Source organism: Triticum dicoccoides, chromosome 4B (assembly GCF_002162155.2).
Source record: "Triticum dicoccoides isolate Atlit2015 ecotype Zavitan chromosome 4B, WEW_v2.0, whole genome shotgun sequence".
NCBI classification, from domain to species: Eukaryota; Viridiplantae; Streptophyta; class Magnoliopsida; order Poales; family Poaceae; genus Triticum; species Triticum dicoccoides.
In genome coordinates this window covers 177,848,753-177,920,841 of record NC_041387.1, presented here as the reverse complement: position 1 = coordinate 177,920,841, position 72,089 = coordinate 177,848,753, and positions in this window count along the sequence as shown.

Genomic DNA, 72,089 nt, shown 5'->3' with positions numbered 1-72,089 from the left:
GGAAACATTGGCAAAGTTATCCATGATGCCTGCCCAGCTCGAGGAGGTGAAGAGATCAGCTGCAAGAGCTGGTGCTCTGTCTGCATTGACTTGGGCCAAGGCCTGGATATCTGATCTTGATCCGGAAGACATTGGAAACGGCTATCCCAGCCAAAAAGAAGATGGGTCAGACTTTGACAATGACGCCCTCAGGGCTTTGACGAAGGAAATGCGTCCGCTTGCAAGTAAACTGGCTGAAGAGACTGATTTGTATTTCCACCAGTCGATTTATGACGCAGACAACAAACGGATTGATGCATCGGTTTATGAAGTGCAAAATTTTTATTACGCCAATCCATAAGCATACTTACGCCCCTGATGTTGAACTGTCCACCCTTATAAGCGATGAAGCTGTCTTCCGAGCCTTAACTGGGATTGGCTGGGCAACTATTAACTTCCAGCCACTGGGTGGAGAGGCGGAGGGTGAACTGGCGCAGGATGATCCACAACCTTCAAGTCATCCCAAGGAAGAATCATAATCCGGAGGCCGGTTTAGTTTCTGCATACCGAGATATCGGTGATAAACAATTATTCGTTTGGGCATCTGCTGCCTTGTAATAGGCTAGTTTAAACACTTGGTCTGCTATGCCATCGTGCATATTCACTTTGCCTGATACTGTTGATTCGTCAAGATTATGCTATGTCTGTTTATGATCCTTAACAGCTTTATGCAATCCTGTTTCTGCATATAAGAAACTAAAATTGTCCTAGCGGTTTACCACCGGACGGGTCATAACACCCAATTATGAAGCCAGGGTCTGTAACCAAGGCTGTATTATCAAGAGTAATTAAATATGAAATACTTCATACCTGTGACATTGAATCACATTGTTGACTTATCAACTTTACTGTAGGAAGGGTGATAACCCAAATCTTTGAGTGCTGATAACTCCCACCATGCTTTGCTGGTTTATGATGAAGCCATGCCGGGTTATAATAAACATCGGATGATCATTCTAGCGACTTATAATCAAAGCCTGGCCGGTTTAATAAATACCGGGTTATAATTGACAGTGTACTGACAACTTATAGTTGAAAGCCAAGCCGGGTCAATTGGCACCGGTCATCTTATAAGTTTGCACTTGGCAACTCAAAAAGTAGTCCGGGTTAGCAATCACCAGATTGAATATAAACCTCATCGAAAAGAAAGATTGGCGAATAAAATATGTAAAAAGGCGAGGCTTTTCATGGGCTGCCAGGCCACTGAGTTAAACCATTTCACAAAGCCTTTTAAGATGGACCTCACATTAACTAACCGTCATTTTAACTTTGACAAGTTCAGGGTCTATATAAGATTGACTTGCCAAACGTTTGGCGGGTCATACCAGGATTACCTGGGCAGAGTGACTTACTTGATGAAGGCAGGTTAACCTGGGGTTTTAGGTGAATACATCTGGCTTCCAAGCCTGGCTTTTATAGCCTATTGCAAGGTGTAGATTCTTTGTTCTTGTAGAAGCAAAGATCCCCCAAGCAATATTTTGAGCTATGCTCAGTGGACGCCTATGTTTGAGGTATGCTTTGCAATAAACTCTCTTTGGCTCCTTATGATGTTGGGTATTAAGCCCCCAAGCTTATACTTGAGCTATGCTCTTTTTTTGTAGCTTTATAAGCCGGATCAATGGACAATCAGAACTCTGCTTTATAAGCAGAAGCCCCCATGTAACCAAGATTGTTTTTTTAAAGACGAACGGTAGAGGCCCCGCTTTAGCAAGGATGCCGGTTTATTATATTGATCATAATATATACATTGTCAAAAATATATACATAATAGGAGCCTATGGCTCAGGTGTAGTAAGGCCGAAGATGAGCAATATTCCACGGCCGGCGGGTCTCCTCCTCCGACTTGTGTGAGTCTTTGTGCTCTCGAACATTGATAAGGTAGTATAACCCATTGTTCAGATTCTTGCTGACCACAAAGGGCCCTTCCCAAGGCGGGGATAACTTGTGCATGTCGGTCTGATCTTGGATAAGTCGGAGCACTAAGTTTCGCCTTCTTGAAAAGCTCTAGTTTTAACCCGGCGACTGTGATAATGCCGCAGGTCTTGCTGATAAATTGCCGAACGAGTTGCCGCTATGTCCCGTTTCTCATCTAACAGGTCCAATGCATCTTGGTGTGCTCTTTCATTGTCCGCATCAACATAAGCTGCCACTCGGGGCGAGTCATGGCGAATATCACTTGGGAGAACTGCTTCTGCTCCATTAACCATGAAGAAGGGTGTATAACCCGTAGATCTATTGGGGGTGGTATTAATGCTCCATAACATGAAAGGCAACTCTTCCACCCAACAACCCGACGTCCTCTGCAAAGGGACCATAAGCGAGGGCTTGATACCCTTTAGGATATCTTGATTAGCTCTTTCACCTTGACCATTAGACTGGGGGTGAGCCACCGATGACATATCAAGCCGGATGTGCTCACACTGACAGAACTCTTCCATGGCACCCTTGGAGAGATTCGTGCCATTATTTGTTATAATGCTGTGTGGAAAACCAAAGCGGAAAATCACCTCTTTTACGAATTGAACCACCGTGGCTGCATCACACTTACTGACTGGCTCTGCCTCCACCCACTTGGTGAATTTATCAACCGCCACCAGAAGGTGGGTCTTCTTATCCTTGGACCTCTTAAAAGGCCCAACCATATCCAGCCCCCAAGTTGCAGACGGTCAGGTTATTGGAATCATCCTCAATTCCTAGGCCGGAATGTGGGCTCGGCGTGAAAACTTCTGACAGCCATCACACTTCCTGACCAGATCCTCAGCATCAGCATGAGCTGTTAACCAGTAAAAACCGTGTCGGAAAGCCTTAGCCACCAGGGATTTTGAACCGGCATGATGACTGCAATCTCCTTCATGGATTTCACGCTAAATCTCACAGCCTTCTTCAGGAGAAACGCAACGCTGAAACGCCCCCGAGACACTGCAGTGATGTAACTCGCCATTGACAATAGTCATGGACTTGGACCGCCGGATTATCTGTCTGGCCAAAACTTCTTCCTCAGGTAACTCGCCCTGGGTCATATATGCCAAGTAGGGCACTGTCCAATCAGGGATAGCATGAAGAACCGCCACCAATTGAGCCTCCGGGTCGGGAACAGCCAGATCCTCCTCCGTTGGTATTTTGACCGACGGGTTATGCAGAACATCAAGAAAGACATTGGGCGGCACCGGTTTACGCCGAGACCCGAGCCGGCTTAAAGCGTCCGCCGCTTCATTCTTGCGCCGATCAATGTGATCGACCTGGTAACCCTTGAAGTGACCAGAAATGACATCAACCTCACGCCGATAAGCCGCCATGAGTGGATCCTTGGAATCCCAAGTATCAGACACTTGCTGAGCCACTAAATCGGAGTCACCAAAGCAACGTACCCAGATTAAGTTCATATCCTTAGCCATCCAAAGACCATGGAGCAAGGCCTCATACTCAGCTGCATTGTTAGTACAGGGAAACATCAAGCGGAGAACATAACAAAATTTGTCACCACGAGGGGAAGTAAGAACCACTCCAGCCCCCGAGCCCTCCAATTGTCTGGATCCATCGAAGTGAATAGTCCAGTACGTATTATCCGGTTTATTCTCCGGTGCCTGCAACTCTATCCAGTCATTGATGAAATCCACGAGCGCTTGAGACTTGATGGCCGTACGAGGCATATATTTTAACCCATGAGGTCCAAGCTCGATAACCCACTTAGCAACCCGACCAGTTGCTTCCCTGTTCTGGATGATATCTCCCAAAGGAGCAGAACTGACCACGGTGATGGGATGGCCCTGAAAGTATTGCTTGAGCTTCCGGCTCGCCATAAAAACTCCATACACCAGCTTCTGCCAATGTGGGTATCTCTGCTTTGACTCAATAAGTACCTCACTGATATAATAAACCATCCGTTGAACCGTATACTCCTTACCGGCCTCCTTGCGCTCCACCACAATAGCCACACTGACATCCTGGGCGTTAGCAGCCACATATAACATCAATGGTTCCTTATCAATGGGGGCAGCAAGAACAGGCGGCTCGGCTAACTCCTTCTTCAGATCCTCAAACGCCGCATTAGCAACATCACTCCAGACAAAGTTGTCTGTCTTTTTCATCATCTGATATAGAGGGATGGCCTTCTCTCCCAACCGCTGATAAACCGGCTTAGCGCTGCAATATGTCCCGCCAGACGTTGAACATCATTGATACACGCCGGTTTAGCCAGGGACGTAATAGCCTTGATCTTCTCCGAATTAGCTTCAATGCCCCTGTTAGACACCAGAAAACCCAAGAGCTTGCCTGCCGGTACACCAAAGACACACTTGGCCGGATTAAGCATCATATTATAAACCTTGAGATTATCAAAAGTTTCCTTCAGATCAGCTATTAACGTCTCTGCTTTCCTGGATTTCACCATGATATCATCCACATAAGCATGAACATTGCGCCCGATCTGATTATGAAGGCAATTCTGCACACACCGCTGATAAGCCGCCTGGGCACTCTTGAGCCCAAAAGGCATAGACACATAGCAGAAGGCTCCAAAGGGAGTTATAAAAGCTGTCTTCTCCTGGTCCTTAACTGTCATTTTGATCTGATCATAACCGGAATAAGCGTCCAGAAAACTCAAACACTCACAACCTGCCGTAGCATCAATAATTTGATCAATACGAGGGAGATCAAAAGGATTAGCCGGACAAGCCTTGTTCAAGTCTGTGTAGTCCACACACATACGCCAAGTGTCGTTCTTCTTGAGCACCAGCACCGGGTTAGCCAACCACTCAGGATGAAAAACCTCCACAATAAACCCTGCTGCCAAGAGCCGGGCTACCTCCTCACCAATAGCCTTGCGCCTCTCTTCATTGAAGCGGCGGAGAAACTGCTTGACCAGTTTAAACTTAGGATCAATATTAAGAGTGTGCTCAGCGAGTTCCCTCGGTACACCTGGCATGTCAGAAGGTTTCCATGCAAAGATGTCCCGGTTCTCACGGATAAACTCGATGAGCGCGCCTTCCTATTTCGGATCCAGGTTAGCGCTGATGCTAAACTGCTTGGATGAATCGCCAGGAACAAAATCAACCAGCTTAGTCTCATCAGCCGATTTAAACATCAATGCCGGGTCATGCTTTGTAGTTGGCTTTTTCAAAGACATCATATCCGCTGGATCAACATTGTCCTTATGACCCGACATCTTGAGCTGCAGATAAACATAACACGGCCTCACCATGAACTTAGCATAAGTCGGCCGTCCAAACAGGGCATGTGACGGACTCCTGATTTTCACCACTTCAAAAGTCAATGTCTCTAACCTTCAATCATGATCATCTCCAAAAGCAACCTCCAGAGCTATCTTATTGACCGGGTAAGCCGATTTACCTGGCACCACACCGTGAAAAATGGTGTTCGACGGTTTAAGATTCTTATTTGTCAACCCCATGCGACGGAAGGTTTCATAATACAAGATGTTGATACTGCTCCCTCCATCCATGAGCACCTTGGTGAACTTATAACCTCCAACCCGAGGCGCCACCACCAACGCCAGGTGACCCGGATTATCAACCCGGGGCGGATGATCCTCTTGGCTCCATACAATGGGTTGTTCAGACCAGCGCAAGTAATGGGGCACCGCCGGTTCAACGGAGTTCACTGCCCTTTTATGAAGTTTCTGATCGCTCTTGCATAGGCTAGTGGTGAAGACATGATACTGCCCACTATTCAACTGCTTCGGGTGGCTCTGGTAACCCGACTGTTGCTGCTGTTGATTCCCCTGTTGATTATAACCTCCCTGGTTTCCCTGATTGCCTTGATTACCATGTCCACCCTGATCACCTTGAAATTCTGAACTAGAGTTACCTCCACCATAACCCGGCCCTTGCGACCCGGGTCCTAAACCGTCGGGCGAACCATGATCATACCGGAAGAGATCTGAGTTTTTGAACTCCCTCAAAATGAAGCAATCCTTCCAGAGATCAGGGGCGGATCCACCTTGGGTCAAGGGTGTGCAGATGTACACCCAAAATTTTATGCAGAATTTTTTCTACATATAGGCATACATGGCAGAGTATAGAAATACTATCCTACGGAGGCCGAATACGTGCACTTTGGCAGCTGCTGTATTATCTGCACACAATAGACACGACACGAAACCATTCAGCCGCTTCCGACTGCTAAACAAAAAACCAACTGCTTCCTTCCCCAATTCCCACGTACGAACAGAGACACACGAGCGGCGGCGCGAGGGCATGTGGAGACACAACCAGCCGCCGACGCATGAGCTCACCAGGGCCACCGCCGCTGGCAGCGGGGATCAGGAGTAAGAGCATCTCCAGCCATTGGCCCCCCAGGGGACGCCTAAAATTGCCGCCTGGGGGCGAGCCGGCGTAAAAAAACGGCCTGGGGTGAGTTACCCCCAGTCGCCGTCCCAAGGGCCGCCCCCAGGCGCGTCTAATTTTTCCACAAAAAAAAGTTCAGCGAAGTTTGGTTAAACACGGCTAAATTTTGGCAAACTTTGGCATATATTACATGTTCAACGCGTTTACATAACAAATATAACTAAAAAAATAAATCACTAAATGCGGAGTAGTCGCCATCGTCGCCGCCGTCCTCGCCACGTCGTCGTCAGCCTTCTCCTCCTTGACGCGGGCATCCCGGCTGCACCCCTGCCCGGCGTCGTCATGGCGGACAGGTGCCGGCGGTGCGTCATAGTCGCTGTCGTTGAGGTAGACGACTCCTCCTTCTTCGCGGACCCGACGGTGCTGCTCGAAGCGCCGCAGTGCGGCGACCTGGCGCTCCATCTCCATCCCGAGGAAGTCCTTGCGCGACCATTTCAGGGTGCGCTGCTCATCGGTGAGGGAGGCGCGCGCGAGTTCGACCTCATCGGCGAAGTAGGCGGTCCGCACCGCGGCGTCGGGCAATGGCGGAACGGGCACTCCCCCGTTGCTGAGCCGCCACCTCGACGGCCCGGCGCGCATGTCTGGCGGCGCCGGGATGTTGGCCTAAAACAGGAGCCACGACTACTGTTCACGGAGTGTCGGGGATATACCCCGCGGTATGACCCGACCGGAGTCGTAAATCGGCCGGGACTTGGTAAACCGGCGGATGGTAAACCGGCAGACCGTTAAGACAGATGGCTGAGTCAGACGGTAAACCGGCGGGTGTTAAACCGGCAGATGGCTAAGACAGACGATAAACCGGCAAGTGTTAAACCGGCGAGTGTTAAACCGGCAGACAATGTTAAACCGGTAGACAATGTTAAACCGGCCGACAATGTTAAACCGACAGAGAATGTTAAACCGACAGACAATGTTAAACCGGCCGACAATGTTAAACCGCCAGAGAATGTTAAACCGGCAGACAATGTTAAACCGGCAGACGTTAAGAAGCCCAGGAAGGGAAGTCAAAATAGTTTAAGTTAAAGTCCAAGTTGGACTCCACATGTAACCCGCTCCTTCAACATATATAAGGAGGGGCAGGGCTCCCCAAAGAGGAGAGGCAAGAAACAATCTCTAGGGCTAGACACAAAGAGAGGAGAGCCGGTTTACGGCGACTCCCTCATGATGATAATGAGATCTAGCCTCAAACAACATGTAGGGTTATTACCAAATGATGTTTCCCGGGGCCCGAAGCTGTCTAAATCTTTGTCTTGTGTTGCGTTCTCTCGATTCCGCTCAACCCCTCTCAAGCTACCACATAGATGCGCTGGCCCCGCGACTAAGTCCTGACATTAAGGACATCTGACGTGTTTATTTCACGACAGTTGGCGCCCACCGTGGGGCTGGTGCACGATGGTGTTGAGTTCTTGGAGGGATCTCTCTGAAGGATCGAGAAGTTCGCAATTTCCGGATGAAGAAGAACCGATTTGGAAAGGTCTAAATTTGCAATCTTCAAGTTCTGCGTTGAAAGAAAAAATTAGGATTGCTTTTGAAGATGACACGGCAATCCGGTCTCGCGTTAAATCGCCTCCGAGTTACTTGCCAAAACCGCCGCCGCAGCTTGTCCGTAAACCGTACCATCAGAGTATAAGGAAAAATTATAACTGGATCGGTGCGCCGCCGCATGCAACTTGACGTTCCGCCGCTTCGGAGGCAGATTAATTTCGAGAGAGAAGACGAGAAGAGTATGGTTTTCCAAACAGGGACACCCTCGAATCCACTAAGCAGCAGGGATTTGATCAACTACATCAATGCGTTAATGTTGGCGATGACTGAAGCTCTTTTTTCTCACAGCAACTACGGCTGGGAGGACACAGATGAGAATCGGTCAAACCGGCCACGCCACGGAAAGCAGATACGGCCTCGGACTCCGCCGCCATGTCGCAGTCGCGCCTCTAAACCGCCGCTCCGGTGCCGCGCTGTCTCCGCGGTGGTCGGGCTCAAGGCATTGCCTCTAGGCCAGCCCTGCTACTCCCGCCGCCAGTCATCCACAGCGGGCTCAGTCCTCGCCCCGCGGCCTCAAGTCACCAGTCCATCGTCGCTGTGGCTTGCCGTGAGCTGCGAGCACCCTCCGCCTGCCGGGTTACACTTCCGCGTCCTTTACCCCGGGTCACCGTTTTTGTCAACCCGCCTCCGAGCCGCCGGCCACAGTCGTGCCTAAGGGCATCAGCAGTGTATAGAGGCTGGGCTGCCTCTATGCTAGGTCCCACCTTCAGCCTCTAAGGAGAGCTAACAATCACGCAATGTGTAGCATCGGTTGTTGACTCTAAGGGTTGGACCCACAGCAGAATAAACAAGGAATTTGTTGGAAGTCTGGATTGATTAGTTTTTGGTGGGGTAGATGCTCCATACACGGACAAGTAGGGTCATATGTGTTGTTTAATCCTTGGAGGCAGCCTCCAAGGCAAGCGTCGATGCCAAGCTCAAAAAATATAGAGGCGAGGTCTGCAGTGTTTGAAGGCGGTCTCCAAGCCTTTAGAGGCAGCTATAGAGGCTGGAAAACACAACACTGTGGATGCTCTAAACCGTTTCCGCAACAAATCGATGTGGCTGATTTTCGATTCGCCGGCGCCCCCTTTTTTTGCTACCTGGTTTTGCTCCGACCCGCCGCTCGAAGCGCCTCGCTTCCGAGCAGGCCGCACCTCAGTTCCGAGCCGCCGGGTCGCCTTCACACATGGCCGGTGCCGGCACCGCCCAGCGGACGCGACCACTACCTCGCGCTTGCTCTAAGCCACCGACGGCGCCTCGGGTTTTCTCGCCCTCGCGCACTCTGCCTTGCCAGATTGCACCCGCGCCCAACTTCATCAACCGGCCCGCCGGGTCTGCCCCGCCGGTTCACTGATTATCCAACATGGCCTCACCTCGGACGGACCCCAAGCAGCCTGCTCGCGCCACTACACGCCCCGTCGGCGCGCAAGACATCCGAGGCTACAGCCTAATCCGCTGAGCCGGCTACGGCTCCCCGCCGCCTCCTCACGCCGGCTCGGCCGTGCGCGTCAGCGCCGCTCCGCCTTGACTGGCCGTCCCGCGACGCCGACCTCCCGCCCCTGGCCGGCTCCACCTCGCCAGGCCGCTTCGCCGCTGCACCTCGGTCACCCGGCTCCACCTCGCGAGGCCGCCCTCTATGAATTGCCCTGTCGCCGAGTTACTTCCACGTGACTCGCCACTACGAGTCGCCGTTGCCCCGTGAGCAAGTTGCCCGCAGCAAGTAAACCGCCGACGAGCTTGGCTTTGCTTCAAACCACCGCCGGGTCTCAATATTGCGACCTGTGACTCCGCCGCCGTTACGATTGAGCCGCCGTTGAGTCTCCTCTGCCTCACTGCCGGAGCAAGCAGGTCGCGCTGGGTCTTCTACTGCCGGCCACACTTCTTCGCCGTCGGGTCGTCCCCACGCAACCTCGCCTCGCCTTGCGGGTACCTCTCCGCCGCGGCCGCGGCCTTGCTCCCCCAGTGCCCCGTCGGTGTCGCGGCCGTCCCTGCCTCTGAACCGTAGCATCTCGGGCCGAACTACCGCTCGCCTGAGTCGCCGACGCCACCGGGGTTGGCCTCCCTTACGCCTTAGCCGCAAGCCGCCCCTACTGTACCAAGACTCGCCGGCTTACGAGTTTGCCTCTGCTGGAGTAAAAGGTGTAAAATACAAGAAAGAAGTGGTGGATGGCTTCCATGACGTTTTGGATTTTGAAACATTGAACATCGAGTTGAGGATTTAATCTCTGTTGTGGATATTGAGAAAGATAGCACTTGTTTGACTGCAGCTGTTCTTTACAAAGAACAACAGATCTTAAGCCTGATTTTTTCAGAGACACGGAACTGAATGAGGTGAAGGACAAGTCTGAATGAGCTTCATAATCGATTGACCTGTGAGGAAAAGGAAACTGAAATTCTGGAGAAGCAGTACTGTTCACTGGAACATGAGGTTGTAATAAACGGAGCTGAGGTCGAGGTTTAATTCACCAGTTCCATGAGATGACACGCATTATGAAGATCACCGGCAGTTGACAGCATCGCACTGAAGAAGAACGAACGGCCAGCTCGCTGGCGTGCATAAGGCAGAAAAAACCTTCATCCGCATGCTGATATTAACTGTCCGGTTCTGCTCTGCTATGGTCCATGGTCAAGCCGCCGCCTTGCTTCGTCGGTTTGTCACCTCCACTTCTGCCACGGCCTCCCCTGGCTGTGATAGTGTGAAGTATTCCAACCAAGTTTTTGATGTGGAGATCAGTAAAGGAAAGCATGTACTCACACCACCAAGGACTATACTGGCTCTCACATCAATAACCAGAGCGAGTACAAGGTTAATTATTTATTTGGCTTCAGTGAAGACAAAAGCCAGCCGCTCTGGGTGCTAGTGTTTGGAGATAATACATCAAATGTCCTTGACAACAACATCTATCGGTTGGGAGACTGAGGGCTCCACGTTGCCAGGGAACAATGCGTGCACGGGCAGCCTAGGTGCCGCATCAGTCACAAGGGCGTTGCACATACTGTTTCAATTATCTATGGGATTTAGGCAAAGACAAAGTCAACATGACCCGGAGGATCTATTTTAAGCTGGCCGGTGCTTTAAGGCCTCCACATTCGTTACGGTCTCGTCAATGCCGTCTTGTCTCTAACAAAGAGAGTGGCTAGAACACCGTTGAAGTTACCAGAGGTTATTCACAGACGCGGATCTCTCATCGTCTGAATAAATCAGGTGATATCTATTCAAGTTTATTTTGTTTGACACATATTGTTTTTGTCAAAAAACATTTACGTTGTTTGGTATATTTTTATAAGCAGGACCAATCTATAACAGCACATCAGTGTTACACCCGCTCATACAAGCTGCCCGATGGACGTTTGTAAACCGCCGCCCTGCGGTTCGGTTTATTCCAAACAAAATCTGGAGCAAATAATGATATCAACTTCCGTCTATACTGAATGACTCAATGGGCAGGCGCACAAATCGCCATCACTACAATTTGATTAAATTTCAGCAGCTAGCTGGGATGAACCACTGGCCGGATTACTGACGCAAATCATACGGGGCCATTCACAACCCGCCACAGTCGACCTCAAGTTTTCGTGGATTCACATCGCGTTATCAAACGCTAAGGATATACAATGAGTATTGCGAAGATCAGTAACTCGCCACCTTGCTTCCAACTTCAACATATGACAGCATTTCGCTGTTCAGCTATATGCCGGTTTATATCGCGGCCAAGTATGAAGAATCTCAAGACAACTCCTCGAGTCGTCTTAAGACTTGGGGGCTACGATGACATGACTCAGCAAATCTTGCCAGTTTCAGAAAATTCAAAAACCCCAGGACAATGGAGGGAAAGATAACCTGGTCCCGGAGGCTACTGCTATATTGATGAAAATTTAAAGGCCGTCAGAGAATTTTTGGCTCGGAAAGTATATGATAAAATCTCGGCTCAATGAAGAAGTTCCGGGTAATCAGAAAGGATTTCGGTTTAAAATCCGGTTCAAGACACATCTCTCTCATAAATATCCGGTTTAAAAATCTGACTCAAGGGAAGTTAGTCTCACTGAAGCTCTCCAAATATCCGGTTTACAATCCGGCTCCAAGGAAATTCATCTATCATGAAGCTTTTAAGCTCTCAAATCCGGTTCAAGGGGAAATCTATCTCCCACCAATCTCTGAAGCTGTCAATATCCGGTTCAAAATACCAGTTCAAGAAGAATTTATTTCTTGCAAAAAGTTAAGGTTGCCGAAGAGGACCTGTTGCCATGATGCACGGTTCAAACATGGGTATCCCGCCTTATTGGCTTATCATATTATTGGTTACATGGGGGCTTCAGCTTACAAAGCGGAGTTCTATCCATTAATCCGGCTATCACGCCACAACAAAGCTTGGGAGCTTCACACCCAAGGGGCCAAAGAGAGTCTGGATGCTATGCACAACTCAAACATAGGCACCCAATGAGCACAACTCATCACGTTACTTGGGGGCTCCTTGTGTCAAATACCAAGGAGTTTGAATGGACCTTGTAGCCGGCGTACGACATAAGGGCACAAATACCAAAATAGCGGAAACAGTACAGTAATTAAACAGCAATAGTCCCAGCACACCCTCGCGGGGCCCTACACTACTGTCTTTTTGCGTAGGGAAAGGGAAAACAAAACAGGCGCGACTCAGTCGGCATCAACTCGCGAGGGGGACTCGAACTGCCTCCGGAGCTCAGGAGGACTCCGTCTCGCGCTTCACCGAGGCACGACGACGGGCAGGCCCGCTACCTCCCTCCAGGCGAGCGCGGCGGCGCGAAGGCTGATCGCGGCCACCGCTGGAGGAGCCGCTGCTCAAAGAAGAACCGTCGAAGCTCGATGGACCTCGACCGCCACTGACCGCACGCGCGCTGTCATCTTTCGTCGACGCCGGGACAGGACCCACGACCGCGGTCGTCGCTCTCGGGGCAACATCCAGCGCGGCGACCATCTTCCCCAAACACCCTCGCGTAGAGGGTGGCATCACCGTCGAACTTGAAGTGGAGGGTGCAACGCCAGATCAGACCACGCGTGCGGGCAAACATTTGCCAGCCGCGGGTCAGGGCCAAGCTCCCGGCCGAGGAGACCTCCAGCGAAGCCCAGGAGGCTCGGCCGCAGCAACCATCCGCCTGGAGCCAAAGGCCGCCCGGGGCCCTACCCGGAAGCTCACCTAGGAAGAAGCGGGGGAGTTGGAGCCGGGTGCTGGCCGGCTCCGCCGCCCACACAACAAACTCCGGCAGTGCCTCTGCAGAGTGGGAGCGAGGCCTAGGGGGTCGCGCGGCCGTGGCGCGTCCCCCAGCAGCGGCCGACCGCCCTTCGCCACGCGGAAGATCGCCTCCGTGACCGCGGGGAGCCACCATGGGAGTCGCAGGGAGTTTGCGGGGACGGCCTCGGCCGCGCTTGGGTGGAGGAGAGTCAAGTTCCGCCTGGCGGGCCTTACCTTTCTCCGTGGCCGAGAACCTTTTTGGCGGAGCCATGAAAGAAAAGAAGAATCAAGAAGGGATGGATCGGAAGGGCAGACGCCGCCCCATACTTATAGCCGGAGGAGGCCAACCGTCGGCCTCCACGATCGCAGGTAATCATGACCGGTTTTTGCATGCAGGGACTTGTCAGCTCGTGCAGTTGCCGAGGCGTCGTGGGGGAGCGGAGCCGCCCACGTCTAATCAACCGCCACGCGGCGCCCGAGGCCGCAGGCTGTTAGGGCCCGCGGCGCTTCGTGCTTGCCCCTTCGCCTCTCTGCTCAGCCAAGTCCGGGCGCGCCTTTGGCCCGGGGGCTACTGTTGGCGTTCTGGGAACAGGGGTCCCCAGACTTGCCTGCCTGCGGCGTGAAGCGTGGCTCGAGGGACGGCCCAGCATGGCCCATCTTCATCAACACAAGCTCAAGACCCTCGCGAGGGGCCAAGCCTCGCGGGGCAGACGACAGGAGGCTTCCTCAGGCACGGCCTCGTCAGGCTGACTCGCGAGGAGGCGGAGAGATCAAGGCGAGGTACCTCGCGAGGTGCCCATGACGCAAGCCATGACGACCAAGGGCGCCAGGCGGGCGCCAGCCCGCACAGTGTCCTTCTTTCCCCTTTGGTGCAAAGGGGGCAAGCGCAGGCGAGAGCATCAAGCAAAGGCGCCCATTTCGATGCAACAATACCAAGACCGTCGCAACGGCAGGATGGAGGTCATCTGGAGCCCAGGAAGGCGTCACCACCAGAGCCTTTGACAGGCGAGGACCAACTTTAGTCAGGATAAGTCTACTAGATGTTCCCCTTCAAAGTGGCCAATTGTTGGCGCCCTTCCCGCTCAATATTTGGGAAGAGACCCAGAGCCTTTGCCTATAAATAGGACTAGCCACCCCCAGGGTAGAGGCATCCAGAGAGAGAGCGACTGAACTCCCCCTAGAAGTTCATCACACCAGCCAAGAACAGACCCTTGCGAGGCTGTTCTTCCTTGTACTGTTCATCATCAGCCCAAGAGGCAATCCACCACACCACAAACTAGAGTAGGGTATTACACCACAATGGTGGCCCAAACTAGTATAAACTCTGTATCTCTTGTGTTGTTCCCTTTCGTAGCTTAGATCCTAGCAAGGCGGCGAAGTGCAGGTAGGCAGAAGGCCAAATCTCCGCGTGCACCCCAGTGTTCGAATCTATAGGGTCTGCCGGAACCCGAAATCCGACGTGTCCTTGAAGTTTGTTATAAACCGGGCCTTCAACTTGGCCCATGACTCAATGGAGTTAGCTGGCAAACTTTTTAACCAAGTGCGAGCCGTTCCATCCAACATCATGGTGAAGTACTTCGCAGATGCTGCTTCATCCACATCCAGTATCTCCATTGCAATCTCAGAACTTTCGACCCATGACTCGGGGGGTAAATCAGTGGTGTAATTGGGCACCTTACGCGGACCCTTGAAATCCTTGGGCAGCCACACACTGTGTAGAGCCGAGGTGAGACACGACACCCCCAAGAGCTAAAAGCAAGACCTCATTCTACTGACGTCATCGGACGAACCGGAGTAAGCTGTGCTGCTAACTCGGCTTCATGACACGCTCTACCATTATCCACCACGTCCTGAGCGTTTGCACCACCGTGCGTTGGATTAGGCCCTCGAGGGGCGTCACGGTTCCGCGCACTGCTTGACACAGCCGGTTCATCAATGTGCCTGCTGTAACTCCTTCTTGGGTGAGGGGTTGAATGAATTCTATCTCGACTATATGAATAAGCCTGCTTCTGAACCATAGTTGTTTGAAGGAGATCTCTGGCCCGCTGCGTCTCAACCGCCGCTGGAGACTCACCCTCCATTGGAATAGCTGCCAGCCGTGATGCCGCAGCGATCATGTAATCCAAAGGGGTGGAGAAGTGACCCGATGGTGTCGGCATGTACTGCGACGGGTCATGGGTCCGTCGAAGCGGGTCCATCACCCGTGGCTGATCCGGCCCTCCTGTCCCAGGTGCTTCACTCCGGTTTACCGCTGCCGGATTACTGGATCCTGCTCCTAGCGTGTTGAAGAGATTCATTGCTTCATAAACCGGCAGAAGACGAGACGATGCCTCCTCCTCAACACGTCGTTCGAAGCATTCTGATCCAGCATGAGCCAGTAATTCTCTGCCTGAATCCCTTGTGATTGGGCATCTAAAGCGGCCCGCTCATCAGCCATCCTGGTTTCCTTAGCCGCCAAGTCCTCCTTGGCCTGAGTTATCTGATCTTGCAGCTTCGTGACCTCCGCGTTGTGCTGATATTGATTCTCCGGGGTAACTTCTATGGTCAGTAATGTCGTCCAGACGTCCAATAAACCGGACAGAACTTGAGCCGGCCGACGCGCGGGGCCTGCTGCTCCGTCTGCCGATCCGGAAACCATCGCTGCTGCAGTTGAGGACTGCAACGTGGGCTGCATACCGGCCACGAAGATCGCAACCCGGTTCGGCGGTTCGAGGGGGTCCGGAATACTGTCGCCATCGGAACAGCCCCCAAACCGGCCGTCTTGCAGTTGCTACAGTGACTCGGTCTAACCGGTGAATGACTCGCCATCTAAATAAATGATCGTCGCACCATCGAACACCGGTTCAGACTCCGCACCATTGATGAATCCTACGAACGCATGCTTCATGGCAGGCTGAACCCGGGCAGGGCTTGCACGCTGAGCCATCTCGAGGAGGTCGGCGCAGATATCCGGCTTAGGGCCCGGTTCGCTGATCTTGCCGATGAAGACGTGAATTCCTCCAAAGGGTACCCGGTACCCGTACTCGATTGAGCCAGCCTCGGGGCCCCAGCCTGCGCTGTCGATGTAGAGCTTGCCGCGATGACTCTTGGTCATCCGGCCCATGACGTATCCCTTGTGTCCTTCGAAGTTGCCCTTCAAGAACTCGAAACCATCGTGCGATAGCCCCACGGTGGGCGCCAACTGCCATGGAATTATCACGCCAGATGTCCTAGTGTGAGGACTTAGTCGTGGAGCTATCGCAACGAGATTAGTTTAAAGGGGTTAAACCGGACAAAGGACACATGGAGTTTATATTGGTTCGGCCCCTTGTGGTGAAGGTAAAATCCTATGATCCAGTTGTGGTGGAATTGATGGGGTCTCGATGAGGAGGGAGTGAATCCGCTTTACCAATCCCTCCAGTTGTTGTTTCTTGTCCCTGAACCGCCGCCGGGTCGTCCTTTTAGATACACAGGTTGATGCCCGGCGGTTTACAGAATCCCAAGGCCGGCTCATACATGTGTTTGGCTGAGTTTCTACCTTTCCCTATCTTACAATACAAGTTACATATCTCATGGCAGTTTATGTCTATGGGCCCTAATCCGCCCTTGGGCTCTGGGCCTTTAAGTCTCTGTAGTAAAGCGCCATACTCCCTGTCTTCGTGGGCTTCAATACGGATGACTCCTTGTGAGTATAACCCGGCCCCTCCTGGGCGGTTTATACTCAGTAGTTATATCCCCAACACCCAAGGTTTGGAGTTCCTAGATATTTAATGACTGATTTTGGTTCACACTTTAATCATGGTGCTTTCCATAAAAAGCTTGCTAAATATCACTACAAAAAATACACTTCCGTGATGATATGTGTTTGTCACAGTAGGTCACGTTTACTGTCATGCATGTACATCCATGACGATTTTATGACAGAATCAAGATAGTCATACTTGTGCTGTCATAGAAGTGTTCCATGACAATACTGAAATTATCATCACGGAAGTGTCCACTTCCATGCCGACAAATATTGCATCATGGAAGTGTTTTTGTCAAGGGCAACTGACGCGTGGCTTCCACCGTAACGGGTCGCTGTTAAGCTATCGAGTTCCGGTTAGCATCCGATAACCCGCTAACATCCCAGACCACTTGGGATTTTCCATGTTTAAAATTCTCATTGGCCACAGGTGTTAGGGAATGTAGTAATTTCAAAAAAAATCCTACGCACACGCAAGATCATGGTGATGCATAGATACGAGCGGGGAGAGTGAGTCCATGTACCCTCGTAGACCATAGCGGGAGCGTTAGCATAACGCGGTTGATGTAGTCGTACGTCTTCATGATCCGACCGATCCAAGTACCAAACGTACGGCACCTCCGAGTTCAGCACACGTTCATCTAGATGACGTCCCATGAACTCCGATCCAGCAGAGCTTTGCGGGAGAGTTCCATCAACACGACGGCGTGATGACGGTGTTGATAATGCTACCGATGCAGGGCTTCGCCTAAGCACCACTACGATATTACCGAGGTGGAATATGGTGGAGGGGGGCACCGCACATGACTAAGAGATCAATGATCAATTGTTGTATCTATAGGTGCCCCCTGCCCCCCGTATATAAAGGAGGGAGGGAGAGGCCGACCCTAGAGTGGGCGCGCCAAGTGTGGGGAGTCCTACTAGTTCGAGAACTATGTAGACATGACCGAGACACGTCTCCGGCCAATAACCAATAGCGGAACCTGGATGCTCATATTGGCTCCTACATATTCTACGAAGATCTTTATCGGTCAAACCGCATAACAACATACATTGTTCCCTTTTTCATCGGTATGTTACTTGATCGAGATTTGATCGTCGGCATCTCAATACCTAGTTCAATCTCGTTACTGGCAAGTCTCTTTACTCGTGATGTAATGCATCATCCCGCAACTAATTCATTAGTCACATTGCTTGCAAGGCTTATAGTGATGTGCATTACCGAGAGGGCCCAGAGATACCTCTCCGACAATCGGAGAGACAAATCCTAATCTCGAAATACGCCAACTCAACAAGTACCTTTGGAGACACCTGTAGAGCACCTTTATAATCACCCAGTTATGTTGTGACGTTTGGTAGCACACAAAGTGTTCCTCCGGTAAACGGGAGTTGCATAATCTCATAGTCATAGGAACATGTATAAGTTGTGAAGAAAGCAATAGCAACATACTAAATGATCAAGTGCTAAGCTAACGGAATGGGTCAAGTCAATCACATCATTCTCTAATGATGTGATCGCATTTATCAAATGACAACTCATGTCTATGGCTAGGAAACTTAACCATCTTTGATTCAACGAGCTAGTCAAGTAGAGGCATACTAGCGACACTTTGTTTGTATATGTATTCACACATGTACTAAGTTTCCGGTTAATACAATTCTAGCATGAATAATAAACATTTATCATGAAATAAGGAAATAAATAATAACTTTATTATTGCCTCTAGGGCATATTTCCTTCAGTCTCCCAATTGCACTAGAATCAATAATCTAGTTCACATTATCATGTGATTCAACACCAATATTCACATCTGTATGTGATTAACACCCATAGTTCACATCGTCATGTGACCAACAACCAAAGGGTTTGCTAGAGTCTATAATCTAGTTCACATCACTATGTGATTAACACCCAAAGAGTACTAAGGTATGATCATGTTTTGCTCGTGAGAGAAGTTTAGTCAATGGGTCGGTCACATTTAGAGTCGTATGTATTTTGCAAATATTCTATGTCTACAATGCTCTGCACGAAGCTACTCTAGCTAATTGCTCCCACTTTCAATATGTATCCAGATTGAGACTTAGAGTCATCTGGATTAGTGTAAAAGCTTGCATCGATGTAACTCTTTACAACGAACTCTTTTATCACCTCCATAATCGAGAAACATCTCCTTAGTCCTTACTAAGGATATTCTTGACCGCTGTCCAGTGATCTACTCCTAGATCAAAAAAATTGTACTCCCTTGCCAAACTCAGAGCAAGGTATACAATAGGTCTGGTACACAACATAGCATACTTTATAGAACCTATGACTGAGGCATAGGGAATGACTTTTCATTCTCTTTCTATTTTCTTCCATGGTCGGGTTTTTAGTCATACTCAACTTCACACCTTGCAACACAGGCAAGAACTCCTTCTTTGACTGTTCCATTTTGAACTACTTCAAAATCTTATCAAGGTATGTACTCATTGAAAAATCTTATCAAGCGTCTTGATCTATCTCTATAGATCTTGATGCTCAATGTGTAAGCAGCTTCGCCGAGGTCTTTCTTTGAAAAACTCTTATTCAAGTATCCTTTTTATGCTATCCAGAATTTCTATATCATTTCCAATCAACAATATGTCATCTACATATAGTTTTAGAAATGCTACAGAGCTCCCACTCACTTTCTTGTAAATACAAGCTTCTCCAAAAGTTTGTATAAAACCATATGCTTTGATCAACTCATCAAAGCGTATATTCCAACTCCGAGATGCTTGCACTAGTCCATAGATGGATCGCTGGAGCTTGCACATTTTGTTAGCACCTTTAGGATTGACAAAACCTTCTGGTTGCATCATATACAACTCTTCTTTAATAACTCCATTAAGGAATGCAGTTTTGACATCCATTTGTCTGATTTCATAAAATGTGGCAATTGCTAACATGATTCAGATAGACTTAAGCATCGATATGAGTGAGAAAATCTCATCGTATTCAACACCTTGAACTTGTCAAAAAACCTTTTGCGACAAGTCAAGCTTTGTAGATAGTAACACTACTATCAGCGTCTGTCTTCCTCTTGAAGATCCATTTATTTTCTATGGCTTGCCGATCATCGGGCAAGTCCACCAAAGTCCACACTTTGTTCTCATACATGGATCCCATCTCAGATTTCATGGCCTTCAAGCCATTTCGCAGAATCTGGGCTCATCATCGCTTCTTCATAGTTTGTAGGTTCATCATGGTCTAGTAACATGACTTCCAGAACAAGATTACTGTACCATTCTGGTGCAGACTGTACTCTGGAAGACCTACGAGGTTCTGTAGTAACTTGATCCGAAGTTTCATGATCATCATCATTAGCTTCCTTACTAATTGGTGTAGGAATCACTAGAACTGATTTCTGTGATAAACTAGTTTCCAATTCGGGAGAAGGTACAATTACCTTATCAAGCTCTACTTTCCTCCCACTCACTTCTTTCGAGAGAAACTCCTTCTCTAGGAAGGATCCATCTTAGCAACGAATATCTTGCCTTCGGATCTGTGATAGAAGGTGTACCCAACAGTTTTCTTTGGGTATTCTATGAAGACGCACTTCTTCCATTTAGGTTCGAGCTTATCAGGTTGAAACTTTTTCACATAAGCATCACAGCCCCAAACTTTAAGAAACGACAACTTTGGTTTCTTGCCAAACCACAGTTCATAAGGCGTCGTCTCAACGGATTTTGATGGTGCCCTATTTAAAGTTAATGCAGCTGTCTTTAATGCATAACCCCAAAATGATAGTGGTAAACTGGTAAGATACATCATAGATCGCGCCATATCTAATAAAGTGCGGTTACGATGTTCGGACATACCATTACACTGTGGTGTTCCATGTGACGTGAGCTATGAAACTATTCCACATTATTTTAAATAAAGGCCAAACTCGTAACTCAAATATTCTCCTCTATGATCAGATTGTAGAAACTTTATTTTCTTGTCACGATGATTCTCCACTTCACTCTGAAATTCTTTGAACTTTGCAAATGTTTCAGACTTGTGCTTCATTAAGTAGATATACTCATATCTGCTCAAATCATCTGTGAAGGTCAGAAAATAACGATACCCGCCACGAGCATCAACACTCATTGGACCACATATATCGGTATGTATTATTTCCAACAAGTCAGTAGCTCGTTCCATTGTTCCGGAGAACGGAGTTTTAGTCATCTTGCCCAAAAGGCACAGTTCGCAAGCATCAAATGATTCATAACCAAATGATTCCAAAAAATCCATCTTTATGTAGTTTCTTAATGCGCTTTACACCGATATGACCCAAATGGCAGTGCCACAAATAAGTTGCACTATCATTATCAACTTTGCATCTTTTGGCATTAATATTATGAACATGTGTATCACTACGATCGAGATCCAACAAACTATTTTCATTGGGTGTATGACCATCGAAGGCTTTATTCTTGTAAACAGAACACCAATTATTCTCTGACTTTAAATGAATAACCATATTGCAATAAACACGATCAAATCATATTCATGCTCAACGCAAATGCCAAATAACATTTATTTAGGTTTAACACTAATCCCGAAAGTAGAGGGAGTGTGTCATGATGATCATATCAATCTTGGAGCCACTTCCAACACACATCATCACTTCACCCTCAACTAGTATCTATTTATTCTATAACTCCTGTTTCGAGTTACAAAATTTTAGCAACCGAACAAGTATCAAATACTCAGGGGCTACTATAAACACTAGTAAGGTACACATCAATAACCTGTATATCAAATATACCCTTGTTCACTTTGCCATCCTTCTTATCCACCAAATATTCAGGACATTTCCGCTTCCAGTGACCATTTCCTTTGCAGTGTAAGCACTCAGTTTCAGGTTTTGGTCCAGCTTTGGGCTTCTTCGCGGGAGTGACAACTTGCTTGTCATTCTACTTGAAGTTCCCTTTCTTTCCCTTTGCCCTTTTCTTGAAACTAGTGGTCTTGTCAATCATCAACACTTGATGCTTTTTCTTGATTTCTACCATCATTGATTTCAACATCACGAAGAGCTCGGGAATCGTTTTTGTCATCCCTTGCATACTATAGTTCATCACAAAGTTCCAGTAACTTGGTGATGGTGACTAGAGAATTCTGTCAATCACTATCTTATCTGGAAGATTAACTCCCACTTGATTCAAGCGATTATAGTACCCAGACAATCTGAGCACATGCTCAATAGTTGAGCAATTCTCCTCCATCTTTTAGCTATAGAACTTTGTTGGAGACTTCATATTTCTCAACTCGGGTATTTGCTTGAAATATTAACTTCAACTCCTGGAACATCTCATATGGTCCATGACATTCAAAACGTCTTTGAAGTCCCGATTCTAAGCCGTTAAGCATGGTGCACTAAACTATCAAGTAGTCATCATATTGAGCTAGCCAAACGTTCATAACGTCTGCATCTTCTCCTGCAATAGGTCTGTCACCTAGCGGTGCATCAAGGACATAATTCTTCTGTGCAGCATTGAGGACAAACCTCAGATCACGGACCCAGTCCGCATCATTGCTACTATTATCTTTCAACTTAGTTTTCTCTAGGAACACATATAGAACATAGGGAAGCAACCACACGAGCTATTGATCTACAACATAATTTGCAAAATACTATCAGAACTAAGTTCATGATAAATGAAAGTTCAATTAATCATATTAGTTAAGAACTCCCACTTAGATAGACATCCCTCTAATCATCTAAGTGATCACGTGATCCAAATCAACTAAACCATGTCCGATCATCACATGAGATGGAGTAGTTTTTAATGGTGAACATCACTATGTTGATCATATCTACTATATGATTCATGCTCGACCTTTCGATCTCCAGTGTTCCGAGGCCATATCTGCATATGCTAGGCTCGTCAAGTTTAACCTGAGTATTCTGCATGTACAACTGTTTTGCACCCGTTGTATTTGAACGTAGAGCCTATCACACCCGATCATCACGTGGTGTCTCAGCACGAAGAACTTTTGCAATGGTGCATACTCAGAGAGAACACTTATACCTTGAAATTTAGTGAGAGGTCATCTTATAGTGCTACCGTCGATCTAAGCAAAATAAGATGCATAAAAGATAAACATCACATGCAATCAATATATGTGATATGATATGGCCATCATCATCTTGTGCTTGTGATCTCCATCTCCGAAGCACCGTCATGATCACCATCGTCACCGGCGCGACACCTTGATCTCCATCGTAGCATCGTTGTCGTCTCGCAAACTATTGCTTCTACGACTATCGCTACCGCTTAGTGATAAAGTAAAGCAATTATAGGGCGATTGCATTGCATACAATAAAGCAACAACTATATGGCTCATGCCAGTTGCCGATAACTCGGTTACAAAACATGATCATCTCATACAATAAAATATAGCATCATGTCTTGACCATATCACATCACAACATGCCGTGCAAAAACAAGTTAGACGTCCTCTACTTTGTTGTTGCAAGTTTTACGTGGCTGCTACGGGCTGAGCAAGAACCGTTCTTACCTACGCATCAAAACCACAATGATAGTTCGTCAAGTTAGTGCTGTTTTAACCTTCTCAAGGACCGGGCATAGCCACACTCGGTTCAACTAAAGTTAGAGAAACTAACACCCGCCTGCCACCTGTGTGCAAAGCACGTCGGTACGACCAGTCTCGCGTAAGCGTACGCGTAATGTCGGTCCGGGCCGCTTCATCCAACAATACCGCCGAACCAAAGTATGACATGCTGGTAAGCAGTATGACTTGTATCGCCCACAACTCACTTGTGTTCTACTCGTGCATATAACATCTACGCATAAAACCAGGCTCGGATGCCACTGTTGGGGAACGTAGTAATTTCAAAAAAATTCCTACGCACACGCAAGATCATGGTGTTGCATGGCAACGAGTGGGGAGAGTGAGTCCACGTACCCTCGTAGACCGAAAGCAGAAGCGTTAGCACAATGCGGTTGATGTAGTTGTACGTCTTCACGATCAGACCGATCCAAGTACAGAACATACGGAACCTCCGAGTTCAGCACACGTTCAACTCAATGATGTCCCATGAACTCCGATCCAGCAGAGCTTTGCAGGAGAGTTCCGTCAGCACGACGGCGTGATGGCGGTGTTGATGATGCTACCGACGCAGGGCTTCACCTAAGCACCACTACGATATTACCGAGGTGGAATATGGTGGAGGGGGCACCGCACACGGCTAAGAGATCAATGATCAATTGTTGTGTCAAGAGGTGCCCCCTGCCCCCGTATATAAAGGAGCGAGGGAGAGGCCGGCCCTAGAGTGGGCGCACCAAGTGTGTGGAGTCGTACTAGTTTGAGAACTATGTAGACATGACCGAGGCACGTCTCCGGCCAATAACCAATAGCGGAACCTGGATGCTCATATTGGCTCCTACATATTCTACGAAGATCTTTATCGATCAAACCGCATAACAACATACGTTGTTCCCTTTGTCATCGGTATGTTTCTTGCGCGAGATTTGATCGTCGGTATCTCAATACCTAGTTCAATCTCGTTACCGGCAAGTCTCTTTACTCGTTATGTAATGCATCATCCCGCAACTAACTCATTAGTCACATTGCTTGCAAGGCTTATAGTGATGTGCATTACCGAGAGGGCCCAAAGATACCTCTCTGACAATTGGAGTGACAAATCCTAATCTCGAAATACGCCAACTCAACAAGTACCTTCGAAGACACCTGTAGAGCACCTTTATAATCACCCAGTTACGTTGTGACGTTTGGTAGCACACAAAGTGTTCCTCCGGTAAACGGGAGTTGCATAATCTCATAGTCATAGGAACATGTATAAGTCATGAAGAAAGCAATAGCAACATACTAAACGACCAAGTGCTAAGCTAACGGAATGGGTCAAGTCAATCACATCATTCTCTAATGATGTGATCCCGTTTATCAAATGGCAACTCATGTCTATGGCTAGGAAACTTAACCATCTTTGATTCAACGAGCTAGTCAAGTAGAGGCATACTAGTGACACTTTGTTTGTCTATGTATTCACACATGTACTAAGTTTCCGGTTAATAAAATTCTAGCATGAATAATAAACATTTATCATGAAATAAGGAAATAAATAATAACTTTATTATTGCCTCTAGGGCATATTTCCTTCAACAGGAACCACGTGTCAGCTCATCATTGGTCCAAAGAGGCGCCTATGATATGTCGACACGTGGGACGGCCCAACACTGGCCCATTTATCTTACATAGGCCGGCCTGTTTGACTTGGTCAAAAGCAAGCGTGCCGACCCATGAAAAGCCTGTTAACGGTTTGTTCACATATAGCCCATTTTACGGTCCGGTAACTCACAACCCGTTATGGCGTTCCGAAATTTGGCCCAATAGCGTCATGTGTGCCGTTGAGTATAATACCAGCCCCTTTCATTTTCAGCCCATGTATGACCCACAACGTCTTTCGGCCCATATGAGGCATTTCGTATCTTTGGGCCCTTTAGTGGCCCACGGTGACTCTGGCCCATAATAAACCGTAAATTTCTTTATACCCATTAACGGCCCATGATTCACATGGGCCGTTTACAGTCCGTGTTAGCTTTCGGCCTACTGAAGGCCCATACATTCTTGGGCTCCTTTCCGCCCCTCGATTACTTCTGGCCTATTACTGGCCTGTTCCCCTAATGGGCCAAATTTGGCCCATGGTTAGAATCGGCCCGTTTGTGGCATGTTAACTCGTTGCACCGTTTCCAGCCCGTCATGTATTCTGGTTATGCCTGTGACAGAATTAAGCCTTTGTTATCTTTCGTCTGTTAACGACCCGTTACTGTGCTGGCCCGATACCAATTACGCCCGTTTACAGCCCATGACGACCCATTTATTCGACGACCCTAGCAGGCCCACCGATTCTACGACCCGTTGGAGGCCCATTTATCCGATGGCCCGTAGGAGGCCCACGGATCCTACGGCCCATAGCAGGCTCAAGGTTACCACAATACGTATCTGGCCCATGGTTGTTGCGGCCACTAGCAAACCAAGGAAAAAGAAGACTAGGATAAGACAAAAACTAACGCTAGGCTATTAAGGCGATTACACAGATTACATCCATCGGGCATCAAAATTCACCACGAGTGCAAATATAGGGAACACCCTACACTATACAAAAATGGCTTGCTGTTTTCCTTAGCTGGCCACTGCACGTTAAGAACAAATTTTGTATCATAACAAAACAAATTACAACCATAAAACAAAAGGAATGTTGGCATAAAAGTTAACAGTCCGACATATAAATGCACCACCAGAAGTTCAGAAGCCAAGTTCATTTGACCTGATCGTTATGTTTTCATGTTGTACTGTACGATGGACCACCCTAACCTTCGCCTTCATTTCTCCTTGGCTCCTGAACAACATAGAAAATGTCTGATAGTCTGGTTTTGAAACCATGCATATCTTGACGATATCGAACAATGGTTATCCTTGTTTCACAAAGGGTCTTTGTTAGGGATTGGACTTGTGTGTGGAGCGCAGATTGTCAGATTCAGGGCCCCGTAGACCCAAGAAAGGTTCGGACTCTGGGGTGTGTGCGAAGAACTCAACCTATCCAGCCAACCGACCCTTCAGCCCACGGCCTAGCTCGATGAATGATACGTCTCCAACATATCTCCTTTTCCAAATGCTTTTGCCCTTATTTTGGACTCTAATTTGCATGATTTGAATGGAACTAACCCGGACTGACACTATTTTCAGCAGCTGCCATGGTGTTATTTTTGTGCAGAAATAAAAGTTCTCGAAATGACCTGAAACTTCATGAAGATAACTTTTGGAATTAATAAAAAATATTGGGAAAAGAATCAGCTGAAGGGGGCCCACACCCTGGCCACGAGGGTGGGGGCGCGCGCTACCCCTAGGCGCACTCTCCTACCTCGTGGCCCCCCTGGACTTCCACCAACCTCAACTCCAACTCCATATATTCACGTTCGGGGTGAAAAAAATCAGAGAGAAGGATTCATCATGTTTTATGATACATAGCCGCTGCCAAGCCCTGTTCTTCCTCAGGAGGGCTGATTTGGAGTCCGTCCGTGGCTCCGGAGAGGGGAATCCGTCACCATCGTCATCATCAACCATCCTCCATCACCAATTTCATGATGCTCACCGCCGTGCGTGAGTAATACCATCGTAGGCTTTCTGGACGATGATGGGTTGGGTGAGATTTACCATGTAATCGAGTTAGTTTTGTTAGGGTTTGATCCCTAGCATCCATTATGTTCTAAGATTGATGTTGCTATGACTTTTCCATGCTTAATGCTTGTCACTAGGGCCCAAGTGCCATGATTTCAGATCTGAACCTATTATGTTTTCATGAATATATGAGTGTTCTTGATCCTATCTTGCAAGTTATAGTCACCTACTATGTGTTATCATCTGGCAAACCCGGAGTGACAATAGTCTGGACACTTCCCGGTGATGACCATAGTTTGAGGAGTTCATGTATTCACTAAGTGCTAATGCTTTTGTCCGTCACTCTATTAAAAGGAGGCCTTAATATCCCTTAGTTTCCAATAGGACCCCGCTACCACGGGAGGGTAGGACAAAGATGTCATGCAAGTTCTTTTCCATAAGCACGTATGACTATATTCGGAATACATGCCCACATTATATTGATGAATTGGAGCTAGTTCTGTGTCACCCTATGTTATAACTGTTGCATTTGGAATGCTATGCTACATAATTATCCACCATTGATCCATTTCCTACAAGCTCGTTTCATATTGATCTTTGGTAAGTTACTTTTCCATTGCCACTGTTACGAGTGCTACAAAATTGCTACTGTTACTTTTGCAACTGTTACCATTACTTCCATACTACTTTGCTACTAAATACTTTGCTGCAGATATTAAGTCTTTCAGGTGTGCTTGAATTGACAACTCAACTGCTAATACTTGAGAATATTCTTTGGATCCCCTTGTGTTGAATCAATAAATTTGAGTTGAATACTCTACCCTTGAAAATTGTTGCGATCCCCTATACTTGTGGGTTATCAAGACCTTTTTCTAGTGCCATTGCCGGGGAGCATAGCTCTATTCTCTGAGTCACTTGGGATTTATATCTGTTGATCACTATGAGGAATATGAAAGACAACAAAACCAAAATCTATCCCTCAACTACGAGGGGAGGTAATGAACTGCCATCTAGCTCTGCACTTGATTCACCTTCTGTTTTGAGTAAACTTGCGACACCTACACCTGCTATTGATTCTAATATGTCGCATGTTATTGATGATGCCACTTCCGCTATGCATGATGCTTATGATGATACTACTGCTCTGCTTGATAGTATTGTGCCACTAGGTGAATTTCTTGATGAACAACTTGCTAGGGTTAGAGAGAATGAAATTATTGAAACTGATGATATTAATGAGAGTGTTGATGAAGATTCTCCCCCTAGATGTGAATTGCCTGTTGCACCTAAGGGTATATTATGGATGAAGAAACTGCTAGAGACTTTTTTCTTGCAATGATAGATATGATCTTAAGAAACTATTAGCTAAGCTGAAAGAAAAGTCTTTGAATGCTAGATTGCAATATGATCCTGCGTTTGCTACTTCACCTATTTGTGTTACTGATAAGGATTATGAATTCTCTGTCGATCCTGAGTTAATTACTTTGGTTGAATCTGATCCTTTCCATGGTTATGAATCTAAAACTGTTGTGGCACATCTTACTAAATTGAATGATATAACCACCCTATTTACTCATGAGGAAAAAGTTTTGCTATTACTATATTCTTAAATTGTTTCCTTTCTCATTAAAGAGTGATGCTAAGATATGGTTAATTATCTTGCTCCCGATTGTGTGCGTAGTCCCCAGGATATGATTTATTACTTCTCTGCAAAATATTTCCCTGCTCAGAAGAAACAAACTGCCTTGCGGGAAAATTTAACTTTGTGCAAATTGAAGAAGAGAGTCTCCCACAAGCTTGGGGTAGGCTTCTCCAATTACTTAATGCTTTGCTTGATCATCCTCTCAAGAAAAATGAAATCCTTAGAGAATCCCAATGATATTTCCATTTCTGATGCTGAAACACAATCTAGTGATGAACATGACCCTAGTGATAATGTTAATGAAAATGTTCATGATGATGCTCAACCTAGCAATGATAATGATGTAGAGACTGAACCTGCTGTTGATCTTGATAACCCACAATCAAAGAATCAATGTTATGACAAAATAGACTTCGTTGCTAGGAAGCACGGAAAGAAAGAGAACCATGGGTTCAGAAACCCATGTCTTTTCCTCCTAAGCCATCCAAGAAAAAGGATGATGAGGATTTCGAGCGCTTTGCTGAAATGATTAGACCTATCTTTTTGCGTATGCATTTCACTGATATGCTTAAAATGCATCCTTATGCTAAGTATATGAAAGATATTGTTACAAATAAAAGGAAGATACCTGAAGCTGAAATTTCCACCATGCTTACCAATTATACTTTTAAGGGTGGAATACCAAAGAAACTTGGAGATCCAGGAGTACCAACTATACCATGGTCCATTAAAAGAAACTATGTTAAAACTGCTTTATGTGATCTTGGAGCCGGTGTTAGTGTTATGCCTTTCTCTTTATATCGTAGACTTGATTTGAATAAGTTGACACCTACTGAAATCTCTTTACAAATGGCTGATAAATCAACTGCTATACCCATCGGTATTATTGAGGATGTGCGTGTTGTGGTTGCAAACACTACTATTTTAACGGACTTTGTTATTCTTGATATCCCCGAGGATGACAATATGTCGATCATCCTTGGTAGACCCTTTCTGAATACTGTAGGGGCTGTTATTGATTGCAAAAAAGGCAATGTCACTTTTCATGTTAATGGTAATGAGCATACGGTACACTTTCTGAAGAAACAACCTTAAGTTCATAGTAGCAACTCTAGTGGAAAATTTTCAACTATTACTATTGAAGGTTTTGTATTCCCTCTTCCTACTGTCCAAAAGAAATATGATATTCTTATTGTTAGGGACATGCATATCCCTGTTGAGATAACCTAGTGTTATTCAAAAATTCTTCGGTTTCATGTTATTTGAAAGAGGTTTGTTAATAAGACTTGATCAACCTTTTTAATGGATTCCTTTTGATGAGCATGAGATGGATGAATTTAGAAAGCACAACTCCCTATACCCTCCTTTTACTTTCTATTTTTAGTATAACTAAAGCAAAAATAGTATTTTCTGTCTGTCTTCTGAATTATCCTTGCAATAAAGAATACTCCGAAAATAAAAGTTCTCCAAATGCCCTGAAAATTTAGTATGATTTTTATAGACTATTTGAGAATTTCTCGAGGTTGGACTAGTGAGCCACGAGCGTGGAGGGCCCGACCTACCCCCTGGGCACGCCCCCTACCTCGTGGGCCCCACGTGGCCCCCTCCACTTATTCCAGCACCCATCTACTTCGTCTTCCTCCAGAAAAAATTATCCCGTAGCTCAAACTCGTGTTCTTTCTCATTTTGCTACCATTTTCGATCTCCTTGCTCAAAACTCCATTCACAAAACTGCTTTGGGGGATTGTTCTTCGGTATGTGACTCCTCCAATGGTCCAATTAGTTTTTGTTCTAGTGCTTTATTTATTGCAAATTTTTGCTGCTGTGGTGAACCTGTTCTTGAGCTTGCATGTCAAATTTATATGGTCCAAAATAGTTTTAATGCATGATATAGTTTCTAGGCACTTGTGGGAGTAGTTGCTATCAATCTTGTTGAGTTTGGTTCACTTTTATTTCGAGTCACTAAATTTTTTAGAAATTTTCAGAGGAAGAAAAATGTTGAGGAGATTGTTGAGAGGCTCCTGGAGCCGGGGTTCGAAGGAAAAGGAGAATGAAGAGAATGAAAAGCCCAAGTACAACCTTCGCACCGCGGAGGTCCGACCGTGTGAATGGCCATGTCATACATTCTTGAAGGCAGTCGGAATTTATGAGGATTTCTATTACTTGGCTGAGAATGTAGGCATCACCTACTTTCTCCATGATAAGTGTGATCAGTATCTCCTAATCACTAATACTTTCATGCAAAATTTTCATCTTCATGCTAGGAGATCACCACCCTTGGTAGAATTTTATTTATATGATGAGTATAAGGAGATGTCGCTCTATGATTTTTGTGAGGTTTGCAAATTACCTTTTGAGGTCAACATCGAGGAACCACATCCTAGTGATGTGGGAAATTTTATTAATGAAATTACTGTAGGGGAAAGAAGAAAAGTGTCGGATGAAGAACTAATAGTATACATTTTCCTGTCCTGCGCTACTATTCAATATTTGGTAGTAGATGTTTATCGCGGAATAGTGGGGGCCTCAGTGCTCCTGACCTTGCCATTTTGAGCTATGCTTTACTTCGTGATAAAACTTTCAGTTTAGGCGCTATGGTTGCTAAACGATTGAGTTTAAACCGTACGAAGGGCCCCATTTTTGGAGGTATCTATGCTTCTCGTCTTGCTAAATATTTTGAGATACCTATTAGACACTATGAGAAAGAATAAAAGTTGCTGCCCACTATTTACTTATGGTAGCACATGCTTTTCTTTGCTATGACAAGGAAAAGAGACTTATTTATAACCTGATATTTGATGAGGATAATTTTTAGATTGTTACCTTGCCTGCACCTACTTTGTTCGATCTTCATTCAGGTAGGCACTTTGTTTTTCCCATGGATATTCACACATATTGGAGGGGGACACGATCCCCAGATCCAGATCTAGAGCCATCACCTCATCCATATTAGGAGTCTATTTATTAGTGGGATCCACAGGAGATCGCTAACCAGTGGAACCCTGAGGATCCTCCTCAGTACACCGGAGAGGGCTACTTTGATCCATGGGCTTAGACCAACTTAGGCCAATAGCATAAGCTTGGGGGAGCACATATTTCTCACCGACATTACATTCATGTTCACACACTCATTCTAGTTGTCGATGTTCATACTTTTTCATTGTATTATCCATGCTAGTTTATTTTCTTTTCCTGCTTTCTTCTTGTGTGTTTGCAAAACTTTGAGAAAAACCAAAAAAATAGTTATAGATTTTAGCCAGTTTACTTTTCATGCTTGTAGTAGCAGTAATTAAATAAGAAAACCCAAAAAGATTTCTCATTCTTCTTTTGCTTGTTGGGAGATTTCCCGTGTAAATAGTTTTTCTCGTTCTTTGAAATTCTTTTCTTTTCTTTGGGGGTCGAGAGGAGAAGACCACAATGAAAATGATGAGTGGCTCTCATATGCATTATTGTCGATCTAACAAAGAGCCCACATTACCTTGTCTTCTCCTTTGAATAAATGTTTGCAGATTCCAGCTTAGTCCAATGCACGTGCATTATTATTATTATCCACACCGTTCGGTTGTGCAAGTGGAAGGCAATAATGACGATATATGATGAAATGATTGAGATGAGGAAAAGCTGGTATGAACTTGACCTATTTTGTTTTTGTAAATATGATTAGTTCATCGTTCCTCATTCAACCTATTATGAATGAAACATGTTTGCCATGACCATTAGAGATTATAGTTACTGATGCATGCTTGATTAGGTAGGAGTTTATGATGGTTTACCTTGCGTGCGAACATGCTATTAAAACGGTTGTGATGTAGTATGATAGGGTGGTATCCTCCTTTGAATGATTCGAGTGGCTTGACTTGGCACATGTTCACGCATGGAGTTGAAACAAAATCAACATAGCCTACACGATATTTATGTTCATGGTGATTTATATTGTACTCTTGCACTCATTGTTGGTTAATCTTAATGCATGTTTATGACTGTGTCGCTCTCTAGTTGGTCACATCCGAGTCTCTTTCTAGCCTTCACCTATACTAAGAGGGAATATTGCTTGTGTATCCACTTCCATAAACCCCAAAGTTGTTCCATATGAGTCCACCATACCTACCTATATGTGGTATTTACCTGCCGTTCCAAGTACATTTGCATGTGCCAAACTCTAAACCTTCAAATGAAATTTTGTTTTGTATGCTCGAATCGCTCATGTAGCAACTAGAGCTGTCTATATCTTCCATGCTAGGTGGGTTATTCTCACGATGAGTGGACTCCGCTCATCATTCACGAGAAAATGGCTGGTAACTAGGATGCCCAGTCCCATGCTCAAATCAAATCAAAATAATTGCAAACAAAACTTCCCCAGGATTGTTGTTAGTTGGACGGTACCCGTTGCTCTGGACCAGCCGTGGAATGTGCTTGTTGGTGGTGGGAGAGTATAAACTTTACCATTCAGTTTGGGAACCGCCTATAATGTATGTAGCATGGAAGATACCGAGATCTCTTGGTTGTTATGTTGACAATGAAAGTATGCCGCTCAGAATATTATTTATCTCTATTTCAAAAACTTGAGTTCTGGCACCTATGCAAATCCCTGCTTCCCTCTGCGAAGGGCCTATCGATTTACTTTTATGTTGAGTCATCATCCTCTTATAAAAAGCACCAGTTAGAGAGCACCCCTTTCATTTGTATGCATTGTTATAAATTTACATTGAGTATGACTGTGACTGGATCTTTTTTGCCATGAATTACAATGTCTATTCAGTCCTTAATCTTCAGGGGTGCTCTGCATTTATGTTTTGCAGTCTCAGAAAGGGCTAGCAAGATACCATCTTGTTATATCATATCATGATTGCTTTGAGAAAGTGTTGTCATGCGAGACTTATTATTATCACTCACTAGTTGATTATGCCATTGATATGAGCAAACGTGAGACCTAAATGTTGTGGTGAATATGGTTAGTTCATGATCTCTGCTGAAAACTTGAATGCTGGCTTTACATATTTGCAACAACAAGATCAAACAGAGTTTGTAAAAGTTTTTCTTTATCACTTTCAGTTTGTCAACTGAATTGCTTGAGGACAAGCAATGGGTTAAGCTTGGGGGAGTTGATACGTGCTACGTCTTGAGCTTGTGTTGGTTTTCCTTGAAGAGGAAAGGGTGATGCAACAATAGTAGCGTAAGTATTTCCCTCAGTTTTTGAGAACCAAGGTATCAATCCAGTAGGATGATCCTCAAAAGTCCCACGCACCTACACAAACAAACAAAGAACTCGCAACCAACGCAATAAAGGGGTTGCCAATCCCTTCACGGCCACTTGCGAAAGTGAGATCTGATAGAGATAGTATGATAAGATAAATATATTTTTGGTATTTTATAATATAGATTGGAAAAGTAAAGATGCAAATAAAAGTAGACTGAAAGCTTATATGATAAAAGATAGACCCGGGGGCCATAGGTTTCACTAGTGGCTTCTCTCAAGATAGCATAAGTATTACGGTGGGTGAACAAATTACTGTCGAGCAATTGATAGAAAAGCGAATAATTATGAGATTATCTAGGCATGGTCATGTATATAGGAATCACGTCCGCAACAAGTAGACCGGCTCCTGCCTGCATCTACTACTATTACTCCACACATCGACCGCTATCCAGCATGCATCTAGAGTATTAAGTTCATAAGAACAGAGTAACACATTAAGAAATATGACATGATGTAGAGGGATAAACTCATGCAATATGATATAAACCCCACCTTTTTATCCTCGATGGCAACAATACAATACGTGCCTTTCAACCCCTGCTGTCACTGGGTAAGGACACCGCAAGATTGAACCCAAAGCTAAGCACTTCTCCCATGGAAAGAAAGATCAATCTAGTAGGCCAAACCAAACTGATAATTCGAAGAGACTTGAAAAGATAACTCAATCATACATAAAAGAATTCAGAGGAGATTCAAATATTTCTCATAGATAAACTTGATCATAAACCCACAATTCATTGGATCTCGACAAACACACCGCAAAAAGAGTTACATCAAATAGATCTCCACAAGAGAGGGGAAGAACATGGTATTGAGATCCAAAAAGAGAGAAGAAGCCATCTAGCTAATAACTATGGACCCGAAGGTCTGTGGTAAACTACTCACAACTCATCGGAGGGGCTATGGTGTTGATGTAGGAGTGCTCCATGGTCGATTCCCCCTCCGGTGGAGCGCCGGCGAAGGCTCCAAGATGGGATCTCGCGGATACAAAAGGTTAAGGCGGTGGAAATTGTTTTTCGTTGGCTCCCTGGATGTTTTCAGGGTACGTGGGTATATATACGAGGAAGAAGTACGTCGGTGGCCGCCCGAGGGGCCCACAAGACAAGGGTGCACGCCCTGTAGGGGTGGGCGCACCGTCCACCCTCGTGGCCGCCTCGGATGCTTCTTGGCTTGCACTCCAAGTCCTTTGGATCACGTTCATTCAAAAAATCACGCTCCCTAAGGTTTCATTCCATTTGGACTCCGTTTGATATTCCTTTTCTTCGAAATACTGAAATAGGCAAAAAAAACAACAATACGGCCTGGGCCTCCGGTTAGTAGGTTAGTCCCAAAAATGATATAAATGTGTAAAATAAAGCCCATAAACATCCAAAAGGGGTAATATAATAGCATGGAACAATCAGAAATTATAGATACGTTGGAGACGTATCAAGCATCCCCAAGCTTAATTCCTGCTCGTCCTCAAGTAGGTAAATGATAAAAACAGAATTTTTGATGTGGAATGCTACCTAGCATAATTCTCAATGCAATTTTCTTTATGGTGGCATGAATGTACAGATCCAAATGATTCAAAATAAAAGTTCATATTGACATAAGAAATAGTAACACTTCAAGCATACTAATCAAAGCAATCATGTCTTCTCAAAATAACATGGCTAAAGAAAGTTCGTCCCTACAAAATCATATAGTTAGGTTATGCTTCATTTTCATCACACAAAAATGTTCCCCAAATTCTACACCCCCGATGACAAGCCAAGAAATTGTTTCGTACTTAAATAATCTCAAACTTTTTCAACTTTCACGCAATACATGAGCGTGAGCCATGGATATAGCACTATGGGTGGAATAGAATATGATGATGGGGATTGTGTGGAGAAGACAAAAAAGGAGAAAGTCTCACATTGACGAGGATAATCAACGGGCTATAGAGATGCCCATCAATTGATGTTAACATGAGGAGTAGGGATTGCCATGCAACAGATGCACTAGAGCTATAAATGTATGAAAGCTCAACGAAAGAAAACTAGTGGGTGTGCATCCAACTTGCTTGCTCATGAAGACCTAGGGCATTTGAGGAAGCCCATCGTAGGAATATACAAGCCAAGTTCTATAATGAAAAATTACCACTAGTATATGAAAGCGACAACATACGAGACTCGCTATATGAAGAACATGGTGCTACTTTGAAGCACAAGATATGAGACTCACTATATGAAGGACATGGCGCTACTTTGAAGCACAAGTGTGGAAAAAGAGATAATAACATTGCCCCCTTTTTATTTAATTTCTTTTTTTCTTTTTTTTCCTTTTTTTCTTTTCTTTTTTTGGGCCTTTTTTTCTTTTGGCCTTTCCTTTTTTTCTTTTTTTGGGGGGACAATGCTCTAATAATGATGATCATCACGCTTTTATTGATTTACAACACATGAATTACAACTCGAAACTAGAACAAGATATGACTCTATATGAATGCCTCCGGCGGTGTACCGGGATGGTGCAATGAATCAAGAGTGACATGTATGAAAAATTATGCATGATGGCTTTGCCACAAATACGATGTCAACAACATGATCATGCAAAGGCAATATGACAAAAGTAATGCGTGTCATGATGATAAACAGAACGGTGGAAAGTTGCATGGCAATATATCTCGGAATGGCTATAGAAATGCCATAATAGGTAGGTATGGTGGCTGTTTTGAGGAAGATATAAGGAGGTTTATGTGTGATAGAGCGTATTGTATCACGGGGTTTGGATGCACCGGCGAAGTTTGCACCAACTCTCATGGTGAGAAAGGGCAATGCATGGTACCGAAGAGGCTAGCAATGATGGAAAGGTAAAAGTGCGTATAATCCATGGACTCAACATTAGTCAAAAGAACTCATATACTTATTGCAAAAAATTTGAATTCATCAAAAACCAAGCACTGCGCGCATGCTCCTAGAGGGATAGATTGGTAGGAAAAGACCATCGTTCGTCCCCGACCGCCACTCATAAGGATGCACAGTCCAAGGACACTTCATGTTTCAAATTTGTTACACAACTTTAACCATACGTGCATGCTAAGGGACTTGCTAACTTCAACACAAGCATTCTTTAAATTCATAATCACCCAACTAGCATGACTTTAATATCACTACCTCCATATCTCAAAACAATTATCAAGTATCAAATTGATCATAGCATCCAATTCACTTCCTATGATAGTTTTTATTATACCCAACCTGGATGCCTACCATTCTAGGACCAATTTTATAACCATAGCAAATACCATGCTGTTCTAAGAGACTCCCAAAATAATATAAGTGAAGCATGAGAGACTAGCAATTTCTACAAAATTAAGCCACCGCCGTGCTCTAAAAGATATAAGTGAAGCACTAGAGCAAAAACTATCTAGCTCAAAAGATATAAGTGAAGCACACAGAGTATTCTAATAAATTCTAATCAAGTGGGCTTCTCCCAAAAGGTGTGTACAGCAAGGATGATTATGGAAAAATAAAAAGCAAATACTAATATCATACACGACACTCCAAGCAAAACACATATCATGTGGCGAATAAAAATATAGCTCCAAGTAAAGTTACCAATGAACGAAGGCGAAAGAGGGGATGCCTTCCCGGGGCATCCCCAAGATTAGGCTTTTGGCTATTCTTGAATATCTGGGGGTGCCATGGGCATCCCCAAGCTTAGGCTCTTGCCACTCCTTATTCCATAGTCCATCAAATCTTTACCCAAAACTTGAAAACTTCACAACACAAAACTCAACAGGAAATCTCATAAGCTCCGTTAGTGAAAGAAAACAAAACCACCACATAAGGTACTGTAATGAACTCATTCTTTATTTATTTTGGTGTTAAACCTACTGTATTTCAAGTTCTCTATGGTTCATACCACTTAATACTAGCCATAGATGCATCAAAATAAGCAAACAACACACGAAAAACAGAATCTGTCAAAAATATAACAGTCTGTAGCAATCTGTAACTAACGCAAACTTCTGGAACTTTGAAAATCCTAGAAAAATAGAAAGTCCTGGAAAATTTATCTATTGATCAGCAGCAAAAAGAATCAACGCAAAAGCACGTTCTGTGATTTAACAAAACTAAATTCGTGTGTGCAAAGTTTCTGTTTTTCAGCAGAATCAAATTAACTATCACCATAGGTTCTCCTATAGGTTCTACTTGGCACAAACACTAATTAAAACATAAAAACACATCTAAACATAAGGTAGATGCAAAATTTATTATTAAACATAAGCAAAAACAAAAAACACAAATAAAATTGGGTTGCCTCCCAACTAGCGCTATCGTTTAACGCCCCTAGCTAGGCATAAAAGCGAGGCTAGATCTAAGTAGTGCCATCTTTGGCACTCAATTCCTCAATAGAGCACTTATAATCTTTAGGGGTTTCTCCCTTTTTAGCTATGATTGAACCTTTAGGCAAAAATTCAAGAAATTCGTTTGTAGCAAAAGGTTCCTTATTGATAGAGAGAAAATTGGGATGAACGCTTATTGATTTGAGATCCGTGTCTCCCTTACTAGAAGATTCACCCTTATTTTTAGTAACATAAATAAACTTGGAAGTTTTGGTAGGAGGTTTCAGAGTGTTTTTCATGGAAGAAAACGCCGACCCTAAGTTAGTAATAATATTCTCAAGTTTACCGATTCTTGCAGAATCTAAATCTATCTTTTCATTAACTATAGGTTCTTTTTCTTTAAGATTTTTCAAAGTAACTCCAACCCTAGATCCATATTAGGTAATGTGATTATGAATCTTTTTATCCAAATTTTCAATCAACTCAACAGTGGCAACTTTGTTTTCAATAATTTCAAGCTGTTGCATCACATGTTCCAAAGTTAAAACAGTTCCATTAACTAAAAGAGGTGTGATAACCCACAAGTATAGGGGATAGTTGTAGCCTCTTTCGACAAGTAAGAGTGTCGAACCCAACAAGGAGCTAAAGGTAGAACAAATACTCTCTCAAGTCCTATCGGCCACTGATACGACTCTACGCACGCTTGACATTCGCTTTACCTAGAACAAGTATAAAACTAGAAGTACTTTGTAGGTGTTGTTGGATAGGTTTGCAAGAAAGTAAAGAACGCGTAAATAAAAGCTAGGGGCTGTTTAGATAAAGATGCAATAAAGTAAATATAGCGAGTGTGGAAAAGTGGTGATTGGAGTTGTGGAATTGTCCCTAAGCAATTGACTATGTTACTAGACCGGTAATCGCTATTGCAATTCTATTTGAGGGAGAGGCATAAGCTAACATACTTTCTCTACTTGGATCATATGCACTTATGATTGTAACTCTAACAAGCATCCGCAACTACTAAAGATTCAATAAGATAAAACCCAACCATAGCATTAAAGTACCAAGTCCCCTTTATCCCATACGCAAACAACCTACTTACTCGGGTCTGTGCTTCTGTCACTCACGCCACCCACCATAAGCAAATCATAAACATATTGCAAACCCTACAGCGGGAATCCCTCACGCTTGCGCGACACGGAGGGCACAATAGGACAACACCAATAATAAAACATGCAACTCAAACCAATCATAAGAATTCATCAATCACCGATAGGACAACAAAAATCTACTCAGACATCATAGGATGGCAACACATCATTGGAAAATAATATGAAGCATAAAGCACCATGTTCAAGTAGAGGGTACAGCGGGTTGCGGGAGAGTGGACCGCTGTAGATAGAAGGGGGAAGGTGATGGAGATGTTGGTGAAGATGATGGCGGTGTTGGTGAATATCACGGTGATGATGATGGCCTCCGGCGGCGTTCCGGCGCCACCGGAAGCAAGGGGGAGAGAGCTCCCCTTCTTCTTCTTCTTTCTTGACCTTCTCCCTAGATGGAAGAAGGGTTTCCCCTCTGGTACTTGGCTCCCATGGCTTGGGAGGGGCGAGAGCCCCTCCGAGATTGGATCTATCTCTCTGTTTCTGCGTTCTCTTCTACCCCTTCACCGTTTCCTTTATATCTGGAGATCCGTAACTCCGATTGGGGTGAATCTTTCGCCCAGATCTTTCTCATAAAATTATCTTTCTTGTGCCAAAATAAGAGCAGCAACCGACTAACGGGTGGACCATGAGGGTCAGGGGCGCGCCTAGGGGGGGGGGGGTAGGGCGCGCCCCCTACCTTGTGACCACCTCGGACACCGTCTCGCGTTGATTTTACTTCCCAAAAATCATAAATGTTCCAAAAAAATCTCCTGGCGTTCTTATCCCGTTTGGACTCCATTTGATATTGGGTTTTTGCGAAACAAAAAACATGCAACAGACATGAACTGACACTGGGCACTGGATCAATATGTTAGTCGCAAAAAATAGTATAAAAGGTTGCCAAAAGTATATAAATGTTGAATAATATTGGCATGGAACAATCAAAAATTATAGATACGATGGAGACGTATCAGCATCCCCAAGCTTAATTCCTGCTCGTCCTCGAGTAGGTAAATGATAAAAAAGAATAATTATTGATGTGGAATGCTACCTAGCATAATCTTGATCATATGTCTAATCATGGCATGAATATTGAGACACGAGTGATTCAAATAAATAGTCTATCATTTGACATAAAAACAATAATACTTCGAGCGTACCAATAAAGCAATCATGTCATTTCAAAACAACAAGGCCAAAGCAAGCTTATCCCTACAAAATCATACAGTTTGGCCATGCTTCATTTTCGTCACACAAAATGCCCCCATCATGCACAACCCCGATGACAAGCCGAGCAATCGGTTCATACTTTTTAACGCACTTCAGCTTTTTCAACCCTCACGCAATACATGAGCGCAAGCCATGGATATAGCACTATAGGTGGAATAGAATATAATGATGGAGGTTATGTGGAGAAGACAAAAAGGAGAAAGTCTCACATCGACATGGCTAATCAACGGGCTATGGAGATGCCCATCAATTGATGTCAATGTGAGGAGTAGGGATTGCCATGCAACGGATGCACTAAGAGCTATAAGTGTATGAAAGCTCAACAAAAGAAACTAAGTGGGTGTGCATCCAACTTGCTTGCTCATGAAGACCTAGGGCATTTGAGGAAGCCCATTGTTGGAATATACAAGCCAAGTTCTATAATGAAAATTCCCACTAGTATATGAAAGTGACAACATAGGAGACAATCTATATGAAGAACATGGTGCTACTTTGAAGCACAAGATATGAGACTCACTACATGAAGGACATGGTGCTACATTGAAGCACAAGTGTGGAAAAAAGTGATAGTAACATTGCCCCTTTTTATTTATTTCTTTTTTTCCTTTTCTTTTTTTCTTTTTTTTTCTTTGGCCTTTCTCTTTTTTTGGCCTTTCTTCTTTTTGTTTTTCTTTTGGGGACAATGCTCTATTAATGATGATCATCACACTTTTATTTACTTACAACTCGATGTTACAACGGTACTAGAACAAAGATATGACTCTATATGAATGCTTCCGGCGGTGTACCAGGATGTGCAATGATCTAGCGTAGCAATGACATCAAAAAATGGATAAGCCATGAAAACATCATGCTAGCTATCTTACGATCATGCAAAGCAATATGACAATGAATGCTCAAGTCATGTATATGATGATGATGATGAAAGTTGCATGGCAATATATCTCGGAATGGCTATGGAAATGCCATGATAGGTAGGTATGGTGGCTGTTTTGAGGAAGATATAATGAGGCTTATGTGTGATAGAGCATATCGTATCATGGGGTTTGGATGCACCGGCGAAGTTTGCACCAACTCTTGAGGTGAGAAAGGGCAATGCACGGTACCGAAGAGGCTAGCAATGAAGGAAAGGTAAAAGTGCGTATAATCCATGGACTCACATTAGTCATAAAGAACTCATATACTTATTGCAAAAGTTTATTAGCCCTCGAAGCAAATTACTACTACGCATGCCCCTAAGAGGATAGATTGGTAGGAAAAGACCATCGCTCGTCCCCGACCGCCACTCATAAGGAAGACAATCAAAGAAACACCCCATGCTTCAAATTTGTCACACAACGGTTACCATACGTGCATGCTACGGGACTTGCAAACCTCAACACAAGTGTCTCTACAATCCACAACCACCCACTAGCATAACTCTATTATCATCATCTTTATATCGCAAAACTATTGCAAGGAATCAAACATATCATATTCAGTGATCTACAAGTTTATGTAGGATTTTATGACTAACCATGTGAATGACCAATTCCTGTCATCTCTCTAAATAGATATAAGTGAAGCAAGAGAGTTTAATTCTTTCTACAAAAGATATGCCCACACTCTAACAAATATAAGTGAAGCAAAAGAGCATTCTACAAATGGCGGTTTTCTATGTAAAGAGAAACAGGCAATCCAACTTCAAATGATATAAGTGAAGCACATGAAGCATTCTATAAAGCCACACTCAAAAGATTTAAGTGAAGTGCAATGAGCATTCTATAAATCAACCAAGGACTATCTCATACCAGCATGGTGCATAAAATAAAAATAAAATCCTAATTGCAAAAGACGCTCCAAGACTTGCACATAATGCATGAACGAAACGAATCCGAAACATACCGATACTTGTTGAAGAAAGTGGGGATGCCTCCCGAGCATCCCCAAGCTTAGACGCTTGAGTCTCCTTGAATATTTACTTGGGGTGCCTCGGGCATCCCCAAGCTTGAGCTCTTGCCTCTCTTCCTTCTTCTCACATCGAAACATCCTCGATTAGACACTACATCCACACAAAACTTCAATAGAAAACTCGGTAAAATCCGTTAGTATAATAAAGCAAATCACCACTCTAAGTACTGTTGCAAAACAATTCATATTTTGTTTTTGCATTGTGTCTACTGTAACATAACTTTTCCACGGCTTAATCCACTGATATAAATTGATAGATTCATCAAAACAAGCAAACTATGCATCAAAAACAGAATCTGTCAAAAACAGAACAGTCTGTAGCAATCTGAACATCCACCATACTTATGGTACCCCAAAAATTCTACCTAAATTAGGAAAAATAAAAAAGTTGTAAAGAAAGACAGTACAAAAGGAATCAGAACCATTTGACGTTCCAGTTAAAAATGTAAAATCGCGCACTACAGACAAAGTTTCTGTCCTGCACCGTACAAACCAACAAGCATTGTAAACATCCTAAAGGCAAACCTTGGCACTTTATTTTTATAATACAATGGAATTGTACAAAGGGATAATTATTTTTATTAAAAAGTTTCTGTAATTTAAGATTCGCAAAGTTCCCACGGGCATGAACAAAGTTCAAGGACGTCCCCCACTTTCACAATGCTCGTCTCTCTCACTTTCACTTCTCTTTTTCAAAAGTTTTGGGTTGCCCTCTTTATTTTTGTTGTTTTTAAACTATATTAAAGCACTCAACAGAAATAAATGACTCTCTAAAACTTCCGGGTTGTCTCCCTGGCAGCGCTTTCTTTAAAGCCATTAAGCTAGGCATATAGTGCCCAAGTAGTGAATCCACCCGGATCCCAAGGTATATCAAAGCCAATTTTAATTAACAATGATTTGTAATTTAGCAGTGAGCACAAAGTAACATAAATCATGTAATGACGAAGTCTAACTCTCTTCCTATGCATCGGAATGTCATAAAAGAACAATTCATGCACACATAATAAAGACCAATGCATAGTATAAATAGTTTCTTGCAATTCTATCATATTGGAAACATAAAGAGGCGGAGATAGAGTTCCTTTCTCATAATAATTGCAAGTAGGAGCAGCAAGCACATGCATATTATATTCATCAAAATCATCATGTGTAGTAGTAAAAGGCAACCCATCAATATAATCCTTAATAAGTGCAAGCTTCTCCGATATAGTGTAGTCGGGAGAATTCAAAAAGATAATAGGACTATCATGCGTGGGTGCAATAGCAACAATTTCATTCATAACATAAGGACCTATAGCAAGTTCATCTCCATAAGCATAATTCATATTGGCATCTTGGCCACAAGCATAGCAAGCATCATCAAAATGGGATATTTCAAACAAATTCAAGGGATCATAGCAATCATCCTTCGGTAAGCACGAAGGGGAATTAAACAGTGTATGAGTTGAAGAGTTACTCTCATTGGAAGGTGGGTGTCGGTGTCAAAACTGGCAGATCTCGGGTAGGGGGTCCCAAGCAGTGCATCTTAGGGTCAATGGTAACAGGAGGCAAGGGACACAATGTTTACCCAGGTTCGGGCCCTCTCGATGGAGATAAAACCCTACTCCTGCTTGATTAATAATGATGATATGGGTAGTACAAGAGTTGATCTACCACGAGATCAGAGAGGCTAAACCCTAGAAGCTAGCCTATGGTATGATTGTTGTTGTATATGTCCATCGACTAGCCTGACCCCGGTTTATATAATGCACCAGAGGCCTAGGATAACAAGAGTCCTAGCCGAATACGCCGGTGGGGGAGGAGTCCTTGTCTTGATCGCCAAGTCTTGTGGATTCTTCCTTGTATGCGGCAGCTGTCCGGACTGGCCCATGAGTATACGGCCATGGGGGTCCTCGGCCCAATCCAACTGATCGGGAGACGACGCATTGAGTACCCCCTAGTCCAGGACACCGTCAGTAGCCCCCTGAACCGGTCTTCAAGTTAGGGCCGCTCCTCGATTCTTCCGAACTGTTCTTCATCTTCGGTTGCCGGTCTTGAAAACTGGTTCAACAAATCTTCTCATCTTCTATCTCGACGATCGCCGAAATGCATTCGACGAGTTTACACGTTGGGTATACGAGGAGCCCCTTTAAGTTTTCGGCCTTTATCAATGCCTTGTTATTTTTATGCCACACCTCGGGTTCGGAGTTGTTCCCGGGAGGCAGTGTCCTCTTGTGTCTGAGCTCTAATGCCGGACTGCATTCAAGGTATCTCTTGCAGCCGAGCACCAATGCCGGACTGCTTCCCGGCTCTAACGCCGGAATGTATCCGAGCTCCAACACCGGACTATGTATCTGAGCTCCAACGCCGGACTATGTATCCGAGCTCCAATGTCGGACTGTATCCGAGGTGTCGTAAATCACCTTGGTTCAAAGAAGTTTGAAGGAGTTTAGCCGAGCTTAATGCCAGAAATGCCCTCTATGGAGCCAGCTGTTGGAAATATGCCCTAGAGGCAATAATAAATTAGTTATTATTATATTTCCTTGTTCATGATAATCGTTTATTATCCATGCTATAATTGTATTGATAGGAAACTCAGATACATGTGTGGGTACATAGACAACACCATGTCCCTAGTAAGCCTCTAGTTGACTAGTTCGTTGATCAATAGATGGTTACGATTTCCTGACCATGGACATTGGATGTCGTTGATAACGGGATCACATCATTAGGAGAATGATGTGATGGACAAGACCCAATCCTAAGCCTAGCACAAAGATCGTGTAGTTCGTATGCTAAAGCTTTTCTAATGTCAAGTATCTTTTCCTTAGACCATGAGATTGTGCAACTCCCGGATACCGTAGGAATGCTTTGGGTGTACCAAACGTCACAACGTAACTGGGTGGCTATAAAGGTGCATTACAGGTATCTCCGAAAGTGTCTGTTGGGTTGGCACGAATCGAGACTGGGATTTGTCACTCCGTGTAAACGGAGAGGTATCTCTGGGCCCACTCGGTAGGACATCATCATAATGTGCACAATGTGACCAAGGGGTTGATCACGGGATGATGTGTTACGGAACGAGTAAAGAGACTTGCCGGAAACGAGATTGAACAAGGTGTCGGGATACCAACGATCGAATCTCGGGCAAGTACAATACCGCTAGACAAAGGGAATTGTATACGGGATTGATTAAGTCCTTGACATCGTGGTTCATCCGATGAGATCATCGTGGAACATGTGGGAGCTAACATGGGTATCCAGATCCTGCTGTTGGTTATTGACCGGAGAACGTCTCGGTCATGTCTGCTTGTCTCCCGAACCCGTAGGGTCTACACACTTAAGGTTCGATGACGCTAGGGTTATATAGGAAGCTTGTATGTGGTAACCGAATGTTGTTCGGAGTCCCGGATGAGATCCCGGACGTCACGAGGAGTTCCGGAATGGTCCGGAGGTAAAGATTTATATATGGGAAGTCCTGTTTTGGTCACCGGAAAAGTTTCGGGCGATATCGGTAATGTACCGGGACCACCGGGAGGGTCCCGGGGGTCCACCAAGTGGGGCCACCTGCCCCAGAAGGCTGCTTGGGCCAAGTGTGGGAGGGGACCAGCCCCTAGGTGGGCTGGTGCGCCCCCCACAAGGGACCCAAGGCGCAAGGGAGAGTGGGAGGGGGCAAACCCTAGTCCAGATGGGCCTTAAGGCCCACCTAGTGGGGCGCCTCCCCTCTCTCCCCTCTTGGCCGCCTCCCCCTTTTCCCATCTAGGGCTGCCGCCCCTCTAGGGGTGGGAACCCTAGAGGGGGCGCACCCTCCTCCCTCTCCCCTATATATATTGAGGCATGGGGCTGCCCATAACACACGATTCGATCTCTCATTGGTGCAGCCCTGCATCTCTTCTTCCTCCTCTTCTGTGGTGCTTGGCGAAGCCCTGCAGGATAGCCACGCTCCTCCACCACCACCACGCCGTTGTGCTGCTGCTGGATGGAGTCTTCCTCAACCTCTCCCTCTCTCCTTGCTGGATCAAGGCATGGGAGACGTCACCGGGCTGTACGTGTGTTGAACGCCGAGGTGCCGTCCGTTCGGCACTAGGATCATCGGTGATTTGAATCGCGACGAGTACGACTCCTTCAACCCCGTTCTCTTGAACGCTTTCGCTTAGCGATCTACAAGGGTATGTAGATGCACTCTCCTTCCCCTCGTTGCTGGTTTCTCCATAGATAGATCTTGGTGACACGTAGGAAAATTTTTAATTTCTGCTACGTTCCCCAACAGTGGCATCATGAGCTAGGTCTATTGCGTAGATTCTTTGCACGAGTAGAACACAAAGTAGTTGTGGGCGTTGATGTTGTTCAATATGCTTACCGTTACTAGTCCAACTTGTTTCGACGGTATTGTGGGATGAAGCGGCCCGGACCGACCTTACACGTACTCTTATGTGAGACAAGTTCCACCGGCTGACATGCACTTGGTGCATAAGGTGGCTAGCGGGTGCCAGTCTCTCCCACTTTAGTCGGAACGGATTCGATGAAAAGGATCCTTATGAAGGGTAAATAGCAATTGGCATATCACGTTGTGGTTTTGCGTAGGTAAGAAACGTTCTTGCTAGAAACCCATAGCAGCCACGTAAAACATGCAAACAACAATTAGAGGACGTCTAACTTGTTTTTGCAGGGTATGCTATGTGATGTGATATGGTCAAGAAGAATGTGATGAATGATATGTGATGTATGAGATTGATCATGTTCTTGTAATAGGATTCACGACTTGCATGTCGATGAGTATGACAACCGGCAGGAGCCATAGGAGTTGTCTTTATTTATTGTATGACCTGCGTGTCATTAAACAACGCCATGTAATTACTTTACTTTATTGCTAACCGGTAGCCATAGTAGTAGAAGTAATAGTTGGCGAGACAACTTCATGAAGACACGATGATGGAGATCATGATGATGGAGATCATGGTGTCATGCCGGTGACGATGATGATCATGGAGCCCCGAAGATGGAGATCAAAAGGAGCAAAATAATATTGGCCATATCATGTCACTATTTGATTGCATGTGATGTTTATCATGTTTATGCATCTTATTTGCTTAGAACGACGGTAGTAAATAAGATGATCCCTCATTAAAATTTCAAGAAAGTGTTTCCCCTAACTGTGCACCGTTGCTAAAGTTCGTCGCTTCTAAGCACCACGTGATGATCGGGTGTGATGGATTCTTACGTTCACATACAACGGGTGTAAGATAGATTTACACACGCGAAACACTTAGGGTTAACTTGACGAGCCTAGCATGTACAGACATGGCCTCGGAACACAGAGACCGAAAGGTCGAGCATGAGTCGTATAGTAGATACGATCAACATGAAGATGTTCACCGATGATGACTAGTCCGTCTCACGTGATGATCGGACACGGCCTAGTTGACTCGGATCATGTAATCACTTAGATGACCAGAGGGATGTCTATCTGAGTGGGAGTTCATAAGATGAACTTAATTATCCTGAACATAGTCAAAAGATCTTTGCAAATTATGTCGTAAGCTCGCGCTTTAGTTCCACTTTTTAGATATGTTCCTAGAGAAAATATAGTTGAAAGTTGATAGTAGCAATTATGCGGTCCGTAGAAAGCTTATGTCCTTAATGCACTGCTCAGTGTGCTGAACCCCAAACGTCGTTTGTGGATGTTGCGAACATCGGACATATACGTTTTGATAACTACGTGATAGTTCAGTTAAACGGTTTAGAGTTGAGGCACTAAAGACGTTTTCGAAACATCGCGGAACATATGAGATGTTTCAAGGGCTGAAATTGGGATTTCATGCTCGTGCCCACGTCAAGAGGTATGAGACCTCCGACGATTTTCTTAGCCTGCAAACTAAGGGAGAAAAGCTCAATCGTTGAGCTTGTGCTCAGATTGTCTGAGTGCAACAATCACTTGAATCGAGTGGGAGTTGATCTTCCAGATGAGATAGTGATGTTTCCCCAAAGTCATTGCCGCCAAGCTGCTAGAGCTTCGTGATGAACTATAACATATCAGGGATAGATATGATGATCCTTGAAATATTCGCGATGTTTGACACCGCGAAAGTAGAAATCAAGAAGGAGCATCAATTGTTGATGGTTGGTGAAACCACTAGTTTCAAGAAGGGCAAGGGAACAAAGGGATACTTCATGAAACGGCAATTCAGCTGCTGCTCTAGTGAAGAAACCCAAGGTTGAACCCAAACCCGAGACTAAGTGCTTCTGTAATAAAGGGAACAGCCACTGGAGCAGAATTACCCTAGATACTTGGTAGATGAGAAGGCTGGCAAGGTCGATAGAAGTATATTGGATATACATTGTGTTGATGTGTACTTTACTAGTACTCCTAGTAGCACCAGGGTATTAGATACCGGTTTGGTTGCTAAGTGTTAGTAACTCGAAATAAAAGCTACGGAATAAACGGAGACTAGCTAAAGGTGAGCTGACGATATGTGTTGGAAGTGTTTCCAATGTTGATATGATCAAGCATCGCACGCTCCCTCTACCATCGAGATTGGTGTTAAAACCTGAATAATTGTTATTTGGTGTTTGCGTTGAGCATAGACATGATTGGATTATGACTATCGCAATACGGTTATTCATTTAAAGAGAATAATGGTTACTCTATTTATTTGAATAATACCTTCAATGGTCTTGCACCTAAAATGAATGGTTCATTGAAATCTCAATCGTAGTGTTACATGTTCATACCAAAAGATAGTAATGATAGTACCACCTACTTGTGGCACTGCCACGTAAGTCATATCGGTATAAAATGCATGAAGAAGCTCCATGTTGATGGATCTTTGGACTCACTCATTTTTGAAAAGTTTGAGACATGCGAACCATGTCTATTGGTGTATATGCATGAAGAAACTCCATGCAAATGGACCATTTGAACTCACTTGATTTTGAATCACTTGAGACATGCAAATCATACCACATGGGCAAGATGACTGAAAGCCTCGTTTTAGTAAGACGGAACAAGATAGCAAACTCGTTGGAAGTAACACATTTTGATGTGTGCAGTCCAATGAGTGCTGAGGCATGCAGTGAATATCGTTATGTTCTTACTTCACAGATGATTCGAGTAGATGTTGAGAATATTTTCTTGATGAAACACAAGTCTGAATTATTGAATGGTTCAAGTAATTTCCGAGTGAAGTAGAAGATCATTTTGACAAGAGGATAAAATGTCTATGATATGATCATAGAGATGAATATCTGAGTTACGAGTTTTGGCACGCAATTAAGACATTGTGGAAATTGTTTTACAATTAATACCGCCTGGAACACCATAGTGTGATGGTGTGTCCGAACATCATAGTTGCACCCTATTGGATATGGTGGGTACCATGATGTCTCTTATCGAATTACCACTATTGTTCATGGGTTAGGCATTAGAGACAACCACATTCACTTTAAATAGGGCACCACGTAATTCCGTTGAGATGACACCGTATGAATTATGGTTTAGAGAAACCTAAGTTGTCGTTTCTTAAAGGTTTGGGGCTGCGACGCTTATGTGAAAAAGTTTCAGGATTGATAAGCTCGAACCCAAAGCGGATAAAATGCATCTTCATAGGACACCCAAAGCAGTTGGGTATACCTCCTAATTCAGATCCGAAAGCAATATGGATTGTTTCTTGAATCGGGTCCTTTCTCGAGGAAAGGTTTCTCGCGAAAGAGTTGAGTGGGATGATGGTGGAGACTTGATATGGTTATTGAACCATCACTTCAACCAGTGTGTATCAGGGCACAAGAAGTTGTTCATGTGGCACCTACACCAATTGAAGTAGAAGCTTATGATAGTGATCATGAAGTTTCGGATCAAGTCACTGTCGTACCTCGTAGGGTGACAAGGATACGTACTACTTCAGAGTGGTACAGTAATCCTGTCTTGAAGGTCATGTTGCTAGACAACAATGAACCTACGAGCTATGGAGAAGCGATGGTGGGCCCAAATTCCAACAAATGTTTAGAATCCATGAAATCCGATATAGGATCCATGTATCAGAACAAAGCATGGACTTTGGTGGACTTGCCCGATGATAGGCAAGCCATTGAGATAAATGGATCTTTAAGAAAAAGACGGACATGGACGGTAATGTTACCGTCTATGAAGCTCGACTTGTGGCGAAGAGTTTTTCACAAGTTCAAGGAGTTGACTACGGTGAGATTTTCTCACCCGTAGCGATGCTTAAGTCCATCGGAATCATGTTAGCATTAGCTGCATTTATGAAATCTGGCAGATGGATGTCAAAACGAGTTTCCTTACCAACTTTCGTAAGGAAAGGTTGTATGTGATACAATCAGAAAGGTTTTGTCGATCCTAAGGATGCTAAAAGGTTTGCTAGCTCCAGCAATCCTTCTAAGGACTGGAGTAAGCATCTCGGAGTTGGAATGTGCACTTTGATAAGATGATCAAAATTATGGGTTTATACAAAGTTTATGAGAAACTTGTATTTCCAAAGAAGTGAGTGGGAGCACTATAGAATTTCTGATGAGTATATGTTGTTGACATGTTGATGATCAGAAATGATTTTCTAGAAAGCATATAGGATTATTTGAAAGGTGTTTTTCAATAGAATACCTGGATTAAGCTACTTGAACATTGAGCATCAAGATCTATAAGGATAGATCAAAATGCTTAATAATACTTTCAAATGAGCATATACCTTGACATAATCTTGAAGGTGTTCAAGATGGATCAGTCAAAGAAGAAGTTCTTGCCTGAGTTGTAAGGTACGAAGTTAAGACTTAAAGCTCGACCTCGGCAGAAAAGAGAGAAAGGACGAAGGTCATCCCCTATGCTTTAGACGTAGGCTCTACAGTATGCTATGCTAAGTACCGCACCTGATGTGTGCCTTGCCACATGTCTGGCAAGAGAGTACAAAGGTGATCAAGGAGTGGATCATCAGATAGCGGTCAAAGTTATCCTTAGAGGAATAAGGATATGTTTCTCGATTATGGAGGTGATGAAGAGTTCGGCGTAAAGGGTTACGTCGATGCAAGCTTTAAAACCTATCCGAGTGACTCTGAGCAGCAAACCGGATACGTATAGTGGAGCAACCATTTGGAACAACTCCAAGTGGAGCGTGGAAGCAGCATTTACAATATGACCTAAAATTTGCGAAGTACATACGGATCTGAATGTTACAGATCCGTTGACTAAAACCTCTCTCACAAGCAGAACATGATCAAACCCCAGAACTCATTGAGTCTTAATCACATGATGATGTGAACTAGTTTACAGACACTAGTAAACTCTTTGGATGTTGGTCACATGGCAATGTGACCTATCAGCGTTAATCACATGACGATGTGAACTAGATTATTGACTCTAGTGCAAGTGGGAGACTGTTGGAAATATGCCCTAGAGGCAATAATAAATTAGTTATTATTATATTTCCTTGTTCATGATAATCGTTTATTATCCATGCTATAATTGTATTGATAGGAAACTCAGATACATGTGTGGGTACATAGACAACACCATGTCCCTAGTAAGCCTCTAGTTGACTAGTTCGTTGATCAATAGATGGTTACGGTTTCCTGACCATGGACATTGGATGTCGTTGATAACGGGATCACATCATTAGGAGAATGATGTGATGGACAAGACCCAATCCTAAGCCTAGCACAAAGATCGTGTAGTTCGTATGCTAAAGCTTTTCTAATGTCAAGTATCTTTTCCTTAGACCATGAGATTGTGCAACTCCCGGATACCGTAGGAATGCTTTGGGTGTACCAAACGTCACAACGTAACTGGGTGGCTATAAAGGTGCATTACAGGTATCTCCGAAAGTGTCTGTTGGGTTGGCACGAATCGAGACTGGGATTTGTCACTCCGTGTAAACGGAGAGGTATCTCTGGGCCCACTCGGTAGGACATCATCATAATGTGCACAATGTGACCAAGGGGTTGATCACGGGATGATGTGTTACGGAACGAGTAAAGAGACTTGCCGGAAACGAGATTGAACAAGGTATCGGGATACCAGCGATCGAATCTCGGGCAAGTACAATACCGCTAGACAAAGGGAATTGTATACGGGATTGATTAAGTCCTTGACATCGTGGTTCATCCGATGAGATCATCGTGGAACATGTGGGAGCCAACATGGGTATCCAGATCCCGCTGTTGGTTATTGACCGGAGAACGTCTCGGTCATGTCTGCTTGTCTCCCGAACCCATAGGGTCTACACACTTAAGGTTCGATGACGCTAGGGTTATATAGGAAGCTTGTATGTGGTAACCGAATGTTGTTCGGAGTCCCGGATGAGATCCCGGACGTCACGAGGAGTTACGGAATGGTCCGGAGGTAAAGATTTATATATGGGAAGTCCTGTTTTGGTCACCGGAAAAGTTTCGGGCGATATCGGTAATGTACCGGGACCACCGGGAGGGTCCCGGGGGTCCACCAAGTGGGGCCACCTGCCCCAGAAGGCTGCGTGGGCCAAGTGTGGGAGGGGACCAGCCCCTAGGTGGTCTGGTGCGCCCCCCACAAGGGACCCAAGGCGCAAGGGAGAGTGGGAGAGGGCAAACCCTAGTCCAGATGGGCCTTAAGGCCCACCTAGTGGGGCGCCTCCCCTCTCTCCCCTCTTGGCCGCCTCCCCCTTTTCCCATCTAGGGCTGCCGCCCCTCTAGGGGTGGGAACCCTAGAGGGGGCGCACCCTCCTCCCTCTCCCCTATATATATTGAGGCATGGGGCTGCCCATAACACACGATTCGATCTCTCATTCGTGCAGCCCTGCATCTCTTCTTCCTCCTCTTCTGTGGTGCTTGGCGAAGCCCTGCAGGATAGCCACGCTCCTCCACCACCACCACGCCGTTGTGCTGCTGCTGGATGGAGTCTTCCTCAACCTCTCCCTCTCTCCTTGCTGGATCAAGGCATGGGAGACGTCACCGGGCTGTACGTGTGTTGAACGCCGAGGTGCCGTCCGTTCGCCACTAGGATCGTCGGTGATTTGAATCACGACGAGTACGACTCCTTCAACCCCGTTCTCTTGAACGCTTCCGCTTAGCGATCTACAAGGGTATGTAGATGCACTCTCCTTCCCCTCGTTGCTGGTTTCTCCATAGATAGATCTTGGTGACACGTAGGAAAATTTTGAATTTCTGCGACGTTCCCCAACACCAGCCACTAGCGCTCGAGCTTTATGCCGGACTGCTTCCGAGGTGGTGCACCTCCCCGAATGTGGGCCGATTTTTGTCAATATTTTTGATTGGTGCAATTTATTCTCTGCCGAGATACATAGCCAGTAGCTCTCAAGGTGGGTATCGGTCTAAAACCCGAGATGCACATGAAGGATGACATAAGACCGCTGATCCCCATAGCCGCTGAGACTCAGGTTGATTTGGAAAATCGGTCTGAGGATCAAGTCCTAGCTCGGCAGAATACTTTGGGACACAAAATGCGGCGTGCTCAGTCCTCAAGACTCAGGTTGGGTGCGGCCGACCAACCCGAGGATCAAAATCTCCTCGGAAACTGTATTGCACTTAATTTTTTTTTTGCATAGAACATGCAATGCAGTAGTCCCCGAGACACTGGTCGGGGGGCAACACCAGATCAGGGGATCGATGTGCCCCTTTAATATTTGTAAATAATAAGCCCGAAGCCCAGTAGCCCCCGAGCCTTAACGCGGGCACGGGAGGCCGAATTAAGGATCGATATCCATAGTAAAATGACAAATTATGTGTAATGACTCTATGTATCCAAGTACTTTACGTCATTAATGCTCGGATCCGCATTGTACAAAACTTTGTTGACCGACCATCAGCTTCCACCTCCTTGGCCAATAGCCGAGGATTGTTTGTCCTACTTTATAAAGCCTTTATGAGGGCAAAGATTTACAACAAACAAGGCAATCTGGCCATACGGTTTTATAAACAAAGGTACGCGGAGAGACATGTTATATTACTGTTTAACAGAAGAAATGTCTTCCAAAGAAAATAGTCCCGCTGTCGGTTCCTTTCTTTGGGTTGTCATGCTAAGCATGATCATGAAACCTCAGCTCCAATGTAAGAGCAAAATATCGAGGATTTAGTTTGGGAGGCCAGTTAATAGCCCCCGGTAGTGTTCGACGACAGTCGAGGTCAAGCCGTAAACACTTCAACCATTGTTATGAATGGCCCATCGTTTAACCCCATCATCGGATCGCCGACCAGTAAACGCTTATTGTGACAGTCAGTTTTCGGCTTTCTCCACTGAGGTGCTTAACCATGTGAGTTGGAAGCATAATCGCAGTGGTTCTCCCTTTACACACCTAGCCGAACAAAGCGAAACATAGGAGGCAAGTGCAGGAGCCGGGCAACCCAACTATTGACCGAAGACACAATTCGAAACCGATGCATATATAGCAATATCCGAGAATGTTTTTGCCGAATCTCTAAAGGTGTCTGGCGTTGCATTGCGAGACTTGTGCTGAAAACACACAAATAGTTTAAAAGTGCCATGGGCTCGAAAAGCCAAAAAACTTATTCAAAAGGTTAATGTCCGAACTAGATCAAGTGTTCGGTGCCAATCCGAAAATTGGACTTTAGAAAAAAAAGGTGCTTCTGCCGTGCTTTAACATGACACAACCTATCTCAAAACTTCAAGCGGGTCAGCCTACGGCTTCAACCTCCTATCCTGAAGGCAGAGTACTTCTTACTAGGCCAGTTTAGGAAACTAAACTCTAGCGGCTTTGAGAGAGAGAAATTAGGCTCCCCGGCTAGTGACTGCACACTTGTGTCGAAAAAAGGAGTGATAAATAATAATAAAAACTTTGCAACGACTAAGAAGAAAAACACTTATCATAAAACGACTCATATAAATTTAAGAGCCCCCAAGTGACTTGGGTAAAAGAATGATTGCATGTACCGAAGTACTTATATCATATCTATGTTCAATCGAACTTTAAACGCGTCTTAATCGACCGTCGGCTTCTCCCTCTTCGGTCAAGGACCGAAAAGTGTTATGTACTTCATCTGTCGAGAATATCAACGGTGTTTCCAATAACTAGGCAATCAGGCCATAAGGCTGTAACAGACAAAGCGCGCTCAGGGAACTTATGCTATATTACTGCGAAGTGTAAGAAGCATCTTCGAAGAAAATAGTACCCCCACCGATACGTTTCTTTGGTGCTCATTGTTATTATGAGACTTGTGCAATAGATTTTTTGTACTCATGAGTTCCGTTGTGTGCCGACCATGATTGAAAACAATAAGAGCGCTAGCTTTCGGCTTCACCCAGTCTGAGGTCCGGCTCGGGTGATCCGATCGTGACAATCGCAGAGGTGCTCCCTTTACTCCCTAGCCGAACAATCGGGAACATAGGGGTAAGCACAGGAGCCAGGCAACCCAGCTTGCAAATCGCTTAAGTCAATATGGTGCATATTGTGGCGTAATACACGAACAAGGAACGAAGCCGTACAAGTATAACCATATTTAAGAGGAAAAAGCTTCATGAAGGAAGCCCCCAAGTAAACGGGGTATTTGAATTTGCGCGTCACAAACAAAGTTTGGACAAGGAAATTTTTACAAGCAACTTTTTTCCAAAAAAGTATAATGCTTGGCCGAGCCGAACACAAGTTAAAAATTTAAAACTTTGAGCATGAAGACAACTTAGCTGGTTAATGTGTTCGGTATTGATGACGCGGTCCGAGCTTGATGCGGGACAAGGTTCCATCCCCGAGCCGGTCCCGAGGTGGCGGAGCAAAGAGCTCGGCACTCCTAAGTGGTGACATAGCATGGTCAATGCAGGACGACAGGGTGATGCCGAAGTCCCCGGCATGGGGTAATGAAGTGTTGACGAAGCCCCCATCCAGCCGAGGTGACGCCAAAGGATATAGTCCGGCTGGATCATTTTCCTGTGCACAAAAAATAGTGCAAACCGGAGATAATAGTAATAATAAAAAAATAAAAAAAATTCGTTGCATAACAAATAATTTATGCAAAGTGAGTAATAAAAGAAATATGGCCTGGCGCTGAAGTCAATGTCGATGCAGGGCGGCGGCGTGATGCGGTAAAGGCATGGCAAGGCCTGAATTCACAGGTCGGTTCGAGTTCCGGATGCGGCATTCGCCGGACTATGTACGGAAACTGACCGAACCACCATGCGACCATCGTTAATGCGGCCACCATTTGATAGACCTGCGTACATATGACGGACAAACCAGAGTAATAATTCATTGGAAAAAATGAACCCTAACAAGCAAAAAATACTAGGATTAATAGCACCTGGCTTATTTGTTGGAGCAATCCGAATAAAGGTGATTCCCAAAATTGGGACTCGATTCGCACACCTATCGCCTGATGGGCGATAAAGCAACGGCATGGCGATACTGGCAAAGGTTGGCTCGCCGAGGCAAAGCCCTCGGTCCAGCTAACGTGACGGAGCTGGTCGGCCAGCGACGCTGAAGTCTCCGGAGTAGGTTGATGAAGAGATGATGAAGCCCCCGGTCCAGCGATGCAGGTCGTGACGTGGTCGATGCCGGCTTGATGAAGCGACCGTATGGCGATGCAGGTGTGCCCGCTCCGTGTAATCCGTGGGGCGGCAATGTTGGTGACGATTTATCCTTCGCGATGCCGAACTATTGTTTGGCTAGCCGAGATGATGATCTGAAAAAATTGACGTGTCTAACGCAGGTCGACCGTCGTGGAGTGATGTTGTTGGGCTGGTTTGACACCGGCGCGACGGTGAAGTTTGTATTGCAAGAATACTTTTAATACTACTGGGATGTGTTTGAGAATAAAACAGAACACCCCATACAAAAACTTCCTTCAAAAGGGATGACCGAGATCCCGTTCATAAAGAAGATGAATTCGGGTCAGATTTGTTCTCGCGCAGAAAACAGATCCAAAAAGTGATGCACTAATCGGAAGTTTCCCGGAGTTTGGACGGTCGGATCGAGCTGAATTTTTTGGCACGTGGTAGATATGGGAATTCCACAGCAAATCAACGGTTGGATCCTCCAAAGGACATCCGAGCTAGATGCAGGATACCACGCCCTAAACTCATCCGGATTCTCGTCCAGATTCAACAGGGCTCTGGTATATCGGAGATTGCCGAAGATTCCTCCATCGGAACTCGACGAAATTTTTGCAAGGTTGTTTTAGACCTAATTCCGCATAATTCCACCTAAGTAATCGTTTAAGCGACACTCGAGGATGCAATGGCGGCGGACACAAGTTTGCTGTCTAGAAAAACAGCACGGTCGCCTGAGGGCAATGTTGACGTTGAGCCCCCGAGCTCGATGGATGACTCCTCCATGATCTTGATAGAGATTGGAGTTGGTGTTGATGAAGGCCTTCATCCGAACATGACGATCAGAGGTAGGGCGCGGTCCTCGGTCAAACCAAGGTGACAAGTCGAGCTGGTGACAAAGAAGCCGACGTCGTAGTTGACCTGCAATCGAGCCATTGATCCTTTCGCCGATCACACAACGGAACTCTCAATGAAAGCACCAATGTCGGTGTCAAAACCGGCGGATCTCGGGTAGGGGGTCCCAAGCAGTGCGTCTTAGGGTCAATGGTAACAGGAGGCAAGGGACACAATGTTTACCCAGGTTCGGGCCCTCTCGATGGAGGTAAAACCCTACTCCTGCTTGATTAATAATGATGATATGGGTAGTACAAGAGTTGATCTACCACGAGATCAGAGAGGCTAAACCCTAGAAGCTAGCCTATGGTATGATTGTTGTTGTATATGTCTATCGACTAGCCTGGCCCCGGTTTATATAATGCACCAGAGGCCTAGGATAACAAGAGTCCTAGCCGAATACGCCGGTGGGGGAGGAGTCCTTGTATTGATCGCCAAGTCTTGTGGATTCTTCCTTGTATGCGGCATCTGTCCGGACTGGCCCATGAGTATACGGCCATGGGGGTCCTCGGCCCAATCCAACTGATCGGGAGACGACGCGTTGAGTACCCCCTAGTCCAGGACACCGTCAGTGGGCACGGGTGATAATCCGCTCTTCCTCCTTTTGTTCTTCGCTCTCCTCATCATCTTTTTCATCCAATGAGCTCACAGTTTCATTAATTTCCTCTTCCATAGGCTCCTGCAAAATATTAGTCTCTTCTTGGACAACGGGGTAAGCCTCTATATATTGTTTAACATAGGCATTAGAAGCATAATTCTCATAACAATATTCAAGTATGGCAAAATTTTCAGATTTGTAAAGAGTACCATCATACTTTTCAATCAAAGAAGCAATTTCGAAAGCACCCTTAAAAGAAACAAATTCTTCAATTTGTTGAACATCATAGTAACTATAAACACCCTTAGCATACGAAGATAAGATCCCATTATCAATTAAATCACATTGGTAGAGAAGGTGTTTTTTAGGGTTTTGAGAACAACAAGTAAAATCATATTCCCAACATAAATTCCAAGCATAGCATTGTAAACGTTGAATTTGACCCCCATAATAGTTTCCCTTTTTCAGATATACGGTGTCGCACATAACAAGCATGCTCATCTAAAGATTTTCCCTCAACTAAGCTAGTTGGGGTTTCAACATGAGCACATAGGGATCGAAGATGATCCAAGTAATAAGCTTCAGCAGTGTGATAGATTTTGAGTGGTTCTTCATCCATTAGTTCAGCAGGTACAACTTTTTTTTTGGTATTTTGCGTTTCCTGCCCATGACTAAAGATAGAAAACAACTAAGAACAACAAATAAAAATTACTTAGTGATAAAGCAAACAAGCACACACGAGAATATTCACCCCACGCTATGACTCTCCCCGGCAACGGCGCCAGAAAAGGTCTTGATAACCCACAAGTATATGGGATAGTTGTAGCCTCTTTCGATAAGTAAGAGTGTCGAACCCAACGAGGAGCTAAAGGTAGAACAAATACTCTCTCAAGTCCTATCGGTCACTGATACGACTCTACGCACGCTTGACGTTCGCTTTACCTAGAACAAGTATAAAACTAGAAGTACTTTGTAGGTGTTGTTGGATAGGTTTGCAAGAAAGTAAAGAACGCGTAAATAAAAGCTAGGGGCTGTTTAGATAAAGATGCAATAAAGTAAATATAGCGAGTGTGGAAAAGTGGTGATAGGAGTTGTGGAATTGTCCCTAAGCAATTGACTATGTTACTAGACCTGTAATCGGTATTGCAATTCTATTTGAGGGAGAGGCATAAGCTAACATACTTTCTCTACTTGGATCATATGAACTTATGATTGGAACTCTAGCAAGCATACGCAACTACTAAAGATTCATTAAGGTAAAACCCAACCATAGCATTAAAGTATCAAGTCCCCTTTATCCCATACGCAAACAACCTACTTACTTGGGTATGTGCTTCTGTCACTCACGCCACCCACCATAAGCAAATCATAAACATATTGCAAACCCTACAACGGGAATCCCTCACGCTTGCGCGACACGGAGGGCACAATAGGACAGCACCAATAATAAAACATGCAACTCAAACCAATCATAGCAATTTATCAATCACCGATAGGACATCAAAAATCTACTCAGACATCATAGGATGGCAACACATCATTGGAAAATAATATGAAGCATAAAGCACCATGTTCAAGTAGAGGGTACAACAGGTTGCGGGAGAGTGGACCGCTGTAGATAGAAGGGGGAAGGTGATGGAGATTTTGGTGAAGATGATGGCGGTGTTGGTGAAGATCGCGGTGATGATGATGGCCTCCAGCAGCGTTCCAGCGCCACAGGAAGCAAGGGGGAGAGAGCCCCTAAAAGCACAAGTGCTCCCTAGGTGGTTTTGGTAATTAATGTCAACATATCTCTTGTTGGACTAATAGTTTTATCTAGTATGTTTTAGATAAGTTCAACAATGGAGTGGCATGGACTAAAGGATGTGGGAACTTCTTCAAGATGCTAAGGACAAAGGATTGGCTCAAGCTTCAAGCTCAAGACTCTTCATTTTACATTTTAGTGATCCAAGATCACATTGAGTCTATAGGAAAAGCCAATACTATCAAGAAGGGATGAGGTGTTGCTTAATGAGCCTCTTGCTTCAAGTGCTTAGTGATATGCTCCAAATACCCTCAACCACTTTCCCACTGCCACACATATGTCCTAAACCTAAAGTCAAACTCGGCCCCACCGATTCTTTCCATCCGGCGCCACCGAGTTTTGATGACATAGCCACTGCCACAAACCCTAGGCAAATCGGTCTCACCGATAGGGATCTCGGTCTCACCAAGATGGGATTGTAATCTCTCTGTGTATGTCCATTATCAAAATCGGTCTCACCGAGTTTGAGTAATCGGTACTACCGAGATTACAATGCAAACTTTCTGGTTGACTTATTACTAAAATCGGTCCCACCGAGTTTGAGTAATCGGTCCAACGGAGTTTGCCTGACCAACTCTCTGGTTAGCTAATTACCAAAATTGGCCTCACCGAGTTTGTGTAATCGGTCTCACCGAGATTACGTTATGCCCTAACCCTAACCATATCAGTCCTACCGAGTTGCATATCGGTCCCACCGAAAATCCTGACGGTCACTAGGTTTACTAAATCGGTCCGACCGAGTTTGATGATTCGGTCCCACCAAGTTTGGTAAATTGTGTGTAACGGTTAGATTTTGTGTGGAGGCTATATATACCCCTACACCTCCTCTTCATTCATGAAGAGAGCCATCAGACTGAACCTACACTTCCAGCATACATTTTCTGAGAGAGAACTACCTACTCATGTGTTGAGGCCAAGATATTCCATTCCTACCATATGAATCTTGATCTCTAGCCTTCCCCAAGTTGCTTTCCACTCAAATCTTCTTTCAACCAGATCCAAATCCTATGAGAGAGAGTTGAGTGTTGGGGATACTATCATTTGAAGCACAAGAGCAAGGAGTTCATCATCAACGCACCATTTGTTACTTCTTGGAGAGTGGTGTCTCCTAGATTGGCTAGGTGTCACTCGGGAGCCTCCGACAATATTGCGGATTTGAACCAAGGAGTTTGTAAGGGCAAGGAGATCGCCTACTTTGTGAAGATCTACCCCTAGTGAGGCAAGTCCTTCGTGGGCGACGACCATGGTGGGATAGACAAGGTTGCTTCTTCGTGGACCCTTCGTGGGTGGAGCCCTCCGTGGACTCGCGCAACCGTTACCCTTCGTGGGTTGAAGTCTCCATCAACGTGGATGTACGATAGCACCACCTATCGGAACCACGCCAAAAACATCCGTGTCTCCAATTGTGTTTGAATCCTCCAAAACCCTTCCCTTTACATTCTTGCAAGTTGCATGCTTTACTTTCTGCTGCTCATATACTTTTTGCATGCTTGCTTGCTATGTGTTGTGAATGTTAAACTTGTGCCTAAACTCCACTTAAACTTAAGGAAATTTAAAAACTGCAACTTTGGTACTTAGTGTCTAATCACCCCCCTCTAGACACCTCTTCTCAAGGTCCTACAAGTGGTATCGGAGCTTTGGTCTCCATTGCCTTGGTTTAATCACCATTGGAGGAAGATGGATGAGTCTACTTTGAGGAGTCTTAGACATAGAGTGCCTATTCTTGATGGAGAGTATTTTCATGAGTGGAAAATGAGATGCTTGTAATTTTCAATCAATATCATTTGAACAAGTACATTGCTAGCCCTTGTGCACCTTATGATGAGGACATCAATAACATTGTTACACCCACAGCCCCTGCTGCTATACATACTGGACCAATTACTAGAGCTCGCGCACGCCAACTAAATTACCAGGTACTTTCGTTTCTTGGTAATGATTCTAATGTTCATGAGAATATGATGCTGCCTAAATTGGATACATTTGTTTTGCTTACAAATGAAGGGCCTAGCTTGGAGAAGGATGAACATTGGAGCAAGAACAAGCATGGAGATGATGGCATGCGCAAGGGGAACAAGAACGGAGTTACAAGTGATGATTCCAGGTCTTTGAAGCCACCATAACGAGTGCATGAAGCCTTGAATGAAATATACAAGATGCCACTTCATAAATTTCGTCCAGAGGCTATTATAGGTGCTGCGTCACCTTTTTATTGGGCCAGGCCCATGTAATTTCGAAATACATTAGTATAGGCTATTTTTAGAGTCCGTATGTGTGGGGAAACAAGAGATAGGGTTGATTTCGGACCCCTCCACCAAGGGCCACGAAATTCCCCCTCTCTTCCTCCATATATACAGCCCTTAGGGCACCATTTAGACTTTGGGTTTTGTTTAGATTAAAGTTCACCATAGCTGCAACTTCACGTACTTCGTTTGTGTTCAACGACCAGACAAAGGCGTCACAGAACCCCACCTTGATCAATAAAGCTTTCATCTTATATTTGCAATATCCAGATTGCAATCTCAGTTTCTTGCTTGTTCTTCGCTTGCTCGCAGGAAACAGACCCTCGTGGTCAGGTTGATTGTGCTCTGGCGTGGTCAATAACCTCTCGGAGTTGGTTTAGCGATTGCTAAGGCGCGACGTCCTCGCACGTTCGTAGTCGGATTGTCAAAGTCGACTTCCACCAAAGCGAAATACATCATCTCATCGAAAGACGGGACACCTTTGCCCCTATAAAGTGGTATCAGATTTCCAGGTTGCTTGGTGAGATTTTACAGTTTTTCATAGTTTAGATCGAGTCTGTTCTTCATACCTACAGTCCACGAAAAAGCCAAAAAAAAAATTTAGGGTTAGTTCATCATATCCGAACCAATCTGAGCCTTTGCATAATCTTTTTAGGGTTTTGCTTTGTTGAATTTGCGGTTGCATCGTCGTGTCTAGTTGCTGGTCTTAGCATTAGTCTTTTAGAGTTTCGAGTTCTGGTCATAAGTTGTCACGCCGCCATCGCACCATCATCATCGCCCTTGTCACCTACCACCACCGCTCCGAATCCGTATCCATATACCACCACCAATCCGTATCCATATACCACCACTGATCCATATCCATATACTACCACCGCTACCACCACCGCTGCCATATACCATCAACCAATCCAAGTTCCTTGCATATTAGGTTTGTTTTCGAGATCCATCTAGTTTCCGATTCGTGTTTCCTTGCCGGAGTAGGTTTCGAAAAAAAAGAGTCCGGAAACCACCCTCCGTTTAGGCCCAAAATTTTCCGAAAATGCATTTGTCGAAATTTTTTCTCGCTATCCTATTTTTAGGTGTTTCTAAGCGTATTGAGACAGTCGCCGTTATAGAAAGTTTTTTTGACCCGTTTCCAGTTTTTGGGTCCGGGCAGTCGAAAAAAAACTTTTGCTCAAAAAAATTGTGTGCCCATCCTGTCAGTTTGACCTGGGAAGAGTTTTGAGACACTCGCCATTATAGTGATTTTTCGCAAAAAAAAAAGTAGCGTAGAAAAAAAAAAGCGCAAAAAAAAGAGCGAAAAATATATTCCAGAGTGTGCTTTTCCCTTGTTTACGTGCAGCGCCGTGATTTTGTTAGTGTTCTAGGCTCGCGTCTCTAGCACGGTCTAGCCTAGGACCAGCACAGTATCGTCGTTGAGCGTTTATTCAACTTTGCATCTCTGACTTGATTATTGCTGACCCCTTTTGCTACCATATTATAAGCCTTCCCAGCTCCACATACATCTACGTCGTGCGTTTGACTCTCCCTGGTAATCGCTCTATCCAAGCTTTGAGAGTTTTGACTACAACGGTTGCCGATCACCGCCTGTTGCTGGGTAAGAACTGGTAAGAATTTGAGTTTTGCTTGACGGATTTGTGACACCCACCACCACCACTTGTTCATAGTCTGTAGGATCATATTCTTGTGTCTTTCTATTGCTGCTAACCATGCCAGGATCACAAGCCGACGAGATTGACTGGGAGAACTTATCGAACAAGGAGCTTCATGATAAGTTTCAGCAAATGCTGAATGAACAGGTGCAAGATGTGCTGAACAATTTTGAAGAGGCCATGGAGAAGATCACTGGCCTTGAGAAGACGTTCGAAACAAAGCTCGATAACAGATTTAATGAACTGCTTGCGCGTCTTCCACCATCGCCTGCACCTGCCGCACCTCTGCAACAACAACAACAACAATTACCTCCAGGTCGCGAAACAGCCCTCCGCCGAGCGAGCCGTGTACTTCTTCGGCCTGGCCAAACTGTTGGTGCGGCTGTTGATACTTATGTGGCTCCTGCTGCTGATGCGGAGGATGATGAATATGCGGGCGATTATGAGGATGAGGTTGATCAAAATCAGAACTACGTGCAGCCACCAACACCACCACCAGCAGGTCGACCTCAGGTATATATTCGCAATGGTAGGCCCGCACCACCACCTCAGGTACGAGATGATGTCCATATTCCTAAACTGAAATTGAATATTCCACCATTTGAGGGTAGATATGTTCCTGATATATATCTTACTTGGGAGTTAGAAACTGAACAACGATTTACATGTTTACAATATCCTGAGGAGAGACGGGTTGCTGCTGCTGTTTGTGCTTTCACTAGTTTTGCATGTGTATGGTGGTCTGAACATTGTAGATTATATCCTATTCCAACTACTTGGGCTGCTTTGAAAACTGCTATGCGTACGCGTTGGGTTCCACCATATTATCAACGTGAATTGCTTCAAAAATTGCAGCGTTTAAGACAAGGAAAAAAATTCTGTAGAAGAATATTATCAGGAATTACAAACTAGCATGATTAGATGTGGTATTGTTGAGGAGAATGAAGCTATGCTTGCACGTTTTCTGGGTGGATTAAATAGAGAGATTCAGACCATTCTAGACTATAAGGAGTATACTAATATCACTCGTTTATTCCATCTTGCTTGTAAAGCTGAACGTGAAGTGCAGGATCGACAAGCATTGGGGCGAACTAACTTTTCTGCAGGCCGACCTTCATCATGGACACCGCGTGCATCTTCTACTTCAACTGCACCAGCACCTCCATCAGGTGCCACCTCCAGCCGTGATACAAGAAAACAGGCACAACCACCATTATCTGCCAAGAGCGCACCTGCGTGGCCTGCACAGCATTCTTCTTCTTCCATAGCATCAACAGGGCACACAAGTGATATTATTTGTCGTCATTGTAAGGGAGGAGGTCATTATGCGAGAGAATGCAAATCTCAGCGTGTGATGATTGCTACCGAGGATGGTGGGTATGAGTCCGCTAGTGACTATGATGAGGAGACTTTGGCTCTTATTACACGTGAAGAACATGGTGGAGATGATTGTGATCATGAGACGCAATACATGGCTCCTGAAGACGCTGACAGGTATGAATGTTTAGTTGCTCAACGTGTTTTGAGTGTGCAGGTCACACAAGCTGAGCAAAATCAGAGGCACAATTTGTTCCATACCAAGGGAGTTGTGAAGGAACGTTCTGTGCGCGTTATCATAGACGGAGGGAGCTGCAACAACTTGGCTAGCATGGAGATGGTGGAGAAGCTTTCTCTCACCACAAGACCACATCCACATCCTTACTACATCCAATGGTTCAACAACAGCGGCAAGGTTAAGGTAACACGTACTATTCATGTGCATTTTAGTATCTCTACATATGCTGATTATGTTGATTGTGATGTGGTACCTATGGAAGCATGTTCCTTATTACTTGGTAGACCATGGCAATTTGATAAAAATTCTGTACACCATGGTAGAAACAATCAATATACTCTTGTTCATAAGGATAAAAATATTACTTTGCTTCCTATGACTCCTGATTCCATTTTGAAAGATGATATTAATAGAGCTAATAAAGCAAAACAGGAGAAGAATAAGAGTGAGAATCAGATTGTGGCAAAAGAATTTGAGCAACAAATGAAGCCTAATAATAAACCATCTAGTGTTGCTTCTAAAATTAAATTGAAAAGTGCATGTTTATTTGCCACCAAATCTGATATTGATGAGCTAGATTTCAGCAAATCTGTTTGCTATGCTTTTGTGTGCAAAGAGGCATTATTTTCATTCGAGGACGTGCCTTCCTCTTTGCCTCCTGCTGTCACTAACATTTTCCAGGAGTTCGCTGACGTCTTTCCACAAGACGTGCCACCGGGATTACCGCCTATTCGAGGGATTGAGCATCAGATTGACTTAATTCCCGGTGCTTCACTGCCAAACCGTGCGCCATACCGTACCAATCCAGAGGAGACGAAGGAGATTATGCGTCAAGTACAAGAGCTTCTCGACAAAGGTTATATACGCGAATCCCTTAGTCCTTGTGCTGTTCCTATTATTCTAGTGCCGAAAAAGGATGGTACATCGCGTATGTGTGTTGATTGTAGAGGCATTAATAATATTACTATTCGTTATCGTCATCCTATTCCTAGGCTAGATGATATGCTTGATGAATTGAGTGGCTCTACAATATTCTCCAAAGTTGATTTGCGTAGTGGATACCATCAAATTCGTATGAAATTGGGGGATGAATGGAAAACAACATTTAAAACTAAGTTTGGATTATATGAGTGGTTAGTGATGCCTTTTGGGTTAACTAATGCGCCTAGTACTTTCAGGAGACTAATGAACAAAGTTTTACGTGCTTTCATTGGACGATTGTGGTAGTCTATTTTGATGATATACTGATTTATAGCAGATCTTTGGAAGAACATTTGGAACATTTACGTGCTGTTTTTATTGCGCTACGTGATGCACGTTTGTTTGGCAACCTTGGGAAGTGCACCTTTTGCACCGACCGAGTATCTTTTCTTGGCTATGTTGTTTCTCCACATGGAATTGAAGTTGATAAAGCCAAGATTGAAGCTATTGAGAGTTGGCCGCAACCCAAAACGGTCACACAAGTGAGGAGTTTTCTTGGCCTCGCTGGATTCTATAGGCGTTTTGTGAGAGATTTCAGCACCATTGCTGCACCTCTCAATCAGCTTACAAAGAAAGATGTGCCTTTTCTTTGGGGTACCGCACAGGAAGAAGCCTTCACGGTATTGAAAGATAAGTTGACACATGCTCCTTTACTCCAACTTCCTGATTTTAATAAGACTTTTGAGCTTGAATGTGATGCTAGTGGAATTGGATTAGGAAGTGTGTTATTACAAGATGGCAAACCTGTTGCATACTTTTTCTGAAAAATTGAGTGGGCCTAGTCTGAATTATTCTACTTATGATAAAGAATTATATGCTCTTGTTCGGACTTTAGAAACATGGAAATATTATTTATGGCCGAAAGAATTTGTTATACATTCTGATCATGAATCTTTGAAACATATTAAAAGTCAAGCTAAACTGAATCGTAGACATGCTAAATGGGTTGAATTCATTGAGACTTTCCCTTATGTCATTAAACACAAGAAGGGAAAAGAAAATGTTATTGCTGATGCATTGTCTCGTCGCTATACTATGCTTTCACAACTTGACTTCAAAATATTTGGTTTGGAGACCATCAAAGATCAATATGTGCATGATGCTGATTTTAAAGATGTAATGCAGAATTGTAAAGAAGGCAGAATGTGGAACAAGTTTGTCATTAACGATGGATTTGTGTTTCGTGCTAACAAGCTTTGCATTCCAGCTAGCTCCGTTCGTCTTTTGTTGTTGCAGGAGGCGCATGGAGGAGGATTAATGGGACACTTTGGCATGAAGAAGATGGAGGATGTACTTGCTACACATTTCTTTTGGCCAAAGATGAGACGGGATGTTGAGCGTTTTATTGCTCGCTGCACTACATGTCAAAAAGCTAAGTCACGACTCAATCCTCATGGTTTATATATGCCTTTGCCTATACCTAGTGTTCCTTGGGAGGATATATCTATGGACTTTGTTTTAGGTTTACCTCGAACAAAGAAGGGGAGGGATAGCATATTTGTTGTCGTGGATAGATTCTCGAAAATGGCACACTTTATACCATGTCATAAAAGCGATGATGCTGTTAATGTTGCTGATTTGTTCTTTCGTGAAATTATTCGCTTGCATGGTGTGCCAAATACTATTGTTTCAGATCGTGATACTAAATTTCTTAGTCAATTTTGGAGATGTTTATGGGCTAAGTTGGGGACTAAGCTGCTTTTTAGTACTACTTGTCACCCCCAAACTGATGGACAAACTAAAGTAGTCAATAGAACGTTGTCTACTATGCTTAGGGCTGTTTTGAAGAATAATAAGAAAATGTGGGAGGAATGCTTGCCTCATATTGAATTTTCTTATAATCGTTCATTGCATTCTACTACTAAGATGTGCCCTTTTGAAGTTGTGTATGGTTTCCTACCTCGTGCACCTATTGATTTGTTGCCTCTTCCATCTTCGGAGAAGGTTAATTTTGATGCTAAACAACGTGCTGAATTGATTTTAAAAATGCATTAGTTAACTAAGGAAAACATTGAGCGTATGAATGCCAAATATAAACTTGCTGGAGATAAGGGTAGGAAACATGTTGTGTTTGCACCTGAAGATCTTGTTTGGTTACATTTGCGTAAGGATAGATTTCCTAATTTGCGCAAATCAAAGGTCATGCCACGTGCTGATGGTCCCTTTAAGGTGTTAGAGAAAATAAATGATAATGCATATAAACTTGAGCTGCCTGTAGATTTTGGGGTTAGTCCCACTTTTAACATTGCAGATTTGAAGCCTTATTTGGGTGAGGAAGATGAGCTTCCGTCGAGGACGACTTCATTTCAAGAAGGGGAGGATGATGAGGACATCAATACCATTGTTACACCCACAACCCCTGCTGCTATACATACTGGACCAATTACTAGAGCTCGTGCACGCCAACTAAATTACCAGGTACTTTCGTTTCTTGGTAATGATTCTAATGTTCATGAGAATATGATGCTGCCTAAATTGGATACATTTGTTTTGCTTACAAATGAAGGGCCTAGCTTGGAGAAGGATGAACATTGGAGCAAGAACAAGCATGGAGATGATGGCATGCGCAAGGGGAACAAGAACGGAGTTACAAGTGATGATTTCAGGTCTTTGAAGCCACCATAACGAGTGCATGAAGCCTTGGACGAAATATACAAGATGCCACTTCATAAATTTCGTCCAGAGGCTATTATAGGTGCTGCGTCACCTTTTTATTGGGCCAGGCCCATGTAATTTCGAAATACATTAGTATAGGCTATTTTTAGAGTTCGTATGTGTGGGGAAACAAGAGATAGGGTTGATTTCGGACCCCTCCCAAGGGCCACGAAATTCCCCCTCTCTTCCTCCATATATACAGCCCTTAGGGCACCGTTTAGACTTTGGGTTTTGTTTAGATTAAAGTTCACCATAGCTGCAACTTCGCGTACTTCGTTTGTGTTCAACGACCAGACAAAGGCGTCACAGAACCCCACCTTGATCAATAAAGCTTTCATCTTATATTCGCAATATGCAGATTGCAATCTCAGTTTCTTGCTTGTTCTTCGTTTGCTCGCAGGAAACAGATCCTCGTGGTCAGGTTGATCATGCTCCGGCGTGGTCAATAACCTCTCGGAGTTGGTTTAGCGATTGCTAAGGCACGACGTCCTCACACGTTCGTAGTCGGATTGTCAAAGTCGACTTCCACCAAAGCGAAATCCATCATCTCATCAAAAGACGGGTCACCTTTGCCCCTATCATCTTATGTTGACCCTATGCATCCTACCCATGATGAGTCAATTGACATGGTTAGGAATCTTAGAACTGCCGAATTTATTATTAGAGGATTTCCTAGAAACTTGATTGGATGTTTGCCTAGTCTTGAGTGTGCCTACACTATATGGAAATTTCTTGAGGAACGATTTCCAGATTATTCCTTGAAAAATCTTGATGAAATTCTCCATAAGTCTATTGCTTTGAGTAAAATGAATACTAGTGATCCTATGTTTGGTGATCGTCTATTTGAGCTTACAAACCTTATGCGTGCCAAAGGAAATGTTGGTATTATTAGTGATATTATTTCCGAAGCTATAAAAATTCATAGACAAGATCATTGTCAAACTCACTCTAACGAATCACCCTCTCTAGGAGTTGATCCACCACATGACGATGTTGAACATGGATACTATGATGAGGATGAGGATAGTTACTTCGATCTTGATGATGCAATGAGACATTTTGGTCTTATGGCAAATCTTTGGGGATATATGTCAGGAGGAAAGGAATGGGTTCTTGGTAGTGGATGTACCGATCACATGACCGGAGATAAAGACATGTTTCGTGAGCTTGCTGAAAATGATAGTCCTTGAAAGTATGTCACTTTCGGTGACAACTCAAAGGGTAAGGTGGTTGGTCTCGGTAAGGTGGCCATATCACATGATATCTCCATACAAAATGTCATGCTCGTTGAATCTCTTGGATACAACTTACTTTCAGTATCTAGACTTGCTGATTTCGGTTTCAATGTCCTATTTACTAAAGTAGATTGCCAAGTGTTTCGTCGAGAAAATCATAAAATGGTCTTTACCGGTGTGCGTAGAGGTGATCTATACATTGTTGATTTCACTAAAAAGGCTCAACCTAAAACTTGCTTCATTGCTAAATCCTCAAAAGGATGGTTATGGCATAGATGATTAGGTCATGTTGGTATGCGAAACCTCGACAAGCTTATTAAGGGAAATCATATCCTTGGAGTTAATGATGTCATAGTTGATAAGGATAGACTTTGCAGTGCTTGTCAAGCAGGTAAACGGGTTGGAGGAAGGCATCCCGTGAAGAACATTATGACCACAAGGAGGCCACTCGAGCTACTTCATATGGATCTCTTTGGTCCCAACTCCTACAAGAGTCTCGGTGGAAATTCTTTTGATCTAGTTATAGTTGATGATTTTTCAAGATTTACGTGGGTGTTCTTTCTCGATGATAAATCGCAGGTCCAAAAGATCTTCAAAAACTTCGCTAGGAAGGCCCAAAATCAATTTGAAGTGAAGATCAAGAAGGTTCGCAGCGACAACGGAACGGAGTTCAAGAATGCAAATGTGGACACCTTTCTTGACGAAGAAGGGATTTCACACGAGTTCTCGGCTACGTACACACCTCAACAAAATGGAGTTGTTGAGAGGAAGAACCGGACACTCATCGAAATGGTGAGAACGATGCTTGATGAGTACAAGACGCCGAAGCACTTTTGGGCAGAAGCGGTTGAGACAGCTTGTCATGCAACAAATCACTTGTATCTTCACAAGCTACTCGGCAAGACATCATACGATCTCCTCACCGGTAACAAACCCCAAGTTGGATACTTTCGAGTATTCGGCTCAAAGTGCTACATTCCTGATAAGCATCGTCGTTCTAAATTTGCTCCGAAGTCTCATGAAGGTTTCCTACTAGGTTATGGGTCAAACTCTCACACTTACCGTGTCTACAACAATTTCACTCGAAAGGTTGAAGAGACGGTAGATGTGAAGTTTGATGAATCTAACGGCTCGCAAGTAGAGCAATTGCCAATTGATGTAGGAGACAAAGATCCTTCGGAAGCAATCCAAGACTTGTCTATTGGCAAGGTTCGTCCAACGGAGGTGAAGGAGAGTACCTCGTCCGTCCAAGTGGAAGCTTCTACTTCACGACAAGGTGAACCAAGAGTTGATACGGAAGCATCCACAAGTGGGACACACCAAGATGAAGAAAACGAGGAAGTGCATCAAGATGAACATCAACAACCTCCTTCTCCACCACGACAAGAGAACAACAACGCCAACAATGAAGAAGGCCAAGAAGAAGAACAAGA